Below are 72,089 nucleotides of genomic sequence, written 5' to 3' on the forward strand. Positions count from 1 at the left end.
AAGGAGAAAGAGTGAGTGGAGCGAGAGCAGAGAGAGAAGGCCTGTAACCACTAGGCTTCACTGCTACCCTGAGGTCTGGCTGGGTCTGGCTTGGTTCTACTGCTGCTGCTTTTCTTTGGCCACTGCCATTAAGGAGGGGAGGAAGGAGGCCCAGCAGTCCTTCTAGGCATGGCCCTCTCTCTCTGAAGGTGGGAGAGTGGGACTCCCCAAAGGCATTGCAATGCTTTTAATGGTGGCTCTCATGCTGTAGCAAAGAGGATGATCATGATGATGATGATGATCATGATGATGATATTATTAGGCCTGGGGGGGGGGGAGGATAGAGCTGCTGCCAGACCTTAATCATCATTAATGCCACCTTCCTGTGCCTTCTTGCTTTGCACCACTGTAATGGCCATGGCTCAGTGCTATGGAACTCTGGGAATGTTCTTTTGGTTTGGCATTTTAGGTGTTGTTAAGGTTTGGAAATCCTGTTTGAGGACCCTTCTGACTTTGGGGCCCTTTCATCCTCCATTTTTGGTTCCCTGAAGGCCTCAAACTGCCATCTGCCAAGTGCTGAGGGACAGGCAGCCATTTTGTCTTCTGGCGGCCATTTTGTGCTGCTTGTGACTGGGGACTAATGTTCCAGACCCTTCTCTGAGCCTCAGTTGAACAGAGGCTTCTCTTTCTCTCCTGAGGCTCCAGAGAGAGAAGGAGGCCAGGCTCCTTGGGCCAAAACGAAGGAAGTGTGTCTCTTTTCTGAGAGAGTTTTCTTATTACAAAGCTCTGCTCCTTCTGGGGAACATGGGTTTTAAAAGGAATCAGAAATGGGGAGGATAGCTTTAACACAAGCCTTATTCTTCTTCTTCACAAACATTGGGCTTTGGCTTCTAAGAGGAGGCTAGTCCCCAAAAAAGGCCAAAAGGATCTCCTTTAGGAAGTTTTAAAAGTCTCCCCAGTTTCCTTATTAAGAGATTTTAACTCATGAAGGAAGTTGACAAACCAGACCATCTGATATTACCAAGAATGAAACAAACTAATATAGAAACAAACAACAAAAATAAGGACTAGACAAAAAAAGTGCTTATTTTTTAAAAGTAAAACCATTATTAAGAGGGTAAAAACCAGACTTGGGTACTTCTACCCTTTTACAACCAGCTCAGGCTGTATCTGCACTGCAGAAATATTCAAGTTCGAAACTGTGTTAACTCTCCTGGCTCCATTCTGTGGAATCGTGGGATTTGTAGTTTGTTGCAGCACCAGAGATCCAGAGCCACCCCAAGGCAAAGCTCTCCAGGGCTCTCCTGGCCGTCCTTTGCTTGCGAATACTGACTATCTCAGGGAGTCTCTATATTAGAGCATCAGGAAAACCTTTAGGTATTGTAGTAATAATAATAATACTTTTATTTATATCCCGCTTTTCTGTTACAAGACAATCAAAGGAGCTCACAACATATTAAAATCCAAATTTACAAAATTATGTCCCAAATTCCCCCCTTAAAACAGGATTAAACATGTACAATTAAAATATCTATTAAAAACACAATAAAAATATAACAAGGAGAGAGCGGTGGGCTAATCCATGATGTGGGGGGCAGTCATTCTGTGGCCAGGCACTTTATTCAGGAAAGGCCTGCCGGAAGAGATCCGTCTTGACAGCTTTTTTAAAGCTGTCTAAGCTGGCAATTTGACGGATCTCATCTGGCAGACCATTCCATAGTTTGGGAGCAATTGCAGAGAAGGCCTCTGGGAGGTAGCAGTTAGTCTGGTTTTTAAAGGCTGCAATAGATTCCTCCCAGAGGACCTGAGGGTGCAGTGGGGCGCATTATATGGAAGCAGGCGATCCCTCAAATAGGTTGGACCCAAGCCATGTAGGGCTTTAAAGGTTATAACAACACCTTGTACTGTGCCCGGAAACTAATAGGCAGCCAGTGAAGAGATTTTAAGATGGGTGTTATTCGGACACTCCTAGTTTTTCCGGCGACCAGCCTGGCTGCCATATTTTGCACTAGTTGAAGTTTCCGGACTAGACGCAAGGGTAGCCCCATGTAGAGCGCATTACAGAAATCAAGTCATGAAGTTACCAGTGAATGTACAACAGTTTCCAGGTCCTTTACTTCCAGGAAATGGCACAGCTGGCGTGTCAGCCGAAGCTGATAACAGGCGCTCCTAATTGTCGCATTCACCTGATTTCTCATGTGAAGCGATGGGTCTAGGAGCACCCCCAGACTGCGAACACAGTCCTTTGTGGAGAGCATGACCCCATCTAGGACTGGAGGTTGCAACCCTGTACCTAGTTTGGGGGCCCCTACTGTAAGTACCTCCATTTTGTCTGGATTCAGCCTCAGTTTACTTTTCCTCATCCAGCCCATTACCGCTTCAAGACACTGATTGAGGGGAGAAATGCTATCTGTTGTCATAGCTGCTGATCGGGACATGGAGAAATATATTTGGGTGTCATCAGCGTACTGATAACACCCTGCCCCATGTCTGTGAATGATTTCCCCCAGGGGCTTCATATAAATGTTGAATAGCATCGGGGACAGTATGACGCCTTGAGGGACGCCATATTTAAGATCCATTTTCAAGGAGCGACTGTCCCCGAGCATCACCCTCTGGAATCTACCCGAGAGGAAGGACCAGAACCACTGGAGTGCAGTGCCACCGATTCCTAACTCTCCCAGGCGTTCCAAGAGGATGTCGTGATCAATTGTATCGAAGGCCGCTGAGAGGTCTAGAAGCACCAACAGGGTCACATTTCCTCTGTCAATGGCTAGACGAAGATTGTCAGCCAGAGCAACCATGGCAGTCTCCATCCCATATCCCGTCCTGAAGCCGGTTTGAAATGGGTCTAGATAATCGGTTTCATCAAAGATGACTTGGAGTTGAAAGGTGACAGCCCTCTCAATTACCTTGCTCAAAAATGGCAGATAGGATACAGGCCTGTAGTTCTTCATATCCAGGGGGTCCAGGGAAGGTTTTTTCAGGAGCGGTCTGACAACTGCCTCCTTTAAGCAAGTTGGAACACAACCTTCCCTAAGGGATGCATTGATGACATTTCTAAGAAATGCCATCAAGGCATCACCCCCCTGGATGGCCAGCCATGATGGGCAGGGATCAAGGGGACATGTCATCTTCTTCACATTTCCAAGGATCTTGTCCACATCATCGGTATTCACAAGCTCAAACTGATCCAGTTTAACCTCAACAATGGGTTCACTGGACACCTCATCAGTCGATTCTGCTGCAATCCCAGCATCCAGGTCAGCTCTTATCTGAGAGATTTTCTCTGCGAAGTAGTTGTTAAAAACATCACAGCAGGCTGTTGTTGGGTTAAGCAAAAGGTTCTGCACAGGTGGAACCTGTGTCAGTTCCCTTACCACCCTAAACAGCTCTGCTGGACGGGACTCCGCAGATGCAATACATGTAGAGGAGAAAGATCTCTGTGCTGCCTGTATTGCCTCTCGATAGGAATGAAGGAATTTCCTATGACGAGTTCTGTCAGATAGGAGTCGAGTGTCACGCCAGTCGCACTCTAGTCGTTGTCCAACCCGCTTCATTTTCCTCAGATCTTCAGTATACCATGATTTACGATTAGGAGTGGGTTGGAAAGGACGCTTGGGAGCAATTGTGTCGATGGCCCTGGCGATATCGGTGTTCCAGGTATTAACCAGAGCATCAACAGAATCACCGGCATTACCAACCAAGGAACCCTCTAAGGCTTTCTAGAATCCAATTGGTTCCATTAACCTTTGAGGGCAGACCATTCTAATGGGTCCTCCACCCCCACGGGGCAGACTGTGGCTCTTAGTTCAGCCTTGACCAGGAAATGATCCGTTCATGACAGTGCGGTGGTACTAGTTACCTCCGCCCATGGATATTCCTGCTCCGTACTGAAGACCGCATCAAGGGTATGACCTGCGCAGTGTGTTGGCCTGGAAACCAATTGGGATAGGCCCATGCCTGTCGTGGAATCCATGAACTCCTGAGCCACACCTGTTAAACTGGTCTCGAGTGGGATGTTGAAGTCGCCCAGAATTATAAGTCTGGGCGACTCCAACAACAACTCCGAGACCAGCTGTGTCAACTCGGATAGGGAGTCTGTTAGACAACGCGGTGGACGGTATACTAATAGAATCCCTATACTATCCTTGGTTTTCAGGCTGAGGTTGTTAAGGTTGGGAAATCCTGTTTGGGGTCAGTTCTGACTTTAGGGACCTTACATCCTCCATTATGGGTTTCCTGAAGGCCTCAAACTGCCAACTGTGACGCGCTAAGGTTGAGGTGGCCATTTTGTGTTCTGGCAGCCATTTTGTGGTCCAGCAGCCATTTTCAGACTGGCCCATTGTAACTTCAGTCTGATGCTCCTTACCTGAAGCATTGATAGTGTCCCATTGTGATCTCAGGCTGATGCTCCTTGCCTGAAGGGCTGAGACTGACCCATTGTGACCTCAGTCTGATGCTCCTTACCTGAAGCATTGATAGTGTCCCACTGTGATCTCAGGCTGATGCTCCTTGCCTGAAGGACTGAGACTGGCCCATTGTGACTTCAGGCTCATGCATCTTACCTGAATAACTGAGATTGGCCTATTGTGATCTCAGGCTTATCCTCCTTTCTTGAAGGATTTAGATGGGACTATTGTCACTTCAGACTGGTGCTCCATACCTGAAGGGATGAGACCGGCCCATTACCTCAGGCTGATGCTCATTGTGTGAGAGATTGAGATTGGCCCATGGTGACTTCATTCTGATGCTCCAAACCTGAAGGATTAAGATGGGACTATTGTGACCTCAGGCTGATGCTCCTTTCCTGAAGATTGAGACTGTCCCATTGTGATCTCATACTCAAGCTCCTTGCCTTAAAGATTTAGATAGGACTATTATGAGTTGAGGCTGGTGCTCTTTACCTGAAGGATTGAGACTGGCCCATTGTGACTTCAGCCTGAAGCACCTTCTCTGAAGGATTGAGAATGGCCCATTGTGACCTAAGGCTGATGCTCCTATCCTCATGCATTGAGTCTGCCCATTTTGATTTCAGGCTGATGCACCTTGCTTGAAGTATTCAGATGGTGCTATTTTTTACTTCAGGTTGCTGCTCCTTACCTTAAGCATTGAGACTCTCCCATTGTAATCTCAGACTCAGAGAATTAGAGACTCATAGAGTTGGAAGAGACCACTGGGGCCATCCAGTCCTCCCTGCCATGGAGGAACTCTCAATCAAAGCATAGTGAGAGATGGCCTTCCAGCCCCTATTTAAAAACCTCCAAGGAAGGAGACTCCAATACACTCTGAGGAAGGAGTGTGTTCCAATGTCCCTCCTAATGTTGAGCTGGAATCTCTTTTCCTGCATCCATTCCTCCGGTTCTTGTTCTCTGGAGCAGCAGAAAACAAGCTTGCTTCCTGCACAAAATGGCATCCCTTCAAATATTTAAACAGGGCTGTCATATCACCTCTTAACCTTCACTTCTCCAGGCTAAACATCCACAGTTCCCTAAGTCGTTCCTCATAGGATAAGGTTTCCGGACCCTTCACTATTTTAGTCGCCCTCCTTTGGACACACTCCAGTTTCTCAACATCCTTTTTTGAATTGTGGGGCCCAGAACTGGACACAATATTCCAGGTGGGGCCTGACCAGAGTAGAACAGAATGGGACTATTACTTCACTTCATCTAGACACTGTACTTCTATTGACTCAGGCTAAAATTGCATTTGCCTTGTTAGCTGCTGCATCACACTGTTGACTCATGTTCAACTTGTGGTCTGCTTAGACTCCTAGATCCCTTTCACACGTAGTTTCATTCAGCCAGCTTGTTTCATGTTTTTGTTTTATACGCTGTTTAATTTGGTTAACTGCTATTAAGAGACATAGCTATGAGATTCTATGATATGGGGTGCCCTATAAACCTTTTAATAAATGAACAGGTATTGCAATCCTATATATTCATATTATCAGACATAACTCCAGAGAATGTTAGCCTTCTGGATGCCACAAGGTTCCTCTCATTCTTCAGAGCAAGAAGCAACACTTCAGCTGCCTTCTAGAAGATAAAGCAGAAAGGCTTCCAAAAGAACTGAAGTCTTGGGCAAGTCACACTCTCTCAGCCTCAGAGGATGGCCATGGGAAACCCACTCTGAAGGAACCTGCCAAGAAAACCCCTTCAGAGACTCCCATAAGGTCACCATAAGACCTGGAAACAACTGAAAGACAGACCCCAAGAACAACATTGAGAAATAGGTACAAGCCTTGCCTTGGGAAAGTGCAATGACTGGGTTCCAGTCAATAGAGGTCTTCTTCAGGCAGTAAAGGGAGGTTTATGCAAATGCAGAATGACATCACTGCTACGGAAGGCTCTCTTGACCAATCAGAGAGCAAGATAAAGGTTCTTCTGGAAGCTTCCGTGAGAAGGAGATATAAGGCCTGAGAGACCAAGAGACAGTTGGGGGAATTGTGTCGGTTGGAGATCGAGAGAGAGAGTTAAAGAGCGGATCTTGGAAGTTAGTCTCAGAATTGGACGCTTGGGTTTATTTATGGTTTTAATAGCTTTTATGAATTGAATATTATATACTTACAAATATTGTACCTGCAAGATTCTTAATATCTTGTAGGACTTATATTTTAGTTATATTTTGTTATTTATAGTAAATATCTCCTTGGAGTATCTACTACTCAACGCTCCTTTTACACGTGTTTTGGCTCAGTTGATGCTTGGGAAGATCAGTAAAGAAGTAGAAATAAGGTTCCTTAACTGGTCCCAGTGTAGGTTAAGGGAAGTCCTTTTATAATTCACTGGATGATGGTAGCCTGATTTAAGGAAGTTAAGGGTCTGCTTGGCTAAGAGCCATAATGTCTAAATGTCTAATTAACAATTTGTAAGACAATCTGATAGCCTTTTGGCTGAAGAGAGGAGTATAAAACTATTATTATTATTATTATTATTATTATTATCACAGGGCCGCAGTTTGGCTGCTTGGACCACCGGAGATCATCACAGAGAGTCAGTTGGAAAAGCACATCTCACTCCAGAAAATAAAGGTACTTGAGGAGTTTGCACTCTACGTCTTTCTGTAATAATAGCTACAAAACTGATAATAGCATTTGGGACATTTAGTCTTTTAAAAGCAAATATGGCAGATTTAAATGCTGCTTTAAAACCTCTTTCCATCTGCCAGCTTTGTGCTGGTTTTGGGGGGAAATGAGAAAGTGTTGGGAGGGAGGGACTGCGAACAGAATTAGGAGATGCATTGCAGGCTATGGACAGTTTGCGGCCAAGTAAGGTCCAAAACACACGGCAGCAATAGTCCATATGAGAGCGCTTTAACTGCCCTGGCCCAGTGCTAGGGAATCCTGGGAATTGGAGTTTGTTGTGGCACCAGAGCTCTCTGACAGAGAAGGCTCAATGTCTGACAAAGCTACATTTCCCAGAATTCCCTAGCACTGAGCCAGGGCAGTTAAAGGGGTCTCAGATTGGATTATTGCTGCAGTGTGTTTTGGACTTAGGTGACCCATTGCAAATCACACTCTCTCAGCCCCAGAGGATGGCAATATGGCAACCCCTCTCTGAAGAAACCTGCCGGGGAAAAACCATGATAAAGATGTCTTGGGGTCGCCATAAATTGGAAATGACTTGAAGACACACATGAAGAACAGGAAAAATGTCTGCAGTTATTTCTCAGGTTGTACATGGGAATGGGAGGCAGTGTGGTGCAGTGGTTTAAGTGTTGTGTTACAACTGGAGGCCAGGGTCCAGTGCCCCACTCCTCCATGAAACGAGCTGGGTCCCTTGTGCAAGAAGCCACACTCTCTCAGCCTCAGGGAAGGCAATGGCAAACCTCCTCTGAACATCTCTTGCCAAGACAACCCCAGGAGAGGCTCCCAGAAGTCGGGAGCCCCTCCACAAAAAACGACAAAGCCTCAAGAAAGAGCCAGCTTGGTTTAGTGGTTGGAACATTAGCCCAGGGTTCGAATGCCCTCTTGGCCATGGAAACCCACTGAGTGACCTTAGGCAAGTCACACTCTCTCAGCTTCAGAGGCAGGAACTTGCAAAGCCATGTCTGGACAAATCTTGGCAAGAAAAGCCCGCAAAAGGCTTCCTTTACGATTGCCATAAGTCAGAAACAACTTGGAGGCACACAATGACAACAAGAGCATTAACACCACTAACAGGGCTTAATCACACCTCAAAACCCAGATATCGAGAAAGAAAGAAAGAAAGAAAGAAAGAAAGAACGGGGAAAAAAAGCTATTGACCATATGTCTGGTGAATAGGGTTTCCATAATTGTCCACTATTACCAGGGACAAAATGTGGAACAAATTTGAGACCAAACTGTAGGACAACTGCAGGACAAAACTCAGCCCAAAATGTAGTTCATTTAAGAAAAATGGAGGACCTTAAAGCACATCTGGGCTGAGTTTTGTCCTGCAGTTGGTCTCGAATTTGTCCTACATTTTGTCCCTGGAAATAGTGGACAGTTATGGCAACCCTACTGGTGAAGAAGACATGGGAGTTGGAGTCCTCAGTTCAGAGGGATTGGAGAGGCCTTACTGCAGGGCAAGACCCCTCCTCTTTCTGGCCATGTGGATGCTGGGAGATCCATTCCAGGAAATACACTTTAAGTCCCATTGGCAAGAGAAAGGGCTACTACTGCCTTTCAGATCCAGTTTGCTCCAAATCATTTATGAGGCCAGAAATGCCTTTGTTAGGAAGCAAACCCCGAATATCTCAGGAAGGCCCTATATCTCCCATGGCCTCCTCCCTCCAGGACATCCTTCCATTCTTCCCCTCCATCTCTCTCTCTCTCCCCTGAAGGCCTCAAATGTCAAATGCCAAGCGCTCAGGCAGAGGCAGCCATTTTGTGTTCTGGCAAACATTTTGTGTTCTGATGGCCATTTTGTTTTCAGCAGCCATTTTGTGTTCTGGCAGCAGTTTTGTGTTCTGGTGGCCATTTTGTGTTCTATTGGCCATTTTCTGCTGCTTGTGACTGTGGAGAATATTGTTCCAGAACATTCTCTGAGGCCTCAGTTAAACAGAGGTATGAGGCTCCAGAGAGAGAAGGAGGCCAGGCTCCTTGGGCCAAAAGGAAGGAAGTGTGTCCCTTTGTGCCACTGACCTTCCATTTTGGAGCGAAGGAAGGAAGGAAGGAAGGAAGGAAGGAAGGAAGGAAGGAAGGGGCCTGTGGGGTGTGAGGAAGGGAGGCAGGGTACCCAGGGCCAGTGGGGAAGCTGGGCTTTGGGGTTTGGGAGAGAGTATTGGGAAAGAGACCCTCCCTTTGGGCCCTAGCTGGGGAGGGTCCCACCGGTCCTTGCCTCCCCCTTTCGGAAAGGAGACCCCCTCAGCCCCCTGGACTCACTCCTGCCACTGTGACTCAGGAAACTCAGAGGAGTTTCCTAGGCACTGTCACCTTCTGCCCTCCATGGCCATTGGCACTGACCTTTTCCCCATTGCCTTCCCTCCCTCAGCCCTTGGACCTTCTTCTCCTTCGCACTCAAAGCAACCCTTCTCTACGGCTGAGGAGACGGCCTCTGACCCAGGGAAGCTCCGGCCATAAAGGACTGCAGGAGAGCCCTTTCTGGGGCTGCAGGAATCAGGGTCTTTGTACTGAAGGTAGGCCTTTATTTCTGGAGCTGAAAGAGGACCTTTGTTTAAATGTTTCATTCCAGGATTGTTTGGAAAGGTTGAAGCTGAGAGAGTGAGCCCATGTTTTGCAGGCATAACCCTAGAGAGTAGACCTGCTGAACCCATAAGTGACTGGTGAGTCAACATATAGATAAATCCAAATGATTCAGTGATTCTACTCTGATCAGGACTAGGCACAAGATAGAGGCTAGAATTTAGGTCTGTATGTGGCTGGAACAAGATATTCCCAAGACAAGATGGACAGGCAACAGTGTGGAAAATGGGCACTCTCCACATGGGCAGAGACACTCTCAGAATTGTGACCTCTCTGCATGCAGAAGGCTGCCATGGGAATTGGGTGCTCCCTTCCCATCAGTTCAATCTTCTGGTCCCACCTGATTCTGGGAGGAGGGCTGGATCCCATGGAATGGGAACAACCTGAGAAGAGAGAGCTCCTTTTCTGCCCTTCCTGACTGGTGTCCTCCCTGGTGAATGGCCAGATGTAGACCAATTCCACCCAGAGCAACATAGGAGCATGGAGAGTTCTGCTGTTTTGGCCACTGGGAGAATGAGGAACCACCAGGCCAGACAGCCTGACCCAGCACAACCCTCTATGCTCCATTGTTGCTCTGGCTGGAATCAGGCTACAACTGGCAATTCACTGATCCAGGTCCTACCATAGAGCTGTGGAAGCCATCCCACATGGCCATTCCATGCCTAGTGAGAGTGTTGGGTGTGAGATATTAGAGAAGCATCCAGCTGTGTTTCTGTAGTCAGAAACAAAATGAAGAAATCTTCTTCTGAGGGCCACTGGGGACCCCTGCAGGTTTCAACAGATAATGCACTCATTTCACATCTAGCTATGAGGACATAGTCAGGACCTTTTCCAATTCCTATCCCCTGATGTCCAGCTACTCTCACAAGGCATGGAGTAACTGTGTCTATGGTAGTTCCAGGGGGCTATGTTTCATGGAGAGGGAGGAAGGGGATGCCCACCTCTGTATTGGCCCAAAGGAGACATTCGTCACCTGCGTATGTCACCAGCAGGATGCTGATCTCAGTGACTTGGAGTGCTGCAGGGTTTCTAGCAAAAGCAAGCCTAACCCTGGTCTCTTTTCTCAGGAACTTCATCTTGGACCCCTTGTACACAGCTTTGGAGCATTCTCTTGCTGGAAGTGACCAAGTGCAGGGCCACCAGGATCCCCTGCCCACCTAATGGCCGACACGAAGGCCAAGCGGAGGGAGTTGGCCTCCAACAGAAAGAGGCTGCCGAAGTACAACAACTCTTTGGTAAGTTGTCATCCTGACTATTTGTTTCATCTTTGTCTGAGCCGGCTCCTGAAAGCAAGTGGAGAACATGCTGTCCCAGTTTGGCAGAGAGAGTCCTGGTTAATTTTCTGTCACCTCATTTTTTCAGGGGCTTTAAATGTCCTATTTCACTCTCTTCCTCACACTTTCCCCCTTCTCCTCAGGTCAGTTCAGTTGCTGAAAAATGTGTTCCAAGTTCAAAAGAGTGTACATCCCATCAATTCAAAAGAGGGGAGAGACGAGAGAAGGGGGCAGGGTCTTGCCCTTGCCAAGAGTCGGAGGCAAAAGCAAACTTCTGTACCCTTCCTCACTTGTGTGATAGTTATCATTAACAACTTTGGCCATCTTGACCCCCTTCTGGTCTTCCTTGTCCACGTGTGTATTCCTTTCCCAGTCTGTAAAATGCTAGGGGATATTGAAGAATATTTCTGGACTTAAATTGAGTGTGGGCCCAGTGGCCCTCAAGCCGAGAGTACTCCCCAGAATTGTTTTTTAAAAATGAAATTTGCCTCTGAAATTAGGTGAGATATGGCTAAATGCACTATAATTCATTGGTGACTAAATATACTATACAGTACATGTTGGGATAGTCAGTAAACTAATCAATCAATAATATTCCAGAAATGGCCTAAATTATATTGTTTATCATATTATATATTATATTGAAAGGATTCGAGACAAACTGGATCTCAAAGGCAGTAGCTTTTTGCTTGCTTCCAGAATTTAAAGTTTATTTCCTGGACTGAATTCTGAAGTGTTGAAATAATATTTGCAATGCACCATGTGCTTTCCTCCCCTTTTGTTTAGTCACTCTCTGGATGACGGCTATTTTCTGTTGCAGGTGACCTTTGCAGATGTGGCGGTATATTTCACCGAGGAGGAATGGAAACTGTTGACTAAAAAGCAGAAACTTATGTACAGTTCTATAATGATGGAGAATTATGACAATGTAGCCTCTGTGGGTAAGGAACCTGAATCCATTGCACTTCCTGTGAAGACTGAGGGCCCTTTCATAATTTACTGCCAGAGCGTTATGATTTCACTTTAAAATTATAGAATCAAAGAGTTGAAATAGACCACAAGGACCATCCAGTTCAATCTTCTGCCATGCAGGAATAGACATTCAAAGCACCTCCGAGAGATGGCCATCCAGCCTCTGTTTAAAGACCTCCTAAGAAAGAGACCCCACCAAACTCTGAGGGAGTATATTCCACTCTTGACGATTTCTTAGTGTCAGGAAGTTCCTCCTAAAGTTTTAGTGGAGCCTCTTGTCCCTGTGGCTTGCATCCATTGTTCCATGTCCTTTTCTCTGGAGTAGCAGAAAGCAAGCATGCTCCATCCTGAATATGCCTTCTCTTCAAATATTTGAACAGGGCTATCATATCCACTCTTTATCTTCTCTTCTCCAAGCTAAACATACCCAGCTCCCTAAGTCATTCCTTCAGAGAGCATGGTTACCAGACCATTCACCATTTTGGTTTTCCTCCTCTGGACATGCTCCAGCTACTCAACATCTGTTTGAATTGTGGTGCCCAGAACTGGACACAGGATCACTGCAAGTGAGCCCTGACCAAAACAGAATAGAGTGGCACTATTACTTCCCTTGATCTTGACACTATACTCCTATTGATACAGCCTAAGATCACATCGGCCTTTTTAGCTGCTGCATCACACTGTTGACACATGTTCAACTTGTACTCTACTACCATTTCTTGTTCCCTTTCACATGTAATTTAATTGTCGTAACAACTTCCTGTGGAATCTTGGAATTTCTAGTTTTAGTGAGGCACTATTGTTCTCCACTTTGTAAGGATTCTCAATATCCAATCCTAAACTGCCAATTCTGGAATTTTGTGGGAAGGAGCCATGGAGATTAATGCTTTTTGCCCCTAAATGGTCCTCAGCCCATTCCTGAGCAAGTTTCCTGGCTTTTGTGGCCCCTCTTCCAGCCTTTTGAGGCTCTAGAGAGGCTTTGTGGGAAAAAGGCCTCCCTTGGCCCTGCAATGGCTCAGAGAGGGCCCAACAGTGGCAAAATGACCTTCACTTTCTCAAAGGGATGCTGTGGGATATTGAGGCGCAAAACATTATGCCATATTTTTAGGTGACACAATGTAGGGTTGTCCCTGAGATCTCCTCAGGTCCAATGTGACCACACCACTTCCCAACAGTAGTCCATCTCTGTCTTAGAGATGCCTTAAGGTTGTTTTAAGGCTCATCCCTCGTACTTGACCTTCACTAATATCAGAAACCAGGTCCCAGACCCCTTGTTCTGCCTTTCCTAATGCATTAGTTGTATATTAATTGCCTTTCCATTCTGAAGAAATGAACCTCAAGATGTCCATATTATGCATCAAACTCTGTGGGTGTGTGTCTGTGATAGAGAGATGGATGCAATGTGAAAAACAGAAAGGCAGGGAAGAGATGTTGAAAGTGAAATGGTAAAGCAGTGCAGATGGGCAAGAGGGAAAGTTGGAGAGGGAGGAAGAAAGGGAAGGGGATCAGGCATCTGGGAGCCAGGAGGGGAAAGCAGGAGCAAAGCCAGGATCGCCTAGCTCTGGGCGGAGAGGAAGGGACCTCTGGGAAGGCCCAGGATATATATATACTGGCAATGCACTGACTACTTTTCACACTTAAAAATAAGACACAAACACAGTTGATTTCATCTAAATCATCGGAGGTTCTCTATATTGAGTTGCAAAATAATACAAATATTTGCAAACTCTCCTCTCAGACTTCCATCAGCTTCACCATCTCTTGTACACACAACTCCAATCCAATGCACACCAATCCGCATATGAGCTGTATACTGTATTGATTGTGAGTCATCTCCTGGTGCCAAACATCATGAAGGGACCTCTGCAGTTAGGTTGCATCATGCCTTGGGCTCTGACTCAGGACTCTATTGCAGTCTCACAGGATATGATGCCACTTGTCAATAGTATTTTTGCACATGTTTAATGGAATATTTTTTCAACAGTCCTTTGACTGTCTGCTTCCACTGATTCCCTCAAGGCAGTCCCCATCCAGCCTCTTATTTGCTAGCTCCTAGGAGTAAGGATACAGTCGTTCCATGGATTTAAGGGCATAAGCAGCAGGGTCATGCTTGGGTTACTCACAGAAACTTTATTAATTTAATCTCAAATTAGGAGGGTTTAATGAGGGCTAAAACATGGGGTAACACCCTCCTCTCTTAACTCTAATTTTCAGTCTTATCTGTCATTGTCCTTTACAGAAGCACATTTGATTCATGAGAGAGTCCACAGAGGAAGGAAGTCACATAAATGCCAGTATTGTAGGAAACGTTTTGTTTACAAGTCAATCCGTGTCAGGCACCAGAGAGTCCACACAGGAGAGAAGCCATACAAATGCCAGCATTGTGGAAAATGTTTTTGGTCAAACTCATACCTAGTGGAACATCAGAGAATCCACACAGGAGAGAAGCCATACAAATGTCAGCGTTGTGGGAAAGGTTTCTCTTGGAGGTCAGCCCTAGTGAGACATCAGAGAGTCCACACAGGAGAGAAGCCATACAAATGCCAGCATTGTGAGAAATGTTTTTCTTCAAAGGCACACCTAGTGAGACATCAGAGAGTCCACACAGGAGAGAAGCCATACAAATGTCAGCGTTGTGGGAAAGGTTTCTCTTGGAGGTCAGCCCTAGTGAGACATCAGAGAGTCCACACAGGAGAGAAGCCATACAAATGCCAGAATTGTGAGAAATGTTTTTCTTCTAAGTCAGACCTAGTGATACATCAGAGAGTCCACACAGGAGAGAAGCCATACAAATGCCAGAATTGTGAGAAATGTTTTTCTTCTAAGTCAGACCTAGTGTTACATCAGAGAGTCCACACAGGAGAGAAGCCATACAAATGCCAGCATTGTGAGAAATGTTTTTCTTCAAAGGCACACCTAGTGTTACATCAGAGAGTCCACACAGGAGAGAAGCCATACAAATGCCAGTATTGTGGGAAATGTTTTTCTCAGAAGTCTCACCTAGTGACACATCAAAGAGTCCACACAGGGGAGAAGCCATACAAATCTCAGGAATAAACTAACAATATTTTTGTCAATAAGGAATGTAAAATATTTTAATTCGGTGTTGCTAAGAAAAGCCCTTGTGATTTTGTTTGTAAGGCTTGTCTGTCCATATGTCTGTTTGTGTTTTAAAGTTATATTTTGTTAAGTTTAGATTTTAATTGCTAATAGTATAGATAGTTGCAATGGGTTGTAAATTTGGCTGGGGATTGTGGGTCATGGTTTGCTAGATGGGGGGCTGGGATTTGTTGCAGCTGTCTAGAATAGTTATGGGAATGATAGCTTTTGCAATGTTTGGGATGTTGTCTGAAGAAAGTTGGGGGCAGGTATTAACAGAAAGGGGTCTAGTTTCTGGGAATGGAAAAGGCGGCCTTGTTGCCTGTGGGGCAGAGACTGTGGGTATTGGAGGTGGGGGCTAGGATTAGAAGAGGGTGAAGTTTTAGGTTTTGGGTTTGAATGTATTGTTTGGCGTGGAATGCGCAGTTATGGCTTAAAGACTGAATTTCTGACTATGTGTTCTCAATAAAGTGCTTTCCTATTTCAACACACTGGACTCTTTGATGCACAAAACTGACCCTTTATTCTCTCCTCAGTCCTCAGCTCCATTCCCATCCATATGAACAGCATAGGCAAACATACAGGATACACAGAGAGAGCTTTATTTCCAAAGCATAGCCTTCCTTTCCTGCCTTTCCCTCCTGAGTCCAGCTCTGCACCTTGGGCTCCATTGCAATCTTCTCAAAGGAAGAAAAGAGGGAAGGAAGGGGAGGCCGCTGAATCTCCGGTGCATACCTTCCTTTCCCACAAAGGATGCCAGCAGAATAAGCAGCAGCAGCAGCTAGGCCCTGGCAATCCCTGCGCATGCTGAGGAGGGGCCTCGAGGGGGATGTTGCGGTCGGCCAGGACCAAAAGCCTAGGCGAATCCAGCAGCAGCTCTGAGACCAGTTGTGTCACCTTGCCTAGGGAGTCTGTTAAGGAACGGGATGAACCTTAAACCAACAGAATCCCTAGACTTTCCCTAGTCTTTAAGCTGAGGTAAATACATTTGATTTGACCACATTCGATGTGGTCGATCATATGGATAGGTATCCTGCTCAAGGCAAGATTGTCTTCATGGACCAAAGGCACTCCCCTTACCTGCTTACTGACGGAGATCCCGGCTGGTAAGGCCTGATCCCAGGTGGCAGAGCTATCATCACCCAGCCGGGTCTCTGTGAAACAAGACAGGTCAGCCTCTTGGTCCAGTAGGAGATCATGGACTATGTGTGTTTTATTTTTGACTGACCTGGCATTACACAAGAGCAGGGAAAGGTTCTGTGGTTGGTTTGGTATGCTCTCCAGCTCTTTTGGGATAGCAGGGAGAATGGAAGGGGAGAGAGATATCTGTCAGGGTCCTAATTGCAGCCCCTCTTGCAACACAAAAGGCAGTATTTGAAAAAGGAACAGCTTTTATTGAAGAAGAAGATACATGTAATAGAAGTGACATTTTTGTCAGGAATGAAAGAAAGTATAAACATATCCCTTTTATAACCATATGAATCCACCGCACTCCATTCACCAATAAAGCTAATTAATTGGATAGCCCTTTCCCACACAGCGTTCTCCCGCCCTTTTCTGCGCAGTGTCCTCCCATCTGGGATTCTGGCAGCCTTTCTAAAAGCAATTATGCTCTCATGTGCCTTTTCTCAACCACTGCACCTGTGGCCTTGGACCACAGAACTCAGCCACACAACAGTTTAATTAACATTATGGTTTAACAATATATAATAATAATAATAATAATAATAATAATAATAATATGCTTTATTTTTATACCGCTTTTCCGAGGTGATCAAAGCGGTTCACAGAATCATTTAAAACTTGCACATCATAAAAACAACCTCACAAAAACCAATAAAAAATGATCAACATGCAATAAAGACAAGCAAGATGGTGGTCGGGAGGAGGGCTTGTGTTCTTAGCAGGCAGAGGCCTGTTGTTGCTGGCCTGCTTCTCTCCCATAAATATCGCTATTTATAATATAAAACCCTATCAATCTTCACATAATATGATACCATATGAAAACAGAATAAACATAAACTCGTAGCAACATAATATAAAATATCCATAACTCTCCTTTTCCAGAAACCAGCCTTTTAAACTCATGCCTTTGTTGGAAGGGTGATTCCCACACATTCCAGTCCTAGCAAAGAAACACATTCTTTAGCCATGATCTCCCTACCTCTTTCTAGTATCTTCCGTTAAAGCACATATTAAAACATATTATTTTAACCCACCATAAATCCCATCTATCTTAATTCTACTCTAAACCTAAACCTATAACCCTTATGGCATGAATTCCTAAATGAGTAAATGCATGAATAAAAGGATTCATGACATATTGTGACCTCAGGCTGATGCTACTTGCCTGCAGCAATGAGATGGGACCATTGTGAATTTAGGCTAATGCTGCATACCTGAAGGTTTGAGACGTGACCATTGCAACCTGAGGCTGATGCTCCTTTCCTGAAGATTGAGACTGTTCCATTGTGATCTTTGGTTTCCAAATCCTTCACCATTTTAGTCGCCCTCCTTTGGACGTGCTCCAGTTTCTCAACTTCCTTTTTGAATTGTGGTACCCACAATATTCCAGGTGACAAAAGCAGAATAGAGTGGCACTATTACTTCCCTTGATCTAGACTCTATACTTCTATTGATATAGCCTAAAATCAAATTGGCCTTTTAACTGCCACATCACACTGTTGACTCATGTTCAACTTGTGGTTTACTTGGACTCCTAGATCCCTTTTACACGTAGTTTCATTCATCCAGGTGTACTCCATCCTATATCTGTGCATTTCATGTTTCCGCCCTTAATGCAGTACCTTACATTTCTCCATGTTGAATTTCATTTTGTTCGCTTTGGCCCAGCTTTCTAGTCTATTCAGGTCATTTTGAATTTTCATCCTGTCCTCTGGGGTATTAGCTGCTACTCCTAGTTTGGTCTCATCTGCACATTTGATAATTATGCCTCTAATTCTGTCATCCAAGTCATTGATAAGGATGTTGAACAGAACCCCACTGGACACCCCATTGGTCACTTCTCTCCAGGATGTTAAGGTGTCATTGTTGAGTACCCTTTCGGTTCGGCCAGTCAACCAATTACAAATCAATGGAATAGTTTCCTTGTCTAGCTTGTTTCATGTTTCTGGTTTATATACTGTTTAATTTGGTTAACTGCTATTAGTGAATTACCAAGAGTGGCCACCAGATGGTGGTCCAGGATAGACGTTGGAGAGAAGCCCAAAGAGGCTGCAGTGCCCTGAGTATCCATAAGAGGGCGCCGTTGTATTAGGAATGTTCTTTATTGATAAAACCAAAGTCTATGGGGATTTCCCCATTGGCTCCCCATTCCTGAGGGGGCGTGGCCTCCTTCCCTTTACCTGAACCTGCCTCCACTCCCATTGGCTGCCTATACACCCCCTCAGTTGCCCTGAAAGCGAAAGGACCACCGGAAGGAAATGGGGGAATTGCAGCGCTGCATCATGGGAAATTTGCAACCGGGGGGTTTGCGATGGTAAAACAGAGCAGAAGCAAAGCTGCATTCCACACCAGACCAATTCGGAGTGGAATCGGAGTGAGTTTGGAAGACATTTCTGTGCATTCGCTTGTTACCGATTTCCCCAAAATGAGGGGTCACTTTGGAATCACTGCAGAAGCCCCACGGAAGGAGCCCCCAATTAGACTATTTTGATCATACCAAGAAAGTAGGGAGATGGTTAGCCCTTAAATTAAAAGAGAAGAGAAATAGAAACCACAATTTAAAAATCAAGAAAGACGGGAAAATATTATCAAGACAAGAGGATATTAAACAGACCTTCTTTGAATACTTCAAAAATTTATATGGAAGTGAAAATCTCAAGGTGGAAAACTTACTCGATTGGTGTAACATAGAAGAAAGAGTGAAACTAGACGAAGGGCAAAGAAATTTCTTAGAGCCAGATATAACTATGGATGAAATTTTAGAAGCAATAGAGGAAGGGAAAGCCCATAAAACCTCAGATGGCTTTCCCTTATATTTGTATAAAGCATTTAAGGAAGAGTTATGCCACCCCTTAGACCAGGGGTAGGCAACCTTTTTCAGCCGGGGGCCGGGTTGGTGTCCCTCAGACAACTTGGGGGGGCGAAGCCGGGGGCGGAGCTTCCACCCCCAGGGGCAGAGCTTCCACCCCCAAGGGCCATGCCACCTCCACTTTGCCGGCCCCTGATGGGGCCCCAGGCCCTGTCAGAGGTCAGGAAAGAGCCAGCGGGGACCGCCAGCGCTGGAGGCCTCCCCGTCTTTGCTGGCCCCTGAAGCCAGGGCCCCGCTGCCGCTGTCGGAGCCCTCCTGGAGGGCTCCTGCGACAGCAACTGGCCTCCCAGTGGGCCCGTTGCCTTCGCTGGGGTCCTCCAGGAGGGCCAAAGGGACAGCAACTGGCCTCCCAGGGGCCTGCTGCTGCCGCTAGAACCCTCCTGGAGGGTCCAAGCGGTGGCAACTGGCCTCCCAAGGGCCCGCTGCCTTCACAGGAGCCCTCCTGGATGGTCCCAGCGGCGGCAACTGGCCTCCCAGGGGCCCACTGCTGTCACAGGAGCCCTCCTGGAGGGTCCCAGCGGCGGCAATGGGCCTCCCAGAGGTCCGTTGTGGCTCCAGGAGTCCCGTTTCGGGGCTCCGGAGGCCGCAGCGGGCCTCTTAATGGGTGCCGCCATTTTGCCCTTCAAAACGGCGGTGAAATCTCACGCGACCTTTTTGGACGCGCGAGACTTCGCCGCCATTTTGAAGGGCAAAATGGCGGCTGAAACCGCCGAAATCGGCAGCGATTTTGGCGGCGGGAGGGACCGGGGGCCGGCGGAAAGGTGCCCGCGGGCCGGATCCGGCCCGTGGGCCGGAGGTTGCCGACCCCTGCCTTAGACCAAGTTTCCAAAGAAGCTCTTACTGGTAAAATACCAGATACATGGAAAGAAGCGAATGTTACCTTAATTGTGAAAGAAAGCAGAGCAGTCAATGACCCCGCTAATTATAGGCCTCTCTCGTTATTAAACTCCGACTACAAAATATACACAGCAATTTTGGCTAAAAGATTTAAATAGATCTTAATTAAAATTATTGATGTGGATCAGAAAGGTTTTCTCCCTGGAAGACAACTAAAAGAGGACACATGGCATGTCTTGAATATTTTGGAGGACTGTCATAGACATAATGGCAAGCAGCCAGGTTTATTTCTTTTAAACCTACAAAAAGCATCCGATTCTGTAAATTGGAACACAATGTTTAAAATCTTAGAGGCGATGAATATAGGAGATAATTTTCGTAGACGGATAGAGAGATTGTATTCGGTTCAAAAGGTTAATATTTTAAGAAACGGAGAGAAAAACCCCTCCTTTCCTATTAAAAAGGGAACGCGTCAAGGATGCCCCTTATCTCCCCTTCTCTTCTTAGTTGTGATTGAGATCTTAATTAGGAAGGTAAAATTGGATATTGATTTGAAGGGAGTAACAATTAAAAAACATACATATAAAATAAAAGCCTATGCGGATGATTTGTTTATAGATCTAGAGGAGCCCTTAGATAATGCAGATAAGCTTAAGAAGGCTATAAAAACATTAGAGACTTTAGTGGTTTCAGAGTGTATTTACCAAAATCTGCGATTTTAATGAAAAATATGAATAAAGAACAAATGTCCAAAGTAACCGGATTCACTGGAATTGAAGTTAAAGGGGAAATTAGATATTTAGGATTAATCATTTCAAATAAAACAAATGAACTCTTCGGGAATAACTATGGCTCTCTGTGGAAAAACAATTAAAATGAAATTAATAATTGGAATAAACTGCACTTATCCTTCTTAGGTAAGAAAGCTGCCATTAAAATGAAGATATTACCTTAAATCCTCTTTTTATTTCAAACTCTCCCTATTATAATCCCAGAGAAAATGCTTAAGAATTGGCAAAAGGATTTAACAAACTTCATTTGGGAGGGAAAACCCTTGAGCAAAACTAAAGGTCTTACAAGACGCAAAGGAAAGAGGAGGGTTAATGGTTCCAAATATTAAATTATATGATGAGGCTAATTAAAAATTGGATTAATTTGCAGGATAAAGAATCATGAGAATTGGAAGGCAAAGGCCTTAAATTTGGAAGGCATACTTTTCTCTTATATGACAAAGAAAAAGCAGATCCCTCGATTAACAATCATTGTATTAGACATGCGTTGTTTAGGATTTGGAACAAGTATAAAGGTCGGATAGTTATGGGATTCCCAAAATGGGCCTCGCCTTAGAAGCCATTTGCAGAACGAAAATGGAGAGAGAAGGGAATTGGATTATTTATGACGATCTCTTAAAGTTTAAGAGTGAAGAAATAGAAATTAAAACACAAAAAGGTTTAAATTTACAAGGTTTTAATCTGAATTGGTTTGAATATCAACAAATTTACTCCAAAACGCAGCAAGACCTAAAATCACGGGAGAAAAAGAGGATAGTTCAGAGCTAGAAAAGCTTTTATTGATCAAAGGCTATCAAAAAGGTCTGATGGGTAAAATATAAAAGGTGTTGCTAAGCTGGGACTCAGAGCAAGAAATAATCAAGCAATCAAGGATAAAATTGGGCAAAGAAGGTTAGAGTATGTATGAACGAGGAGGAAGAGACACGGAAAGTGGGATTAATTGGATGAGTGAGATAAGAAAGATAAAAGGAGCGAGGAGCTGATCTGAAGAAGGTATGAGATGGGAGAAGCCAAAGAACTGACTGTTCAACCTCTGAGTATAAAAGGCTGCATACAAATATTGATATATCATATACCTTGTCAATGTAACTGTTGGTTCTTTTTAGAAAGATGTATGTATGTATGTTTTACTTTAAACTCAATAAACTTTATTTAAAAAGAAGAAGAAAGGAATCACGTGTGATAACACAAAACGTTGTCACCTGAATTCGCATCGTTGGACCCGCAGTGGCTTCGGATCTGAGGTGCAAAGAGCTGCAAAAACCTCAGTGTGAGAAACACAGTCTTTGAGATTTCACAAGGCTCTGTGGTTTTGGGAACAAGACACTAATTATCATAATTGTTGTTGATAATAATAATAATAATAATAATAATAATAATAATAATATGCCATTCTCCCTCATAAAGGGACACAACTGGAATTACAAGTTTAGGAAAATAAACTCTCTTTTCCTGGCGTTTGCACCCATTGCTCCGTCTCCCGGTCTCCTCCGCTGGGAGGAGGGAGAGTGTGGAATTCTGGGAAAGGCTGGTGGTTGGCTTGGAGCCTGAATAGGGTTCTAGAAGGCTGGTGGCTTTGACTGTTGGCTGCTTAGGAAGAAGAAGGGCTCCTTCTGGGTTTCCTTGGCAGGAAAGGGAAGGTGGGGGCCTCGAGAAGGCGATGGGGGACCCCCAAATTTGGTTCCTCTGTGAGAAGGATGGCTGAGAGGTAAGAGCCCCCATTTTGGAGCCAAGGATGGGGGTCTGGAGGGTCTTCTGTAGGGAGGCAGCTTTGGGGGCTGGAAGCAAGGAAGCCCCCCCTCCCCTCTTCTCCAGCTGCCAGGCCTCCTCTCCTCTTGGGAGTCTCTGTGGGGCCATGAGATTTTGGAGAGGGATCCAAGAGAATCAAAGGGAGGCTCTTAAATCCCTCCACTTGCAAGATACAAGGTTTTGGATGTAACCTTTAAAGCCCTACATGGCTTGGGTCCTGACTACTTGCAGGATTGCCTTCTTCCACACAATCCTCTCTGCACTGGAAAAAGTCTCCTAAAGCTTAAGAAAAGTAGATTGGCTACAGAAACCCAGATGACCTTTTATTCTGCCACTCCTAGGCTTTGGAATGACCTGCCAGAAGAGATCCATCACATCACCACCTTAGAAGCCTTTAAAAAGGCTGTTAAGGCGGATCTCTTTCAGCAGGCCTTTCCAGATTAGACTTTTCACTGTCACTGACACTGTTATTGATACCGATACCCCGGCTACCCTGCATAGATAGAAGTTCTCCCCTCAGCCTCTCCACCCTAGTTAGACCATTTTATCTTTCTCTTATCTGTATTGTAATTTATCTTACTTAGAGCCCATAGAGACAGGCCAAGACAGGCCAAAACAAAGCTCCTTTGGATCACTTTGGAGGTATGCTATTTAAATGATGCATGTGTCCTAAGAGGCCAGAAGCCATGACAAAGCAATGCTACAGTCCTAAGGACTGGGGTACAGCTTTGGTGCAGCTTCTGGCCTCTTAAGATGCATGTGTCTCTGAACAGCATTCCTCCAAAGTGACCCAAAGCAGCTTTATTTTGGCCTGTCTGTTCAGGCCCATAATTTACTTCTATAATTGGGACTGGGGTGCAGGAGGGAGGGTTAGGGTTTGGCTATTATTTTAAATGTATATTGTATTTTATTACTTTTTCTTGTAACCCACCTTCATTCCTTCGGGAAAAGGCGGGATCTAAATATATCATCATCATCATCATCATCATCATCATATTCACCCAGAGTTAGAGGGAATAGGAGTGGAGTGGAGTCATCACTGTTTTATATAATGATGCAGAAATGCATCAGTCAGCCTTCAAAGGAGATAAAAAGAGATGACATTGTAGATTCTTTTCTGTGTATTAAGTGAACTTTGGATAGAGTAGAAGAATGTAAATTGAGTAACAAGATAGAAGTGTAGTAGTAAAGTAAATATGAAATAGAGAAAGAAAGGAAAGTTATGATACATGGTAAAGTATAGAATAAATTAGAAGTGAGGAAGCTGAAATAAGATCTTTCCTATTCTAGAAGTGAGAAAGAAAGGGAGTAAGAAAATAGAGGTGGTAAAAAGAGAGGTATGTAGTTGAAAGTAGTTGTAAGTGTAGAAAGTAGAGGATACAGTTGGGTAGAGTGTAATGATGAGAAAGAGAGTGGTACAGTTATGAAGGAGAGAGAGAGAAAGGAGGAGAGAGATGGAAAGAATGAGAAAGAAGGTAGTAGGAAGGTAGGATGACATGCGGTTTAAAGAATGGAGGAGGTAGGAAGGAGAAAGATGTGGATGGAAGAAGTAGATGGTAATAATAAGAAAACAAGAACAAGTGTGATGTATGTTTGAATTGTAATTTTATTGATTGTATGGTTGTTTATTCTGAAAATAAAAAGAATTTGAACATTATTTACAGTTTGACCTCAGTATCTGCTGAGGTTTGGTTTCAGGACCCCACTTAGTAACCAAAATCCATGGATGTTCAAGTCCTATTACAAACAACGGGGTTGTAGTATGATGTGTCTTACATAAAATGGCAGAATCAAGGTTGGCTTTTGGGGGATAGATTGAGATGCAGAATCTGTGGATACTGAGAGCGGATTGTGAAATGTTAAAAAGCAGTTGAAATCATCCTATTAAGAGAAATGTAACCCATGTCATTGGACTCATGGAGAAGTGGTCAGATGGAACCAAGGAGAATGTGTTTCTTTGGTTGCTTTCCCTGGAAAGAACTGAGAATCTTGGCCAAGGAGGGAGTTGAGTCAGTTGAGGCTGAGAGAAGGAGGAGAGACCTCAGGACAAGAGCATTTCTCTGGGTTAGTTTGCCTGTTTCCTATTTTATGTCAGTGTTTTGAGTACTGTCTTTCTTACAGTGGAACCTACTCCTGCTTTGTGAAGGCATCACAAGTTGGACTGGTTGATCTCACCTGAAAGCATCCTCCTTATTCATTCATTCCTATTGTATGTTCTTTGAACTGTATGGTTGTGTTACTTATTACATTTCATCCCACCTTTCTCCCATGGGTGGGTCTCAAGGTGGCTTAGGATACAAAATAAAGAATGAACAAAAGCGTTGTTTAAAAAAGAACACATGTTAGTAAAATAAGGATGCTGCTGTTCCTTCGGTTGGAAGTTCGTTCTCCAAGATCTGCAAGGGATAATCTACAAATGTTAACTGGGAGGGAAAGAGGACATTGGAGGACAATGGCTTGGAGTAGTATCACATAGACAGTAGTGAATGGAGACTTCCATGTTAGTGGGTTGGTGAATCTGCTCTGTCTTTTAGTCTGAGCTCTCTCTGGGGCTGACTCTATTTTGGAAATGGGCTCCAGCCCCATGGATGAAAACCTGGAGGAAATTCAATGCCCCAATAATATGGAAGTCACAGTCTGACAAGGTTTACATGAACTGTGTGAAATGTGGTTTTTGTTTTGCTGTTGTCTGTCCTGAATTTCCCATCTCCACTAAATGACCCCAAGATCAAGCAAGAAGAGAGAAGGAGAAAACTGTGACTCCTTCCACTTTCTCAACCCCATTTAGAAATGTATGAACCTCTTCCATGGCCATGCTTAGACACAGATTTGCTCCTTAAAAAACACAAGGCTTGTAATCTTTCACAGAAGACATATTATTTGGGAGGCAGTTCAAGAAAAATCCTACCAGGAAGGTGCCCTCAATTTCTTTTCTAGGCATAGAGGCTGGTGGGCTTTTCATCCACAGTTTTATGGTGGAGGTGGCCTATGACAAACCTCCTTTGAACACAGACAAATGAAGAACTGCCTTCAACTTGACCACTATCGAACCTGTTAAAGGTTTACATGATGAAGAGAGTTCTTCCTGATATTTCCTATGATGCTTCTTCCGAGTTTCACTTAATTTGCTGAGGTAAAATTGTATTTATTTATTAGACTGTTATTATCTTTTTTTATAAAAATCTTCTCCAAAGGACTTGGAAAGAAGAAAGGTCCCTACACAAAATTGTCTGGCCTTAAGATGAATGACAAAGGCATCATGCGAAATGAAGAAGAGACGGCGATCGTGAACCAGACAATTCTTTCTGACCCAGAGGAAGGGAGCCAAGTGAGTCTGGGACACTTTTATGCAATAGGTTCTTGGCCTTAGGAGACAAGCCGCAATATGGAAAAGGGGCACCAGCTCATCTTTCTACTCTTTGTTCAAATGGACAGGTTTTCTCTGACCTACGGAGTCAAAGCAGTCCATTTGGATGTTGAATGCGGATTGGAGGATGACTCACATTTGCCGCTGGGATCTTACTGGCATGGCTACAGGAACATGGATCTCATAGAATCAGAGGACGACCTGGAACTAACTGAAAAGGTACAGAAGAAGCCTATGCACTTTCCATGGGGTTTTAGAGTTGGGCAGCGTGTTCACATCTGGCTGTCTTGGAAAGAGAGTTAGTTATTCTTCCCCACTGAGAATTTATCCTTAAAGGAATGGAGGTCAGGGCAGGGGAGCATTAAATCCACCCCAAACTTTTTACTGAACTCTCTTCCCCCCAATAAATTCATTGCTTCAGACAGTCACGATTAAAACCAACGTTATGTCATTTAGGTATATTTTCATGTTTAAAATATTTTGTATTAGTTTTCCGTTAGGGCTTGGGAAGCTGTGTATTTTATCCTCCTTTTCCAACTTAACTCCCATTCTTCCATCTCAATATTGTGTCCTAGATTTCTTGGCCATTGAATCATGTTTTCTTGAACCACTTCAGATTTCATATCATGTTTTAACAGGATTGTATACAATCTCCCCACAAGTGGACCTTTCCCGATAGAAAGCACATTTCCTAGTATTTCTGTACTAATTATTTCTATTCCATATGTTTTCATATCCAACAAAAACCTCTCCCTTATTTGCCGGAAAATAAGCCAATTACATTGTTTACCTTCTTCTCTTATTTCCTCTAATGTTTTAAATTTAATCATATTGCCTTATTTATTTATCAAATCATTGTATTATTGTTATTATTATTGTTGTTGTTGTTGTGCTTCTCCAAACAGATCAAAGCAGCTAACAGTAAACACATCAGTAAAATACTGTAGCAACTTACCATTGTTGCTTCCAAAACCCTCGCAATTCCTTCCATCCAGAATAAAATACAATTAAATCTTAAGCAATTATTAAAACAATTATTAAAAATAGAGCAGGCATTTAGAGCAGTTGTTGAACAATTTATTAAATTAGTAGGAGATTGCTGTAATGTTAATCTGGAAAGCTCTGCTGGAAGATATACATCTTGATCGCCTTTTAAAAACCTTCATGACTGGTGATATATCAGACCTCTTCCGGAGGCCATTCCATAAACTGGGAGCAACAGAAGAGAAAGTCCTCTGGGTAACTGCATGGAGCCTTGTTATTGCTGGCTGCAGTAAGCTTTTATAAGAGGACCTCAGTGTGTGGGGCAGATTATATGGGAGAAGGCAATCCTGTAAATAAGCTGGACACAAGCCATGAAGGTTATAACCAAGATCTTGTACTGTTCCCAGAAATTAATGGGCAGCCAGTGAAGAGATGTTAGAATAAGTGTGATGTGGTCACCTCTAGATTTTCCAGTGACCTCTCTGCTGCCATATTTTGGATTAGTTGAAGTTTCCGGACTTGATACAAGGGTAGCCCTATGTAGAGCACATTACAGAAGTCAAGACATGAGGTTACCGGCGCATGCACCATAGTTTGTAGGTCTTCGGGTTCCAGGAAGGGACGCAGTTGGCGTATCAACTGAAGCTGATAACAGGCACTCTTGGCCATCACATCTATCTGATCTGACAACTGGATAGATAGATCCAGGAGCACCCCCAAACTGCAAACACAGTCCTTTAGGGGAAGTGTGACTCCATCCAGGACCAGTTGACAGACCTCCATACCCAGATTAGGATCTCCAACAACACGCACCTCCGTCTTGTCTGGATTCAGTTTCAATCTCTTTTTCCTCATCCAGCCCATTGCTGCCTCAAGACATTCATTCAGAGGGGAGATGCCTTCTTTAGTTGACACTGAGATATCTCTGGATGTCATGAGCATACAGATAGCACCCACCCCATGCCTCCAGATGAACTCTCTTGGCGGTTTCATGTAGATGTTGAATAGCATTGGGGATAGGAAGGCACCCTGGGGAATGCTGGATTTAAGATCCCTTTTAGAGGAGCAACTGTCCCCAAACATCTCCATCTGGAATCTGCTTGAGAAATAGGACCGGAACCATTGCAATGCATTGCTCCAATCCCCAATTCCCTCAGACGTTCCAGAAGGATGCCATGGTCAATAGTATCAAAAGCCACTGAGAGGTCCAAAAGCATCAATAGGGTCACACTTCTCCTGTCGATACTCAAGCGGAGATCATCTAAAGTGAGCATAGCAATCTTGACTTCATATCCCATCCTGAAGCCAATTTGAAAAGGGTCTAGACAATCTAATTCTTTCAAGACCACTTGGACTTGAAGAGCAACTGCCCTCTCAATCACCTTGTTTAGAAATGGAAGATGGGGGACCAGTCTGTAATTGTTCATGTCCAAGGGATCTAGGGAGGGCTTTTTCAGAAGCGGCCGTACCACCGCTTCTTTTAAGCAAGATGGAAAATAGCCCTCACTAAGAGATGCATCTATGATATAGCTCAGGAGAGTCCTAAGTGCATCTCCTCCTTGGAGGACCAGCCATGAAGGGCAAGGGTCGAGGGGGCAAGTTGTCTTCTTCACACTTCCAAGGAGCTTGTCCCCATCTTCAGTGCTCACAGATTCAAATTGATCCAGTATGATCTTACTCACAAAGTCACTGGACACCTGACCTATAGCCTCTACAATTTGAATCAAATGTTTTTACTGTTTTCCTGTTTTTATACTATCATTGTTTAATCCAGTTTTTGTATTGGGATCAGGGCATAGGGATTGATTTCTCTTGGATTTTATTGTAACATCGATGTATTTTATTGTTGAAACCTGTCCTGTTTCTCCATGATCGGGCGGCCTAGAAATAAATCTATCATCATCATCATCATCATCATCATCATCATCATCATCATCATCATCATCATCATCTTATGCTGGTATCGTAGAAGTTGGTTCTTCTGTGAGAGATTTTATCTGCGAAATGATCATTCAAAGCATCACACTGAGCTGTGGTAGGCTCTAACAATGCGTTCTGGGAGGTGGGTTTCTGGATCAGGTCCCAGATGCTCCCCTCCCCACTTCAGCAGTCCCTTTATGCTTCTCTTCCCTTGGCACTTTCCCTCCTTCCCTCCTTCCTTCCTTCTCATCCTTTAACCTACATCCCTTCAAGGGGGTCCAAGGCCCTTGCAGCATTTTCCCAGAACCAGGAGGGGGGTAATCTTTCTGGGGCTCAGGGTCTTTCTGCTGGTCCTCCTTTGCAGGGTTGTTGTGAAGGAAAATCCAGATCCTGTGGGCCAATAAGCCTAGTTCTCAGGTTGCCAGGAGGGTGTCCCTCTCCCCAGAAGGGTCTTTGGGTTCCTCCGTCTGCCTTCTCTTGGCTGTGTCCTAAATTGGGGCTCTTCTCTCCCTCCCAGACAGAGCCCCCTCCCCGAGACCCCAGGGAAAACTCCTCCCACCCGAAAAATGTTGTTTCCAATGCTATCCTGTGTGATGCTCTTTATTTGGCACAAAATATTCTCCAAATGAGGCATCAGAATGGGGGGGGGGTGTTTCTTTCCTCTGCCCCACTTTCCAGGAGGGAGAAGGCTCCCCAAAGCCCTTTTTACATTTGGATCCTGATCCCCTCCATGGCCATGTCTTTCTCCAAGGGTCCCTCCTGACGTCTTTTCTCATAATAACCCCCCCAAGTACCTGGGCCCAAGGAATCCCCCGAGGAGGTGGCAGGAAAGGAAAGAGGGAGAGGAGGCCTGGCAGGCCCACTTCCTTTGAGGAAGAAGAGGGGCTTCCTTCCTTCTTATAACCCCCAGGGTCCCCAGAAGACCTTCCAGCCATTCCTCTAAACCAGTGATGGAGAACCTTTTACAGACCGAGTGCCCAAACTGCAACCCAGACCCCACTTATTTATTGCAAAGTGCCACGTCCCTCTGGCTTTCTAGTAAGAAACTCTGTCAAACTCTGTGCTAGGTCGATAGCATGTGTGCCCACAGAGAGGGCTCTGAGTGCCACCTCTGGCACACGTGCCATAGGTTCGCCATCACTGCTCTAAACGAACGAGGGTTGTCCCCCATTTCCATCCCTCAGAACAGACTGTGAGGGCAGCAATGCTTCAGGTAGGAGATTGCGCATGCGCACATACATCCAAAGGCCCCTTCTAATCATGCATACAGATCACCAGGGCTTTACTGCTGCTGTTGTTTATCCCACTGGCGGCCTTTGAGGGAAGGAAAGGAGTGCACCGGGATTTCAGCAGCCTCCCCTTCCTTCCTTCCTTCCTTCCTTCCTTCCTTCCTTCCTTCCTTCCTTCTTTTGAGGAGATTTTGAAGAGGCCACAATGGAGCCCAGGAAAGGCAGGAAAGGAAAGCTCTGCTTTGGAAATTGTCTCTCTGTGTATACTGTATATACACACATAGATAGATAGATAGATAGATAGATATAGATGTGTGTTTGCCTCTGCTGTTCTTATGGCTGGGAATGGAGCTGAGGACTGAGGAGCGAAGAAAGGGTCAGTTTTGTGCAAATTCACAACTTCTACGCATCAAAGAGTCCAGTGTGTTGAAATAGCAAAGAACTCTATTGAAAACACATAGTCAGAAAATCAGTATTTAAGCCAGAACTGCCCTCCCCAAGCCAAAGAATATATTGAAACCCCAAAACCTAAAACTCCACCTTCTACCAAACCTAGCCCCCACCTACAATTCCCACCATCTATCCCCACTATTACCCAGCCCCACTTTGCCATCCTTCTCACACGCACAATCTCTCCCTGCCAAAGACATTCCAAGAAGCTAGATCCCTTTCTGTTACTACCAGTCCCCAACTTTCTTCAGCCAACATCCCACAAATTCCGAATGCGATCATTGCTATTCTAGCTAGCTGCAACAAATCCTAGCCCCCCCATCTAAACTAACCTAAACCACAACCCATAATCCCCAGCCAAATTTATAACCCAAAGCAATTATCTATATTATAGAAATTAAAACCTAAACTTAAAACATAAATTTCAAACATAAAAAGACATATTGACAGAAAAACCTTACAAATAAAATCATAAGGGCCTTTTCTTAGCACCGCTGGATTGAAAAAAATATTTTTGTATTCCTTCTTTACAAAAAAAATGTTTGTTCACTGCTTAGATTTGTGTTGCTTCTCTCCTATGTTGCTTCTCTGGTGATTGAATAGGCCTGACCTCTGAGAAAAGCATTTTCCACACTATGGCATTTCTATGGCTTCTTTCCTGTGTGGACTCTCTGATGTCTCACTAGGTTTGACTTACAATAAAAACATTTCCCACAATGCTGGCATTTGTATGGCTTCTCTCCTGTGTGGACTCTCTGATGTCTCACTTGGACTGACTTAGAAGAAAAACCTTTCCCACAATGCTGGCATTTGTACAGCTTCTCTCCTGTGTGAACTCTCTGATGTGTCATTAGGACTGACTTCGGAGAAAAACATTTCCCACAATGCTGGCATTTGTATGGCTTCTCTCCTGTGTGGACTCTCTGATGTGTCACTAGGATTGACTTCCGAGAAAAACCTTTCCCACAATGCTGGCATTTGTACGGCTTCTCTCCTGTGTGGATCCTGTGATGTTCCAAAAGGTGTGACATCTGAGAAAAACCTTTCCCACAATGCTGGCATTTGTATGGCTTCTCTCCTGTGTGGACTCTCTGATGTCTCACTAAGAGTGACTTCGCAGAAAAACGTTTTCCACAATGCTGGCATTTATGTGACTTCTCTCCTCTTTGGACACTCTCTTGACTCAAAAGTTCTTCTGTAAAGAAGGACAATGACAGATAAGTGAAAATCAGAGTTAAGAGAGGAGGGTGTTACCCCCAGATTTAGCCCCCATTTACCCTTCCCTATTTGACAGTAAATTAATAAAGTTGGTGTGAGTGACCCGAGCATGATCCTGTTCCAGATACCCTAAATTGATGGAAGTCGGAGAGGAGAGCTTGCAAATATTTGTATTATTTTGCAACTCAAGACAAAGAACCTCCAAGGACTTGAATGAAATCTACTGTGTCTGTGACTTATTTTTATGTGTGGAAAGTGGTCTGTGTATTGCCAATACCTATATCTAGATATTTGCTTCCATACTCTGCCATGTTATTGTTGACCTGCATCTGGGAGAGTCACTCTCAGATTGTAGTGTACATTGGATTGTGAACGCGATCAAAATTCAGAGCCAACATGGACCTGAGAGGCATTGTGGTAATCCCTTTTGTCTGAGGTATTTGCATCAAACACCCACTGCATTCAATTCGTGTTCACGCCATTCTTTCCCCACCCAGGAAATATTCTAAAGAGATATAAACCTTCCTGAACCCTCAGTTTCTGCCCAAGCACCAATTTCAGTATAAATGTCAGGCCCAACTTGCTGTTCTTCAGTGTCAGTCCAGTTACAGACAGACACTCTGTTTGTTTTCTTGGCTAAGCACCTCAATGCACTCACCAATCCCAATTGTCGCAGGAACTACTGACCTCTCCCCATTCCAAATCCTCAACAATTGGAATAAAGCTCTAGATAGGTAATAGATTCCTTTAACATCTATTCACCACTCCCACCTTTGTTACCGAGATCTTGAACACTTATATATATAGTATGTGTGTCTGTGTATTTTCCTTTCCCCCTAAATGAAACACAAAAACCTATTTCAAATGCCTCTGACATACTGTTTGATTCAGGACCTGCTATAGCTGGGCTGGATCCAGAGGTCACTGTTGCCCCAGTAAAACTATCTCGTTCTATTGAGCTAAGTACCAAATTCCCCTAAAAGCATAGCACTTGCGGGTGTCCTCCCCAGTCTCCAGCATTTTGGGTAACAAAGGGCCTCTTGAATCAATCATGGAGCTAAGCAAGCTCAGGATGGAAAAGAAACATTAGACAAAAAGCAAGTTTTGTGTTCCCCCTTTCCTCCCTTCATAGATATTACTCATAACTGACCATAGAATCGTAGAGTTGGAAGAGACCACAAGGACCATTCAGTCCAACCCCTTGCCATGCAGGAACTCTCAATCAAAGCATCCCTGAAAGATGGCAATCCAGTCTCTGTTTAAAGACCTCCAAGGAGGGAGACTCCACTACACTCCGAGGAAGGATTGTGTTCCACTATCAAATAGTCCTTACTGTCAGAAAGTTGATTTGATTCTATAATTTTAAAGTGGAAACAAAGCACTCTGACAGTGAATTATGAAAGGGCCCTCAGTCTTCAAAGGAAGGTCAATGGATTCAGGTTCCTTACCCACAAAGGCCACATTATCATAATTCTCCATCATCACAGAACTGTACAGAAGTTTCTGCTTCTTTGTCAACAGTTTCCATTCGTCCACAGTGAAATATACCGCCACATCCGCAAAGGTCACCTGCAATAGAAAATAGCCCTCATCCAGAGAGTGACTAAGCAAAAGGAGAGGAAAGCACATGGTTCATCCCAAATATTATTTAATCACTTTAGAATTCAGTCCAGGAAATAAACTTTACATTCTGCAAGCAAGCAAAGAGCTACAGCCTTTGAGATCCAGTTTGTCTCTAATCTTTCAATATAATATACAATATGAAAAACAATATAATTTAGCCCATTTCTGGAATATTATTGATTGATTAGGATACTGACTATCCCAACATATATAGTACATTGAGGAAAGCAAGACATATGTGGACAAACCACACCAGAAGGGGAACAAGATGGCTAAAGTTGTTAACGATGAAGCTCACACAAACAAGGAAGGGTGCAACAATTTGCTTTTGCCTCCGACTCCTGGCAAGGGCAAGACCCTGCCCCCATCTCTCCTCCCCTCTCCCCGCTTTTGAATTGATGGGATGCACATGTCTTTTGAACTTGGAACACATTTTGCAGCAACTGAACTGACCTGAGGAGAAGGGGGAAAGTGGGAGGAGGAGAGAGAAATAGGACATTTTCAAAGCCCCTGGAAAAATGAGGTGACTGAGGATTAAGCAGGACTCTGTCTGACAAACTGGGACAGTATGTTCTCCGCTTGCTTTCATGAGCTGGCCCAGCAGTGACACAGATGAAACTAATAGTCAGGATGGCAGCTTACCAAAGAGTTGAACCTTGGCAGCCTCTTCCTCTTGGAGCCCAACTCCCTCCGCTTGGCCTCTGTGTCAGCCATCAGGTGGGCAGGGGGATCCTAGCACCTCTGCACTTGGGTCACTTCCAGCAAAAGATATCCCAAAGCAGTGTAGAAGGAAGCTGAGGTGAAGTTCCTGAGAAAAGAGACTAGGGTTAGGCTGAATTTGGGACTTTATTCCTGCAAAGTATGGCCTCACTCTCTCAGCTGCAACCCTTCCATGCAATCCTGGACTGAAACATTCAAACAAAGGTCCTCTTCCAGCTCAATAAAGGCCTGCCTTCAGTACAAAGGCCCTGATTCCTGCAGCCCCAGAAAGGCCTCTCCTTCAGTCCTTTATGGCCGGAGCTTCCCGGGTAAGAGGCCGTCTCCTCAGCTGTATAGAAGGGTTGCTCTGAGTGCAAAGGAGGACAAGGTCCACAGGGCTGAGGGAGGGAAGGCAATGGGGTAAGGTCAGTGCCAATGGCCATGGAGGGCATAAGGTGACAATGCCTAGGAAACTCATCTGAGTCCCAGCCCTAGCAATGAGAGGCAGGAGTGAGTCCAGGGGGCTGAGAGGGTCTCCTTTCCCAAAGGGGGACACAAGGACCGGTGGACCCTCCCCAGCTAGGGCCCAAAGGGAGGGTCTCTTTCCCCACCTCTCTCTCCCAGCCCCCAAAGCCCAGCCTCCCCACTGGTCCTGAATCCCCTGCCTCCCCTTCCTCAGACCCCCACAGGCAGGCCGGCCTGCCTGCCTGCCTGCCTGCCTGCCTGCCTGCCTGCCTGCCTGCCTGCCTGCCTGCCTGCCTGCCTGCCTTCCTTCCTTCCTTCCTTCCTTCCTTCCTTCCTTCCTTCCTTTTCTCCCGTCAAAATGGAGGGCCAGAGGCACAAAGGGACACACTGCCTTCCTTTTGGCCCAAGGAGCCTGGCTTCCTTCTCTCTCTGGAGCCTCAGGAGAGAAAGAGAAGCCTCTGTTCAACTGAGGCCTCAGAGAAGGTTCTGGAACATTATTCCCCACAGTCACAAGCAGCACAAAATGGCCGCCGGAACACAAGACAGTTACCAGAATACAAAATGGCTGCCTCTTCCTCAGCGCTTGGCTGTTGTCAGTTTCAGGCCTTCAGGGGAGAAAGAGACTGAGGGGAAGATGGAAGGAGGTCCTGGAGGGAGGGGGCCTTGGGAGATAGAGAGCCTTCCTGAGATATTCAGGGTTTTTTGGCCTCAGAAAGGATTTCAGGCAAAGAGAGGTTCTAAAGTAATCAAAAAACACCTGGGATAGGTATCAAGAAATCTAAGCTAGAAGACATGCTATGGTCAAAGAAAGGTGTCATAATATATGCACTTTATAAAAGTATATTAAAGTATTACACTGAAGTTGGAATTGTAAAGGTTAACATGGGCACAAGGTTTCGGTAGATCATGCGATTTAAAACAATGGGAAGATATGTGGTCCCAAAAAATAAATTATACCTTGTGTCAAGAAATAAAGGAAAAATACTATAAAATGTGTTACCGCTGGTATTTGACACTGGAAAAAAATTGTAAAATATATGGGAACACCAGTAATAAACACTGGAAGTGTCCCAGGAAGAAGGGAACCTTATACCATTTGTGGTGGAAGTGCAGGAAAGCAGCAAAATATTAGTCCAAAATCCATAGAATAATTAAGAAGACATTAGAGATTGAATTGGAAAATAAGCCTGAGATATTTTTGTTTAACATGATAGATGACGATTTGGAAAGAAAATATGGATGTGTGTTATTTTATATGATTTCAACAGCCAGAATTGCATATGTGAAGTCTTGGAACAATAAGAAAGTCCCGGACACTGAGGAGTGGTTGAGAAAGCTGTTTGAGGGACTGGAGCTACACAAATTAACAAGGAAGTTAGAGATGGAAAGTCGTACAGATTTTTGGAGGTATGGGAAAAGGTAATAGTTAATTGGAAAGGAAATGGGGTCAACTGACCACTGAATTGCTCATGGTTTGAAAGATATGTAGCTTATTATAACGAAAGAAAGGGGACCCAGAAAATAGAGTTAGTTTTTGCTTAGAAAATATATTGTGCTTTTATGAAGGAAAAAAAATTACAGTGTTGGTTTAAATAATAATAATACAGTTTATTATTTGGAATAGTTGGAATAGACCACATGGCAAATGGCCATGGAGGGCAGAAGGTGACAATGCCTAGGAAACTCCTCTGAGTCCCAGCCATAGTAACTCCTGGTAGTAAATAGTCCAGGGGCTGAGGGATTCTCCTTTCCCAAAGTGAGGTAGTAAGGACCATTTCCCATGGGACTGTGGGCCCCATGACCTCTTAGCAAATCTATGGGAGACGCTGCCTCAAAGTGCATTGGAGGAGTCTCTGTCTGGATGGCCATGTCTTTGGAGGACTTGGAGGGCAGAATGGGGCTGACTGTTTGGCCCTTGTGGCTCCCTTCCAGCCCTAGGAGCCTATGAAGCCTACCTTACAAGGCTGTTGTGGGAGTTAATCACAAGACAATTACTACACAAGAATGGCCACCTTTTAGCAGCTTACAATAAAAGAATATCCATACAATACAATAAAAACTTGTTTCATGATCTCCCAAACCCTGACGCTAACCCTCCCATCCAAAATAAAATACCATTAAATTATTGGACAGTTATTGAAAGTTTTTAAAAACAGGGATAGTAGTCATAGCCCAATGTTTGTGAATAATAATAAGAATAAGGCTTGTATTAAAACTATCCTCCCCATTTCTGATCCCTTTTAAAACTCATGTTCCCTAGAAGGAGCAGAGCTGTGATAGAAAACCCTGTCAGAAAAGAGACACAAAAGACACACAAAGAGACACACTTCCTTCCTTTTGGCCCAAGGAGCCTGGCCTCCTTCTCTCTCTGGAGCCTCAGGAGAGAAAGAGAAGCCTCTGTTCAACTGAGGCCTCAGAGAAGGTTCCGGAACATTATTCCCCACAGTCACAAGAACCACAAAATGGCCTCCGGAGCACTAAATGGCTGCCTCTGCCTCAGCGCTTGGCAGTTCTGGCCTTCTGGGAACCCAAAATGGAGGACGAAAGGGCCCCAAGGTCGGAAGGGACCCCAAACAGGATTTCCAAACCTTAACACCACCTAAAATGCCAAACCAAAAAACATTCCCAGAGTTCCATAGCACTGTGCCATGGCCATGACAGTGGGGCAGAACAAGAATGCCCAGCGATGGTGGCATTAATGATGATTAAGGTGGCAGCTCCATCCCTCCCCCAGACCTGATAATATCGTCATCATCATCATCATCATCATCATCATCATCATCATCATCATCATCATCATCATCATCATCTTTGCCACAGCATCAGGGCCACCATTAAAAGCATTGGAATCCCCTTTGGGGAGTCTCAGTCTCCCACCTTCAGAGAGAGTGGGCCATGCCTAGAAGGGATGCTGGGCCTTCTTCCTCCCCTCCTTAATGGCAGTGGCCAAAGGAAAGCACCAGCAGCAGTAGACTCAAGCCAGGCCCAGCCAGACCTCAGGGCAGCAGTGAAGCCTAGTAGTTCCGGGCCTTGTCTCTCTGCTGTTGCTTCACTCCTTCCCTCTCTCTCTCTCCTTCCTGTCTGTCTGTCTATCTCCTTCTCCCTCTAAAACTCTGCTGCTCTCTCTTCCGTGCGCAGAGCTAAATAGATAAGCAGAAGCCCCACCTCTTTTTGAGGCTGGCCAATGGGGGCAGAGCAGCTGGAAGACCCCGCTCCCTGCCACAGACTCATATTTTGTGTTCTGGCAGCCATTTTGTGTTCTGGCAGCCATTTTGTGCTGTTTGTGACTGTGGGAAATAATGTTCCAGAACCTTCTCTGAGGCCTGAGTTGAACAGAGGCTTCTCTTTCTCTCCTGAGGCTCCAGAGTCAGAAGGAGGCCAGGCTCCTTGGGCCAAAAGGAAGGAAGTGTGTCTCTTTGTGTGTCTTTTGTGTCTCTTTTCTTCTTCTTTTTTTAATATAAATTTTATTAAACATTCTAAAAGAAAAAAAGTACAATACAATCTTATTCACATTAATTAAAATACATTCCACTACATCCTATAAGATATTTTTCTTCAGTTCTTAATAAAGTTGTTTACTTCCTAGATTACTGACTTATCTCGTTCGTTCTTTATTATCTTAATTACTTCAACTGGACTCCACAAAAACCCTTTTCCCCTATTAAATCCTATATAAAAAAGAAATATCTTATTCAAACATCCTAATACATTAGCGTTTTCTACTTTCCCCTGTTATTATTAGCTTATCCATCCTTAAATATTTCCACTCTTACTTATGACTTGCACCCCTTTTTCTAAACAGTTTCTATACGTTCTACATTCTAAAAGTCAATAGTATTGGTTTTACATTTCCACTGCTATTAATTCTTTTTCTTATGTTTCTATTATAGTAGACATTTTATCCTCTTTCACACTAATCAGATATGACTTCCAAATATCCCATTCATCATTAAATTCTTCCATATTTTTGTCATTAACCAAATGTGTCAGTTTATCCATCTCTAACACGCCCCCTCTTGCCCTCCACGCCGGACCATCGCTGCCGCTGTCGCCGCCGGGACTGCTTTTCTGCTGGGCGGTTCCTCCCGGGGTGTCGGAGGTGCGCATCTGCGCACCGCCTCGGGAGGACCGCCCACGGACTGAGGAGCACCCCGAAGGGGCTCCTTTTGGACTCTGCAGCCGCTGGCTTTGGCGCTTGGCGGCCAGTTTTAGGCGCGGAGGGCCCTTTAAGGACCACCTGGGGGGAAGCCAGGGAGGAACTCCGCCAGGTGAGAGCGGCGGAGATAAAGCCGGGCGACCGGGCCCTTCCTGACACGCCCCCTCTTGCCCTCCACGCCGGACCATCGCTGCCGCTGTCGCCGCCGGGACTGCTTTTCTGCCGGGCGGTTCCTCCCGGGGTGTCGGAGGTGCGCATCTGCGCACCGCCTCGGGAGGACCGCCCACGGACTGAGGAGCACCCCGAAGGGGCTCCTTTTGGACTCTGCAGCCGCTGGCTTTGGCGCTTGGCGGCCAGTTTTAGGTGCGGAGGGCCCTTTAAGGACCACCTGGGGGGAAGCCAGGGAGGAACTCCGCCAGGTGAGAGCGGCGGAGATAAAGCCGGGCGACCGGGCCCTTCCTGACACGCCCCCTCTTGCCCTCCACGCCGGACCATCGCTGCCGCTGTCGCCGCCGGGACTGCTTTTCTGCCGGGCGGTTCCTCCCGGGGTGTCGGAGGTGCGCATCTGCGCACCGCCTCGGGAGGACCGCCCACGGACTGAGGAGCACCGCAACTGCGCATCTGCGCAGTTGCGCAGCACTACCGTGGGAGGTTGCATTGGCCCTGGGAGCAGAGGATGCCTGTAGTGGCTAACCTCTGCTCCTCTAGTAGCCATAGAGGGGTGGGGGGAGGATAGGGATGCGGGGGATGCCTGGGCCGGGGGTAACATCTTGGTGGGCGGAGCTCCAATTGAGGTTGTGTGGGGCAGAGGGAGGTATGGCGGTGGGAGAAGGGACTTGCGTTCCAGGGGAAGGCGTGATAGATGCATCATATCCATCTCGCCTTCCTGTCCCCCTCCCAACCTGAAGGACCTGAGGGTCTCTCCAACCGTGCCACAAACCCTGACGCTGCTCCTGTGCAATGCCAGGTCTCTTAACAACAAGTCCCACATCCTCCAGGACTTGTTGGAGGACTCTAAGTGTGACCTGGCTTGCATTACCGAGACCTGGCTGGGGCCTGAAGGAGACGCTGTGTGGGCTCAGGCCCTGCCTGCTGGGTACTCGGTGAAGGACCAGCGCAGGTTAGGTGGGCGGGGGGGGGAGTGGCCTTGGTACATAGGAACACCGTGCCCCTCTCCAGGAACCACATCCGACAGACTTCCTATATCGAGTGTATCTACCTGACCCTAAAGGCTAGGGACAGTCTAGGGATTCTGCTAGTGTATTGGCCACCCCGTGCATTAGCGGACTCCCTTAACGAGCTGACACAGCTGGTCGCTGAGCTGATGCTGGAGACGCCCAGGCTTCTTGTCCTGGGCGACTTCAACATCTCCCTCACAGCCAGCCATGTTCCATCCGGTTCGGCTCGGGAATTCATGGAGACCATGGCGGCCATGGGCCTGTCCCAGCTGATACAGGGTCCAACGCATTCTGCGGGTAATACTCTCGATTTGGTCTTCTGTTCGGAGGCGGAGAATCCGTGGGCGGAAATAGCTAATGTTTCCCCCTTGTCATGGACGGATCATTTCCTGGTAGAGGTGAAACTCAAGGCCTCTACCCAGATCCCCCCCGGGGGTGGTGGACCTCTTAGGATGGTCCACCCTCGAAGGCTGATGGAACCTGAGAGGTTCCAAGAAGCCTTAGAGGGGCTCACGGTTGGAAATGACGGCGACTCTGTTGATGCCCTCACCGGTATTTGGAATACCGGTCTTTCTAGGGCTATACACAGGATCGCTCCCAAGCGCCCTCTCAGACCCGCTTCCAAGCGTAAGCCCTGGTATACGGAAGATCTCCGGGCTAGGAAGCGAGTTCTGCGACGGCTAGAGTACCGTTGGCGCAAACACCTTCGCTTACACGACAAGACTCTCCTAGACCAACTATTAAAGGACTACGGAGAGGCAATACAAGCAACAAAGAATTCGTTCTATGGTGCTCGTATTGCGTCCGCTGAGTCGCGTCCGGCAGAGTTGTTCAGGGTGGTCAGGGAGCTAACTCAGCTCCCTCCCACCCTGAACCAGATCCTTGAACCTTCTAAGGCCTGCTGTGACTTGTTTAACGACTTTTTTGCGGATAAAACTTCTCGTATAAGCGAAAGTCTGAACGCCGACATTATTGCAGAACCTAGGGTAGAAGCGTCCAGAGCCTCCGTGGACTATGTTAAACTGGATCAGTTTGAGTTGGTGAGTACCGAGGATGTGGACAAGATCCTCGGAAGTGTTCGGAAGACAACCTGCTCTCTTGATCCCTGTCCCTCATGGTTAGCGGCCCAGGGGGGACCGGCGGTAACATCATTGTTGCGCCGGATAATTAATTCATCTTTGAGGGACGGGCAATTTCCATCGGATCTCAAATTGGCCATTGTAAAACCGATCCTAAAAAAGCCCTCCCTCGACCCCCTGGTACATAATAATTATCGGCCAGTTTCGCTGCTACCATTTTTGGGAAAGGTGATCGAGAGGGCGGTTGCTATCCAGCTTCAGGCGGTCTTGGATGAAACGGATTATCTGGACCCATTTCAAACTGGCTTCCGGGCGGGCTACGGGGTTGAGACGGCCATGGTCGCCTTGGTCGATGATCTCCGTCTGGGCATCGACAGGGGAAGCGTGTCCCTGTTGGTGCTCTTGGACATCTCAGCGGCTTTCGATACCATAGACCATGGTATCCTTCTGGGACGCCTGGTAGAGGTGGGAGTCGGGGGCACTGCGCTCCAGTGGTTCCGCTCCTACCTCACTGGGAGGTCCCAGATGGTGCAGCTGGGAGACGTATGCTCCGATGAGAGGCCCCTCAAAACCGGGGTCCCTCAAGGAGCCATTCTGTCTCCCATGCTATTTAACATTTACATGAAACCGCTGGGAGAGATCATCCGGAGACATGGGGCGCGGGGTTATCAGTGCGCTGATGACACCCAAATCATTTTCTCTATGTCTCCGACTGATGCAGTGACTGGGGATGGCGTCTCTCCTCTCGTGGCCTGTCTGGAGTCAGTAATGGGCTGGATGAGGGAAAACCGACTCAAGCTGAATCCAGAGAAAACGGAGGTACTAGTAATAGGTTCTCCTGGTCCAGGAATGACGGTGGTTCCACCTGTCCTGAACGGGGTCACGCTCCCTGTGAAGGACTCCGTGCGCAGTCTGGGGGTGTTTCTTGATTCGTCGCTTCACCTTACAGCTCAGGTGAATGCGACGGTCAAGAGCACCTGTTATCAGCTTCGGCTGATTCGCCAGCTGCGCCCATACCTGGCCCAGAGGGACCTAGAAACTGTTGTACATGCTCTGGTAACTTCGAGACTGGATTTCTGCAACGCACTCTACATGGGGCAACCCTTATACCAAACTCGGAAGCTTCAAATGGTGCAGAACATGGCGGCCCGGCTGGTCACTGGTGCTCCCAGGACCAGCCACATAACACCGGTTTTAAGAGGTCTCCATTGGCTGCCCATCTGTTTCCGAGCTCAATATAAGGCGTTGGTAATTACCTATAAAGCCCTAAATGGCTTGGGCCCAGGATACCTAAAGGACCGCCTCTCCCCGTACATTCCGCCTCGCACCCTCAGAACGTCTGGGCAGCAGCTACTGAAGGTGCCTGGGGCTAGGTTAGCCTCCACTTCGCGGAGGACGTTTTCCATAGCTGCCCCAGCCCTTTGGAATGCGCTGCCCATAGAGCTCCGCTCGTCTACCACCCTGGCCCAATTTAGGAAGGACCTGAAAACCTTCCTATTCCAACAGGCATTCCCCAAATAAATATCCTGCGGGCCTCCCTCCTCTTTCGTGGCCAAGAGGTTGGGCCATGGGGCTTTTTACTGTTGGGTTTGAGTTTCTGTAATTTTGGATTTTGTGTGTTTTTATTATATTTTTTATTGAATTGTGTCTTGAATTGTCTGTTTTTATGCTGTAAGCCGCCCTGATCGAAGGAAGGGCGGCATATAAATAAAATTTTTATTTATTATTATTATTATTTAACAAATCTAACATTTTCCATCTCCATTCTTCTACTCCAGGACTTTCCTCTTTCTTCCAATTCTTCGCATATATAGTTCTAGCCGCGGCCAAAGCGTACAATAATACTTTTTCATGTATTTCCTTACCGTATTCCTTGATGTCAAATATATTTAAGAGGTAAAATTTAACAGTCAGTCTTCCCTTTAATCCAAATTATTTTTCATTTCGATATGTATCTTTTTCCAAAATTGTTTCGCTGTCGGACAATTCCACCAAATATGTAAATAGCTACCTGTCTCTTTGTTACATTTCCAACACAAATTTTTATTTTTTAAAAACATTTTTGCCAATCTAAGTGGGGTAAGGTACCACCGATACATGGACTTAGATATGTTTTCTTTTATGTCAACACTTATCATTTGATTTTTCCCCTCCAAAGATTTTCCCGTTCATCCAATTGTATTGTTTCATTTATATCTTTGGCCCATTTAATCATGAATTCTTTTACTGTTTCAGATTCTAATTCATATTCCAATATTAATTTATATAAATTTGAAATTTGGTTTTTTTTGGGGGGGGTCTTTTATAATCTTTTCTAGATTTAGGTCACCCTCCCCAATTCCTTCCTCTTTTGTATCCACTAGAAAGCGTTCCCGGATTTGTCTGTAGGCAAACCAGTAACTAATAATATCCTCATCTTGTAATTCCTCCTGTGTTTTCATAATCCTATTTCCCTCAACCATTTTAGTAATATCATTGTAAGTCACTCAATCATCCTTTTTATATTGCTCCCTTCCAAACATAGCCTTCTTTGTTGATGCCCATAACGGGATTTAGGACACCACTTTCTCTTAAAGTTTTGCCAGATCCATAATAAAGATGTTTTGATAATACGATTATTAAAATTTTTATCTAATTTTATTATGTCATAGATTAAGTATCCATGTAAGCCAAATTTTAATTCAAATTTTTTCTAAATTTAAATTTCTTTTATTTTCTAACCTTACCCAATCCAGAATCCAATCTAAAGAGCATTCTTGGTAGTACCATTTTAAACTTGGAAGTGCCATTCCCCCCTATTCACCGAATCATACAATATTTTCATTTAATTCTGGGCTTTTCCCCATTCCAAATAAATTTAGATAGATCTCTCTCCCATTGTTTGAATGGGAGATCACTAATTATAATAGGGAGGCTTTGAAAGAGGAAAATCATTTTGGGGAGTATGTTCATCTTAAAGAAGATCCTAATGATCAGGGCTGTCATCTTACATGGTTCTTTTACAGACAATTAGATAGCTCTTCCTAATGGATAAAAAACAATACGGATTGGCAAATCAGACTCTAATCTGGAACAGGAAATAATGTTGAATAAAGATGCCTTATTAGCAAGATTTTATAATTGTATTGTTGAAATCTGTACACAAGAGAATGTTATTAAAGAAACTATGATCAGATGGTCTCAAAACTTTGGTTTTGCAAGTGAATTAGACCATTGGGAATACACTTGGAAAAAAAGACTGAACTATACTTTTTGGGGGGAGAAGCCTTTCTCAGGAGAGAAAGAGAAGCCTTTGTTCAACTGAGGCCTCAGAGAAGGTTCTGGAACATTATTCCCCACAGTCACAAGAACCACAAAATGGCCATAAGAACACAAAATGTGAGTCTGGGGCAGGGGGCGGGGTCTTCCAGCTGCTCTGCCCCCATTGGCCAGCATCAAGAAGAGGCGGAGCTTCTGCTTCTCTATTTAGCTCTGTGTGTGTAAGAGTGAGAAAGGAGCAGAGCTTTAGAGGGAGAAGGAAAGAGACAGACAGGAAGGAGAAAGAGTGAGTGGAGCGAGAGCAGAGAGAGAAGGCCTGGAACCACTAGGCTTCACTGCTGCACTGAGGTCTGGCTGGGCCTTTCTTGGTCTACTGCTGCTGCTGCTTTCCTTTGGCCACTGCCATTAAGGAGGGGAGGAAGGAGGCCCAGCAGTCCTTCTAGGCATGGCCCACTCTCTCTGAAGGTGGGAGAGTGGGACTCCCCAAAGTGGGCTTTCAATGCTATTAATTGTGCCTCTCATGCTGTAGCAAAGATGATGATCATGATGATGATGATGATCATGATGATGATATTATTAGGCCTGGGGGGGGGGGAGGATAGAGCTGCTGCCAGACCTTAATCATCATTAATGCCACCTTCCTGTGCCTTCTTGCTCTGCACCACTGTAATGGCCATGGCTCAGTGGTATGGAACTCTGGGAATGTTCTTTTGGTTTGGCATTTTAGGTGTTGTTAAGGTTTGGAAATCCTGTTTGAGGACCCTTCTGACTTTGGGGCCCTTTCACCCTCCATTTTGGGTTCCCAGAAGGCCTACAACTGCCATCTGCCAAGTGCTGAGGGACAGGCAGCCATTTTGTCTTCTGGCGGCCATTTTGTGCTGCTTGTGACTGGGGACTAATGTTCCAGACCCTTCTCTGAGCCTCAGTTGAACAGAGGCTCCTCTTTCTCTCCTGAGGCTCCAGAGAGAGAAGGAGGCCAGGCTCCTTGGGCCAAAAGGAAGGAAGTGTGTCTCTTTGTGTGTCTTTTGTGTCTCTTTTCTGAGAGGGTTTTCTTATTACACAGCTCTGCTCCTTCTGGGGAACATGGGTTTTAAAAGGGATCAGAAATGGGGAGGATAGTTTTAATACAAGCCTTATTCTTCTTCTTCACAAACATTGGGCTTTGGCTTCTAAGAGGAGGCTAGTCCCCAAAAAAGGCCAAAAGGATCTCCTTTAGGAAGTTTTAAAAGTCTCCCCAGTTTCCTTATTAAGATATTTTAACTCATGAAGGAAGTTGACAAACCAGACAATCTCATATTAACAAGAATGAAACAAACTAATATAGAAAGAAACAACAAAAATAAGGACTAGACAAAAAAAGTGCTTATTTTTTAAAAGTAAAACCATTATTAAGAGGGTAAAAACCAGACTTGGGTACTTCTACCCTTTTACAACCAGCTCAGGCTGTATCTGCACTGCAGAAATATTCAAGTTTGAAACTGTGTTAACTCTCCTGGCTCCATCCTCTGGAATCCTGGGATTTGTAGTTTGTTGCAGCACCAGAGATCCAGAGCCACCCCAAGGCAAAGCTCTCCAGGGCTCTCCTGGCCGTCCTTTGCTTGCGAATACTGTACTGACTATCTCAGGGAGTCTCTATATTAGAGCATCAGGAAAACCTTTAGGTATTGTAGTAATAATAATAATACTTTTATTTATATCCCGCTTTTCTGTTACAAGACAATCAAAGGAGCTCACAACATATTAAAATCCAAATTTACAAAATTATGTCCCAAATTCCCCCCTTAAAACAGGATTAAACATGTACAATTAAAATATCTATTAAAAACACAATAAAAATATAACAAGGAGAGAGCGATGGGCTAATCCATGATGTGGGGGGCAGTCATTCTGTGGCCAGGCACTTTATTCAGGAAAGGCCTGCCGGAAGAGATCTGTCTTGACAGCTTTTTTAAAGCTGTCTAAGCTGGCAATTTGACGGATCTCATCTGGCAGACCATTCCATAGTTTGGGAGCAATTGCAGAGAAGGCCCTCTGGGAGGTAGCAGTTAGTCTGGGTTTTAAAGGCTGCAATAGATTCCTCCCAGAGGACCTGAGGGTGCAGTGGGGCTGATTACATGGAAGCAGGCCATCCCTCAAAAGGTTGGGCCCATGCCATGTAGGGCTTTAAAGGTTATAACCAACACCTTGTACTGTGCCGGGAAACTAATAGGCAGCAAGTGAAGAGATTTTAAGATGGGTGTTATTCAGACACTCCTAGTTTTTCCGGCGACCAGCCTGGCTGCCACATTTTGCACTAGTTGAAGTTTCCGGACTAGACACAAGGGTAGCCCCATGTAGAGCGCATTGCAGAAATCAAGTCATGAAGTTACCAGTGAATGTACAACAGTTTCCAGGTCCTTTACTTCCAGGAAAGGGCGCAGCTGGCGTGTCAGCCGAAGCTGATAACAGGCGCTCCTGATTGTCGCATTCACCCGATTTCTCATGTGAAGCGATGGGTGTAGGAGCACCCCCAGACTGCGAACACAGTCCTTTGTGGAGAGCATGACCCCATCTAGGACTGGAGGTTGCAACCCTGTACCTAGTTTGGGGGCCCCTACTGTAAGTACCTCCATTTTGTCTGGATTCAGCCTCAGTTTGCTTTTCCTCATCCAGCCCATTACCGCTTCAAGACATTGATTGAGGGGAGAAATGCCATCTGTTGTCATAGCTGCTGATCGGGACATGGGGAAATATATTTGGTGTCATCAGCGTACTGATAACACCCTGCCCCATGTCTGCAAATGATTTCCCCCAGGGGCTTCATATAAATGTTGAATAGCATCGGGGACAGTATTGCGCCTTGAGGGATGCCATATTTAAGATCCGTTTTCAAGGAGCGACTGTCCCCGAGCATCATCCTCTGGAATCTACCCAAGTGGAAGGACCGGAACCACTGGAGTGCAGTGCCACCGATTCCTAACTCTTCCAGGTGTTCCAAGAGGATGTCGTGATCAATTGTATTGAAGGCCACTGAGAGGTCTAGAAGCACCAACAGGGTCACACTTCCTCTGTCAATGTCTAGACGAAGGCTGTCAGCCAGAGCAACCATGGCAGTCTCCACCCCATATCCCGTCCTGAAGCCGGTTTGAAATGGGTCTAGATAATCGGTTTCATCCAAGATGACTTGGAGTTGAAAGGCGACAGCCCTCTCGATCACCTTGCTCAAAAATGGCAGAGGGAATACAGGCCTGTAGTTCTTCATATCCAGGGAGTCCAGGGAAGGTTTTTTTCAGGAGCGGTCTGATAACTGCCTCCTTTAAGCAAGGTGGAACACAACCTTCCCTAAGGGATGCATTGATGACATTTCTAAGAAATGCCATCAAGGCATCACCCCCCTGGATGGCCAGCCATGACGGGCAGGGATCAAGGGAACATGTCATCTTCTTCACATTTCCAAGGATCTTGTCTACATCATCGGTATTCACAAGCTCAAACCGATCCAGTTTAACCTCAACAATGGGTTCACTGGACACCTCATCAGTCGATTCTGCTGCAATCCCAGCATCCAGGTCGGCTCTTATCTGAGAGATTTTATCTGTGAAGTAGTTGTTAAAAACATCACAGCAGGCCGTTGTCGGGTTAAGCAAAAGGTTCTGCACAGGTGGAACCTGTGTCAGTTCCCTTACCACCCTAAACAGCTCTGCTGGACGGGACTCCGCAGATGCAATACGTGTAGAGGAGAAAAATCTCTGTGCTGCCTGTATCACCTCTCTATAGGAATGAAGGAATTTCCTATGACGAGTTCTGTCAGATAGGAGTCGAGTGTCACGCCAGTCGCGCTCTAGTCGTTGTCCAACCCACTTCATTTCCCTCAGATCTTCAGTATACCATGATTTATGATTAGCAGCGGGTTGGAAAGGACGCTTGGGAGCAATTGTGTTGATGGCCCTGGTGATATCGGTGTTCCAGGGCATTGACAGAATCACTGGCATTACCAACCAAGGAACCCTCTAAGGCTTTCTGGAATCCAATTGGTTCCATTAACCTTCGAGGACAGACCATTCTAATGGGTTCTCCACCCCCGACAGGGCAGACTGTGGCTCATAGTTCAGCCTTGACCAGGAAATGGTCCGTCCATGACACTGTGGTGGTATAGTTACCTCCGCCCATGGATATTTCTGCTCCATACTGAAGACCGCATCAAGGGTATGACCTGCGCAATGTGTTGGCCTAGAAACCAATTGGGATAGGACCATGTCTGTCATGGAATCCATGAACTCCCGAGCCACACCTGTTAAACTGGTCTCGAGTGGGATGCTGAAGTCGCCCAGAATTATAAGGCGACTACAACAACAACTCCGAGACCAGCTGTGTCAACTCGGATAGGGAGTCTGTTAGACAACGGGGTGGACGGTATACTAACAGAATCCCTATACTAACCTTGGTTTTCAGGCTAAGGTTGTTAAGGTTGGGAAATCCTGTTTGGGGTCAGTTCTGACTTTAGGGACCTTACATCCTCCATTATGGGTTTCCTGAAGGCCTCAAACTGCCAACTGTGATGCGCTAAGGTTGAGGTGGCCATTTTGTGTTCTGGCAGCCATTTTGTGGTCCAGCGGCCATTTTGAGACTGGCCCATTGTGACCTCAGTCTGATGCTCCTTACCTGAAGCATTGATAGTGTCCCATTGTGATCTCAGGCTGATGCTCCTTGCCTGAAGGACTGAGACTGGCCTATTGTGACCTCAGTCTGATGCTCCTTACCTGAAGCATTGATAGTGTCCCACTGTGATCTCAGGCTGATGCTCCTTGCCTGAAGGACTGAGACTGGCCCATTGTGACTTCAGGCTCATGCATCTTACCTGAATAACAGAGACTGGCCTATTGTGATCTCAGGCTGATCCTCCTTTCCTGAAGGATTTAGATGGGACTATTGTCACTTCAGACTGGTGCTCCATACCTGAAGGAATGAGACCGGCCATTACATCAGACTGATGCTTGTTGCCTGAGAGATTGAGATTGGCTCATTGTGACCTCAGTCTGATGCTCCTTACCTGAAGCATTGATAATGTCCCATTGTGATCTCAGGCTTATCTCCTTTCCTGAAGGATTTAGATGGGACTATTGTCACTTCAGACTGGTGCTCCATACCTGAAGGAATGAGACCGGCCCATTACCTCAGGCTGATGCTCGTTGCCTGAGAGATTGAGATTGGCCCATTGTGATCTCATACTCAAGCTCCTTGCCTTAAAGATTTAGATAGGACTATTATGAGTTGAGGCTGGTGCTCTTTACCTGAAGGATTGAGACTGAAACATTGCAACCTCAGGCTGATGTTACTTACCTGAAGGATTGAGACTGGCCCATTGTGACTTCAGCCTGAAGCACCTTCTCTGAAGGAATGAGAATGGCCCATTGTGACCTAAGGCTGATGCTCCTACCCTCATGCACTGAGTCTGCCCATTTTGATTTCAGGCTGATGCACCTTGCCTGAAGTATTCAGATGGCGCTATTGTGACTTCAGGTTGCTGCTCCTTACCTTAAGCATTGAGACTGTCCCATTGTAATCTCAGAATCAGAGAATTAGAGAATCATAGAGTTGGAAGAGACCACTGGGGCCATCCAGTCCCCCCTGCCATGGAGGAACTCTCAATCAAAGCATAGTGAGAGATGGCCATCCAGCCCCTATTTAAAAACCTCCAAGGAAGGAGACTCCAATACACTCTGAGGAAGGAGTGTGTTCCAATGTCCCTCCTAATGTTGAGCTCGAATCTCTTTTCCTGGAGCTTGCATCCATTCCTCCGGTTCTTGTTCTCTGGAGCAGCAGAAAACAAGCTTGCTCCCTGCACAATATGGCATCCCTTCAAATATTTAAACAGGGCTGTCATATCACCTCTTAACCTTCACTTCTCCAGGCTAAACATCCACAGTTCCCTAAGTCGTTCCTCATAGGATATGGTTTCCAGACCCTTCACTATTTTAGTCGCCCTCCTTTTGACACACTCCAGTTTCTCAACATCCTTTTTTGAATTGTGGGGCCCAGAACTGGACACAATATTCCAGGTGGGGCCTGACCAGAGTAGAATAGAGTGGGACTATTACTTCCCTTCATCTAGACACTATACTTCTATTGATGGAGGCTAAAATTGCATTTGCCTTGTTAGCTGCTGCATCACACTGTTGACTCATGTTCAACTTGTGGTCTACTTAGACTCCTAGATCCATTTCAGACATAGTTTCATTCAGCCAGGTGTCCCCCATCCTATATCTGTTCATTTCATTTTTCCACCCTTAATGTAGTACGTTACATTTCTCCATGTCGAATTTCATTTTGTTTGCTTTGGCCCGGCTTTCGAGTCTATTCAGGTCATTTCGAATTTTGATCCTGTTCTCTGGGGTATTAGCTACTCCTCCTAATTTGGTTTCATCTGCAAATTTGATAAGTATGCCCCCAATTCTGTCATCCAAGTCATTGATAAAGATGTCGAATAGCACTGGGCCCAGGACAGAGCCCCGCTGGACACCCCACTGGTCACTTCTATCCAGGATGAAAAGGAGCCACTGTTGAATATCCTTTCGGTTCGGCCAGTCAACCAATGACAAATCCATGTAACAGTTGCCTTGTCCAGCTTGTTTCATGTTTTTGTTTTGTATACTCTTTAATTTGGTTAACTATTGAGGGACATATCTATGAGATTCTATGATATGGGGTGCACTATAAACATTTTAATAAATGAACAGGTGTTGCAATCCTATCTATACATATTATCAGACATAACTCCAGAGAATGTTAGCCTTTTGGATGCCATAATGTTCCTCTCCTTCTTCAGAGCAAGAAGCAACACTTCAGCTGCCTTCTAGAAGATAAAGAAAAAAGGCTTCCAAAAGAACTGAAGCCTTGGGCAAGTCACACTCTCTCAGCCTCAGAGGATGGCCATGGGAAACCCACTCTGAAGGAACCTGCCAAGAAAACCCCTTCAGAGACTCCCATAAGGTCACCATAAGACCTGGAAACAACTGGAAGGCAGACACCAAGAACAACATTGGGAAATAGGTGCAAGCCTTGCCTTGGGAAAGTGTAATGACTGGGCTCCAGTCAATGGAGGTCTTCTTCAGGCAGTAAAGGGAGGTTTATGCAAATGCAGAGTGACATCACTGCTACGGAAGGCTCTCTTGACCAATCAGAGAGCAAGATGAAGGTTCTTCTGGAAGCTTCCGTGAGAAGGAGATATAAGGCCTGAGAGACCAAGAGACAGTTGGGGGAATTGTGTCGGTTGGAGATCGAGAGAGAGAGTTAAAGAGCGGATCTTGGAAGTTAGTCTCAGAATTGGACACTTGAGTTTATTTATTTATTTAATACTTTGTATGAATTGAACATTATATATTTACAAATATTGTACCTGCAAGATTCTTAATACAGTGGTACCCCGGGATACGAATTGATCGCGTTACGAAATTTCCGGGATACGAAAAAGTTAGATTGGAAAAAAGTGTTCCAGGTTACGAACTATTTTTCGGGTTACGAAATTCATTTCGGCGCGAAATTCAAATGCGAAGCGCGGCTAGCGGCTTTCCAGCGCTAACGGAAAGCCTTTTCGGGTTGCGAAATGTATCGGGTTACGAACGGCGCCGCGGAACGAATTAATTTCGTAACCCGAGGTAGCACTGTATCTTGTATAACTTATATTTAAGTTATATTTCGTTATTTATAATACATACCTCCTTGGAGTATCTATTACTTGACGCTCCTTTTACACGTGTCTTGGCTCAGTTGATGCTTGGGAAGATCAGTAAAGAAGGAGAAATAAGGTTCCTTAACTGGTCCCAGTGTAGGTTAAGGGAAACCCTTTTATAATTCACTGGATGGAGGCAGAAAGAGTTAAGGAAGTTTAAGGGTCTGCTGGGCTAAGAGCCATAATGTCTAAATGTCTAATTAACAATTTGTAAGACACTCTGATAGCCTTTTGGCTGAAGAGAGGAGTATAAAACTATTATTATTATTATTATTATTATTATTATTATTATTATTACAGGGCCGCAGTTTGGCTGCTTGGACCACCGGAGATCATCAAAGTGAGTCAGTTGGAAAAGCCCATCTCACTCCTGAAAATAAAGGTACTTGAGGAGTTTGCACTCTACGTCTTTCTGTAATAATAGCTACAAAACAGATAATAGCATTTGGGAAATTTAGTCTTTTAAAAACAAATAATACATATTTAAATGCTGCTTTAAAACCTCTTTCCATCTGCCAACTTTGCTCTGGTTTTGGGGGGGGAATGAGAAAGTGTTGGGAGGGAGGGACTGCCAACAGAATTAGGAGATGCATTGCAGGCTATGGACAGTTTGCAGCCAAGTAAGGTCCAAAACACACGGCAGCAATAGTCCATATTGAGAGCGCTTTAACTGCCCTGGCCCAGTGCTAGGGAATCCTGGGAAATGGATTTTATTATGGCACGAGAGGTCTCTGAAAGAGAAGGCTCAATGTCTCACAAAACTACATTTCCCAGAATTCCCTAGCACTGAGCCAGAGCAGTTAAAGCAGTCTCAGATTGGATTATTGCTGCAATATTTTTGACTTAGATGACCCTTGGCAAGTCACACTCTCTCCGCCTCAGAGGATGGCAATGGCAACCCCTCACTGAAGAAACCTGCCAAGAAAACCCCATGGTAAGGTTGCCTTAGGGTTGCCATAAGTTGGAATAGAATTGAAGACACACATGAAAAACAGATAAAAGTCTGCAATTATTTCCCAGGTTGTACATGGGAATGGGAGGCAGTGTGGTGAGTGTTGGGTTACAACTCTGGAGGCCAGAGTCCAGTGCTCCACTCCTCCATGAAACCAGTTGAGTCCCTTGGACAAGAAGCCACATTCTCTCAGCCTCAGGGAAGGCAATGGCAAACCTCCTCTGAACAACTCTTGCCAAGGAAACCCCAGGAGAGGGTCCCCAGAAGTCAACAATGACTTGGAGCCACTCCACAAGAAACGACAAAGACTCAAGAAAGAGACAGCGTGGTTTAGTGGATGTAGAACTGGACTATGACCCTGGAGCCCAGGGTTCGAATGCCCTCTTGGCCATGGAAACGCACTGAGTGACCTTAGGGAAGTCACACTCTCTCAGCCTCAGAGGGAGGCACTTGCAAAACTACTTCTGGACAAATCTTGCCAAGAAAAGCCTGCAAAGGGCTTTCCTTACGGTTGCCATAAGTCAGAAACAATTTGAAAGCACACAATGACAAACGAGAAGTAACACCACTAACACAAGGCAGCTAGGGAGAAAGAAAGGAAGGAAGGAAGGAAGAAGGCGTGGGAGTTGAAGTCTTTGTTTCAGAGGGACTGCAGGGGCCTTACTGCAGGGCAGGACCCCTCCTCTCTCTGGCCATGTGGATGAGATCAAGTCCAGGAAATACACTGTAAATCCCTTTGGCAAGAGAAAACGCTACTACTGCCTTTCAGATCCAGTTTGCCCCAAAACCTTTATGAGGCCAGAAACCCCTTTGTTAGGAAGCGAACCCCGAATATCTCAAGAAGGCTCTCTATCTCCCAAGACCCCCTCCCTCCAGGGCCACCTTCCACTCTTCCCTCAGTCTCTCTCTCTCTCTCTCCCCTGAAGGCCTCAAACTGCCAACTGCCAAGCGTTGAGGCAGAGGCAGCCATTTTGTGTTCTGGAGGCCATTTTGTGTTCCAGCGACCATTTTGTGTTCTGGCAGTGCTTTTGTGTTCCAGCAACCATTTTGTGTTCTGGCAGTGCTTTTGTGTTCCGGTGGCCGTTTTGTGCTGCTTGTGACTGTGGGGAATAATGTTCTGGAACCTTCTCTGAGGCCTCAGTTGAACAGAGGCTTTTCTTTCTCTCCTGAGGCTCCAGAGTCAGAAGGAGGCCAGGCTCCTTGGGCCAAAAGGAAGGAAGTGTGTCTCTTTGTGTGTCTTTTGTGTCTCTTTTCTGAGAGGGTTTTCTTATTACACAGCTCTGCTCCTTCTGGGGAACAAGGGTTTTAAAAGGGATCAGAAATGGGGGGATAGTTTTAATACATGCCTTATTCTTCTTCTTCACAAACATCGATCTTTGGCTCCTAAGAGGAGGCTTGTCCCCAAAAAAGGCCAAAAGTGGCTCCTTTGGGAGGTTTTAAAAGTCTCCCCAGTTTTCTTACTGAGAGATTTTCAGGGAAGAAGGAAGGAGGCAGACCAGAATAACTCATACTACCAAGAATGATACAAGCGAACATACAAACAAACAAACAACAAGAAGAATAAGGATTAGACAGAAAAACAAACTGGTTAATTTTAAAAAGCAAAACCATTTTTACAGGATAAAAATTCATCTTGGGTGCTTCTACTCTTTTAAAACTGACTAATTCTGTATCTGCCATTGGAATGTTGATGCAACTGTCAACTGTCATTCTCAACTGTCACTGAGGAAGAGTCAGACAGTGTGTGCCTCAGAGTGGGTTGTTACTGGTGTGGATGGTGGAGGGTGTCGATGTATATAGTGTTGTACACAGTGGAAACTCTTATAGGAATAAAAGCCTCATCTGAGAGAAGATTACAGTGTCTCTTTGCTTACTGAGAAAGCGACAGGTGTTTCTTCAGCTCACAAGCTACTGACTACAGTCAAGGTGGAGAATCTGGCGCCATATGTTACCATGTTGCCTCATGTTCTGTGCAACATAGCAACGTCAAAAGCGTTTTAACATGGAGTATCTGTTGTGTAGGGGAGCTGCAGTGAATCTATGCTAGGTCCATGGGGCTTTGTTTGGTGAAGAGGGAGGAAGGGGATGCCCACCTCTGCATTGGCTCAAAGGAGGCATATGTCACCTGCGTATCTCACCAGCAGCACACTGTTCTCTGTGTCTTTGAGTGATACAGTGTTTCTTGACAAATCAAGCCTAACCCTAATCTCTTTTCTCAGGAACTTCATCTCGGCTTCCTTGTATACAGCTTTGGGACATATTTTACTGGAAGAGACCCAACTGCAGGCTACCAGGACCCCCACCTCCCCGCCCACCTAATGGCCAACACAGAGGCCAAGCGGAGGGTGTTGTGCTCCAAGAGAAAGAGGCTGTCAAAGAACAACAACTCTTTGGTGAGTCAACATCCTATTAGTTTCATTTGTGTCACTGCTGAGCCAGCTCATGAAAGCAAGTGGAGAACATATTGTCCCAGTTTGGCAGAGAAAGTCCTGGTTAATCCTCTGTCACCCCACTTTTTCAGGGGCTTTCAAAAATGTCCCAGTTTCTCTCTCCTCCACCGACTTTCCCCCTTCTCCTCGGCTCTCTTGGGTTGCTGCAAAATGACTTCCAAGGAGTTTGCACCTCATCAACTCAAAAGGGAGGAGAGGAGAGAATCTGCCAGGGTCTTCCCTTGCCAGGAGGCTGAGTCAAAAGCAAACTGCTGTGCCCTTCCTAGCTTGTGTGATCTTGCTCATAAACAACCTTGGCCATCCTCACCACCTTCTAGTGTTGCTTGTCCACATGTGCCTTGCTTTTCTGGTCTGTAAAATGTTGGGGATAGGGGAGACCATCTCTGGATGTAAATTGGGGGTGGGCCCAGTGGCCCTCATGTACACAGTGCTCCCCAGAACTGTTTTTTACGAATGACATTTCCTCTGAAATTTGGCAAGAAATGGCTAAATGCACCATAATTGTTTTGTGGCTGAATGTACTATATATTTTGGGAAAGTCAGTATCCCAATTCATCCTCAATATCCCACCCATGTCCTAAATTATATTCTTTATTATATTGAAAGGATTTGAGAGAAAGTGGATCTCACAGGCAGTAGCTTTTTTCTTGCTGACAGAATTTAAAGTTTATTTCGTGGACTGAATTCTGAAGGGATGAAATAATATTTCGGATGCACCATGTCCTTTCCTCCCCTTTTGCTTAGTCACTCTCTGGATGAGGGCTATTTTCTATTTCAGGTCACCTTTGCAGATGTGGCAGTATATTACAATGAAGATGAATGGAATCTGTTGACGACGAAACAGAAACTTTTGTACAATTATGTAATGATGGACAATTATGAGAATGTGGCTTCTGTAGGTAAGGAACCTGAATCCATTACTCTTTATATAAAGAGTAAGGCCCCTTTCATACTATATTATCATGTTGCTATGGTTCCACTAGAATTATAGAATCATAGAGTTGGAATAGACCACAAGGGCCATCCAGTTCAACCCCTTTCTGCCATGCAGGAATACACATTCAAATCACCCCCAAGAGATGGCCATCCAGCCTCTCTTTGAAGGCCTCTAAAGAAGAGGACTCCACCAAACTCTAAGGGAGTATATTCCACTGTCAAAGAGCTCTTACTGTCACAAAGGTCCTCCTAATGTTTAGGTGGAAACTCTTTCCCTGTGGCTTGCATCCATTGTGGTGTCTCCTTTTCTCTGTAGCAGCAGAAAGCAAGCTTGCTCCATCCTTAATATGACCCTTTCCTATATTTAGATATCACATCCACGCTTAACTTTCTTTTCTCCAGGGTAAACATACCCAGCTCTCTAATCCGCTGCTCATAGGGCTTGATGGTTTCTAGATCCGTCACAACTTTGGTTGCCCTCTTCTGGGCATGTTCCAACTTCACAACATCTTTTTTGAATTGTGGGGCTCAGAACTGGACACAGGAATATTCCAAGGGAGGCCTGACCAAAGCAGAATAGAGTGGCACTATTACTTCCCTTGATCTAGAAACTATACTCATATTGACGCAGCCCAGAATGACATTGGCCTTTTTAGCTTCCGCATCACACTGCTGGCCCATGTTCAACTTCTTGTTTACTAGGACTCCTAGATCCCTTTCAAGTGTAGTTTAATTAATTGAATCTGTAGTTCAGTGAGGCACTATTTTTCTCCAGTATCTAAGGATTCTAAATACTCCATCCTAAACTGCCTATTCTAGGATTTTGTGGAAAGAAGCCATAGAGATTAATGATTTTCACACCCTAATGGTACTCAGCACATCCCTGGGCAGGTTTCCTACCTTTTTTGGCCCCTCTTCCATCCTTTTAAGGCTCTGGAGAGTCTTCTTGGGGGAAAGACCTCCCTTGGGCCTGCAATGGCTCAAAGAGGGCCCAACAGTGGCAAAATGGACTCCACTTCCCAAAAGGGATGCTGTGGGATGCAAAATATTATTTCATTCCGACCCCCCTCCCCCCAGCAATACAATGTAGGGTTGCCCCTGAGATATCCCCCAAACCCCATCAGTAGTCCATGCCTGTCTGATACATGTTTTAAGGCTGTTTTAAGGCTGCTCCTTGGCGCTTGACCCTCACCAAAATTGGAGTCCAGGTCCCAGCTCCTTTGCTCTGCCTTTGCCAATGAATTATTTGTATATTGATTATCCTGCCTTTCCCAACAAATGGGTCTCAAAGTGTCCCTTTTATGCATCACACTCTGTGGGTATGTGTCTGTGATAAAGAGACGGACGGAAAGTGAAAAAGTGAAAGGCAGGGAAGAGACGCTGAAAATGAGATGCTGATGGGCAAGAAAGAAGGTTAGAGAGCAGAGGGAGAAAGTGAAGTGGATCAAGCCTCTGGGAGCCAGGAGGGGAAGGCAGGAGCCAAGCCAGGATCGCCTAGCTCTGTGAGGAGAGGAAGGGACCCCTGGGAAGGGCCAGGAGAGGGGCCTTGGGGATTTGGAGGCAGTTCTGACAGACTTTCAGAACTGGTTTCAGTGAACTAATGAGAACCGGCTCAGGTCCTTGTTTTCAGTCATATAAAGTGGTTTTATTTAGCAATTATGAGTAATATTTAGGAAGGAAGGAAAGGAGGACACAATTAGAGAAAAGGCACTTTTATTTTCCAACCTGAGCTTGCTTAGCTGCCTTTTTGGTTCCAGAGGCCCTTTGTTACCCAAAATGCTGGAGTCTGGGGAGGACACTCGCAAGTGCTATGCTTTGGGGGGGGGGGGGGGGAGGAATTTGGTACTTAGCCCAAAGAAGAGACATAATTTTGTTCAGGCAACAGTGACCTCGGAGGTCAGCCCAACTATACCAGGCACGAAATCTCACATAACTCCAGAGGCATTTCAAATGGGGTTTTATGTTTTATTTAGGGAAAAAGCAAAAATGCATGCACGCACGCACGCACACACAAGCATTCGTACATACACACAAGAGGTAAGTAAAAAAGGTGGCATTGGTGAATAATGTAAAGCTATACTAATGGTAATACATTTCCTAGAATGTCCTTGATTCCAATTGCTGAGAGTCCTGCAAGGGAACGGAAAGTGGTTTTGTTGAGTATATTGAGGCGCTTAGCCATGTAAACCAACAGAGTTTCTCTCTGCAACGGGACTGACACCAAAGAACAGTAAATATCGGGGCAGACATTTATACTGAAATTGTTGCTTTCGGACAGAGACTGAGGGTTCAAAATGGTTTAAATCGCTTTAGTATGTTTCCTGGGTGGGGAAAAAATTGTCTGAATCCAAATTGAATGCAACGGATGCTTGATGCAAATACCTCAGACAAAAGGGATTAGCACACCGGCTCTCAGGTCTTTCTTGGCTCTGAATTCCAGTCCTGTTCATAAGCCAATGTACAGCGTGATCTGAAAGAAACACTTCCTGATTCAGCTCAACAATAACATAGCAGAGTATGGAAACAAATATCCAGATATAGGTTTTGGCAATGCACTGACTACTGTCCACACTTAAAAGTAACTCACAGACACAGTTGATTTCACCCAAGTCCTTGGAGGTTCTCTATCCTGAGTTGCAAAATAATACAAATACTTGGAAGCTCTCTGACTTCCATCAACTTCACCATCTCTTGTACACACAACTCCAATCCAATCCACACCAATCCGCATGTGAGCTGTATACTGTATTGGTTGTGAGTCATCTCCTGGTGCCAGACAGCATGAAGTGACCTCTGCAGTTATCATCCCTTGGGCTCTGACTCAGTACTCTATGGCAGTCTCACAGGACATGATGCCACTTGTCAATCAAAATATTTTTAATCATGTTTAATAGAATATTTTTTTCAACAGTCCTTTGACTATCTGCTTTGACTGATTCCCTTAAGGCAGTTCCACTACAATCTCTTCTTTCCTCCTGTCAGTAGGGATACGATTGTTCCATGGATTTGGGGACATCTGCAATAATGTCATGCTTGGGTCACTCTCAGCAACTTTATTAATTTAATATCAAATAGGGAGGGTTCAACAAGGGCTAAATCTTGGGGTAACACCCTCCTCTCTTAATTCTGATATTCATTCTTGACTGTGATTGTCCTTCTTTACAGAAGAACTTGTGAGTCATGAGAGAGTCCACACAAGAAAGAAGTCACATAAATGCCAGCATTGTGGAAAAAATGTTGCTTGCAAGTCAGTCTTGGTCATACATCGGAGAGTCCACACAGGAGAGAAGCCATACAAATGCCAGCATTGTGGGAATTGGTTCTCTCAGAAGTCAAGCCTAGTGACACATCAGAGAGTCCACACAGGAGAGAAGCCATACAAATGCCAGTATTGTAAGAAAGGTTTTTCTTTGAAGTCAGACCTAGTGAGACATCAGAGAGTCCACACAGGAGAGAAGCCATACAAATGCCAGCATTGTGGGAAATGTTTTTGTCGGCAGTCAAGCCTAGTGATACATCAGAGAGTCCACACAGGAGAGAAGCCTCACAAATGCCAGCATTGTGGGAAATGTTTTTCTGACAAGTCAGCCCACCTGAGACATCAGAGAGTCCACACTGGAGAGAAGCCTCACAAATGCCAGCATTGTGGGAAATGTTTTTCTGACAAGTCAGCCCACCTGAGACATCAGAGAGTCCACACTGGAGAGAAGCCTTACAAATGCCAGCATTGTGGGAAATGTTTTTCTCAGAAGTCAAACCTACTGACACACCAGAGAATCCACAAGGGAGAGAAGCCATACACATGCCAGCATTGTGGAAAATGATTTTCTCGGAAGTCAAGCCTAGTGAAACATCAGAGAGTCCACACTGGAGAGAAGCCATACAAATGCCAGCATTGTGGGAAATGTTTTTCTTCAAAGTCACACCTAGTGAGACATCAGGGAGTCCACACAGGAGAGAGGCCTCACAAATGCCAGCATTGTGGGAAATGTTTTTCTGACAAGTCAGCCCACCTGAGACACCAGAGAGGCAACACAGGAGAGAAGCCACACAAATCCATGAAGTGAATGAACATTATTTTTGTAAAGATTGAATACAAAGATATTTTTTCAATCCAGCGGTGTTTAAAAGCCCTTATGAATTTATTTGTAGAGTTTTTCTGTCCATATGTCTGTTTATGTTTTAAAGTTATGTTTTGTTAAGTTTAGGTTTTAATTGCTACTAGTATAGATAATTGTTTTGAGTTACAAATTTGGCTGGGGATTATGGGTCATGGTTTAGATTAGTTAGATGGGGGGCTGGGATTTGTTGCAGCTAATTAGAAAAGCAATGATAGCATTCGGAATTTGTGGGATGTTGGCTGAAGAAAGTTGGGGACCGGTAGTAACAGAAAGGGAGCTAGTTTCTTCAAATGTCTGGGGCAGGGAGAGATTGTGCGTGTGAGAAGGATGGCAAAGTGGGGCTGGTTAATAGTGGGGGATAGATGGTGAGAATTGTGGGTGGGGTTTGGAAGAGGGTGGAATTTAAGGTTTGGGGTTTTAATATATTCTGGTAGTTCTGGCTTAAACACTGAATTTTTGATATGTGTTTTCAATAAAGTTCTTTGCTGTTTCAACACACTGGTCTCTTTGATGCACATAAGTTGTGAATTTGCACAAAACTTTGCCTTCTACAGCTCACTATGATGCTTTAAATTACTATTTCACAGATAATATCTCTCAGATAAGAGCCAAATTGGATGTCAGCATTATTGCAGTGGTTGTAAGTAAGGTGTCCATAAGTAAGATCATACTGGATCAATTTGAATCTGAGTACTGAGGATGTGGACAAGCCCCTTGGAAGTGAGAAGAGGAGAACTTGCTCTCTCGACCGTTGCCCATCATATATCACCTGAGATATATCATAGATGCATCTCTTAGTTAGGGCTATTTTCCATCTTGATTAAAAGAAGCTGTGGTACGGCCGTTTATGGAGAAGCCTTCCCTAGATCCCTTGGACATGAACAATTACAGACCAGTCTCCCATCTCCCATTTCTAAACAATATGATTGAGAGGGCAGTTGATCTTCATCTACAAGAGGTCTTGGATGAAGCAGATTATCTGGACCCATTTCAAACAGGCTTCAGGATGGGATACGGAGTCAAAACTGTTATGGTTGCCTTAGTAAAAGATATTTTCTTCAACAAGCTTTATTATGCAGCTTTTCTCAAACGGTTAGAAGAATGGTTCAAATTAGAAACCAAGAATTTATTGAATATAGAAAAAGCTAACCTGAATCTTGGTATACATGCATATATGTGGTATACAAAACCAGAAGATAATAATACTTTTAACCATCATGTTATAAGAAGAGCATTGCTGAAAGTAAGGTATAAAATGAGACATCACTTTTGGGTGTAATTGCAAGAGGCCTATTACAATAGAACAAAGGACAAAGATACTCCATGGCTAAGATATGGAGATTTAATAAACCAAACACCAGAAGGAAAATACAATATGAAATCTATGGAAGAACTTAATAAAAAGGAAACATGAAGGATTGGTTTTTATAGAACCAATTAAACAATCGTTTTAAGGCAGACAATAAAGCTCCTGGGTTGACGATGGATAACAACAAAATAGATAAAATTATTATGGACAAAAAAGGTAAACACATATCCAAATATTATAAACTATTAAAAGAAAGAGATCTAGAAGATGAAATTACTAAACACAGCATGGTAAGATGGGCAGGTGATATAAATAAAACTATACCTATAGAGCAGGGGTCGGCAACCTCCAGCCCGCGGGCCGGATGCGGCCTGCGGAGGCCTGCCGCCTGGCCCCTGGCTGCTGTTGCTGCCGCCCCAGAGGCTGCTATGGGCGCGGCCATTTTTTTGCCCAAAATGGTGGCAAAATCTCGCGCGACCTCAGGGGAGGTCGCGTGAGACTTCGCCGCCATTTTGCCGCCCAAAATGGCGGCGCCCAAAGCGGCGAAAAGCCGCGATGGGCAGCGGCGGCGGCAGCGGCGGCAGGCCTTTAGGAGGCCCTCTGCCGTCCCTGGGGCCCTCCAGCAGTGCTCCGAGGGCAGCAGGGGGCCTCTAGGAGGCCCGCTGCCGTCCCTGGGGCCCTCTAGGAGGGCTCCGAGGGCGGCAGGGGGCCTCTGGGGGGCCCGCTGCCGTCCCTGGGGCCCTCCAGGAGGGCTCCGAGAGTGGCAGGGGGCCTCTGGGGGGGGCCGCTGCCGTCCCTGGGGCCCTCCAGGAGGGCTCCGAGGGCGGCAGGGGGCCTCTGGGGGGCCCGCTGCCGTCCCTGGGGCCCTCCAGGAGGGCTCCGAGGGCGGCAGGGGGCCTCTGGGGGACCTTTTGCAGTCCCTGGGGCCCTCCAGGAGGGCTCCGAGGGTGGCAGGGGGCCTCTGGGGGGCCCGCTGCCGTCCCTGGGGCTCTCCAGGAGGGCTCCGAGGGTGGCAGGGGGCCTCTGGGGGGCCCGCTGCCGTCCCTGGGGCCCTCCAGCAGGGCTCCGAGGGCGGCAGGGGGCCTATGGGGGGCCCGCTGCCGTCTCTGGGGCCCTCTAGCAGGGCTCCGAGGGCAGCAGGGGGCCTCTGGGGGCCCGCTGCCGTCCCTGGGGCCCTCGAGGAGGGCTCTGAGGGCGGCAGGGGGCCTCTGGGGGACCCTTTGCCATCCCTGGGGCCCTCCAGGAGGGCTCCGAGGGTGGCAGGGGGCCTCTGGGGGCCCGCTGCCGCCCCTGGGGCCCTCCAGGAGCGCTCTGAGGGCGGCAGGGGGCCTCCTGGGGGCCCTTTGCCGTCCCTGGGGCCCTCCAGGAGGGCTCCGAGGGCGGCAGGGGGCCTCTGGGGGGCCTGCTGCAGTCCCTGGGGCCCTCCAGGAGGGCTCCGAGGGCGGCAGGGGGCCTCTGGGGGTCCTGCTGCAGTCCCTGGGGCCCTCCAGGAGGGCTCCGAGGGCGGCAGGGGGCCTCTGGGGGGCCTGCTGCAGTCCCTGGGGCCCTCCAGGAGGGCTCCGAGAGCGGCAGGGGGCCTCTGGGGGCCCCGCTGCCGCCCCTGGGGCCCTCCAGGAGCGCTCCGAAGGCGGCAGTGGGCCTCCTGGGGGCCCTTTGCCACCACTGGGGCCCTCCAGGAGGGCTCCGAGGGCAGCAGGGGGCCTCTGGGGGCCTGCTGCAGTCCCTGGGGCCCTCCAGGAGGGCTCCGAGGGCGGCAGGGGGCTTCTGAGGGCCTGCTGCCATCCCTGGGGCCCTCCAGTAGGGCTCCGAGGGTGGCAGGGGGCCTCTGGGGGGCCCTTTGCCATCCCTGGGGCCCTCCAGGAGGGCTCCGACGGCGGCAGGGGGCCTCTCGGAGGCCCGGTGCCGTCGCTGGGGCCCTCCAGGGAGCCCTCCAGCGCTGGCGGTCCCCACCAGCTTTTTTGCCGATCTCTGACGGGGCCTGGGGCCCCGTCAGGGGCCAGCAAAGATGGGGAGGCCTGGCCCCCGGAGGGTGGAAGCTCCGCCCCCGGCATGCGGCCCCGCCCCGGAGGGTGGAAGCTCCACCCCCCGCATGTGGCCCCGCCCCGGAGGGTTGAAGCTCCACCCCCGGCTTTGGCCCCCCAGTCGCCTGAGGGACACCAACCCGGCCCCCGGCTCAAAAAGGTTGCCTACCCCTGCTATAGAGGAATGGGGAAAATCATGGAAAGGAACAAATGAATTCACTCAGTGCCAAAACTATAAAGAAAATTACATCAAAATGTTATTCAAGTGGTAACCCAAAAACCCACCAGATATACAAAGCTGGCAATACTAAGTGCTGGAAATGCGGGGAACCCAAGGAAAGCTTCTTTCATATGAAGTGGACATGCATTAAAGCTAAAGGATTCTGGCAAAGGATTCATGGAACCATCCAAAACATTCTTGATATAGATACAGTGCATCCTCCCCATACGCGGCTTTCTCATATGCGGACTTGAGCGTACGCGCTCAAGCCGTGGGGCGTGCGTGGGGCGGAAGGGGCGGCGCGTCCCATTCAATTGAATGGGCGCGCGTGCCCGTTGCGCCCCTCACTCCACCGCGCTGCCGTGCATGAGCCCCATTGTTTCCAATGGGGCTTGAGCATAGGCAGAATTCGCCTTACGCAGAGGGATCCAGAACGGATCCCCCGCGTAAGGCGAGGTTCCACTGTGTTCCCTTTGAACCAAATTTATTTTTACTAAACATGACACACAACATAAAGTCAATGAAATACAACAGAATTGTTTTATATATGGTCTCATGTGCAAGGATCTTATTTGCTGAAGTTTGGAAATCTACAGTTAATCCTTCTGTCAAACATTGGTTGATTAAGATACATGAAGCTAGAAATGTGGATATAGTATCTGCCTTACTAAGAGGGAAATCAAAAGGATACTTAGAAATGGAATGGAGTTGTCTTAAACATTTGGAGAAAAGGATGATAACATTCCATTAAATTAATAGTTAATATTTGGTCGATATTTGGTCATTTAAATACTATCATGGGAATATCTCAGTGTAATAAACATTTTTGAAAATAAAAAAGACACACATCATTGTTGTGGGGAGCGCCACACACCGAGTTGTGTAGCCACATTCTGTGCTCTCCTGGCCTTGCTGCTGGTGAGCCATTGACAGTTCAAGGGTGGCGGCACGCTCTAATGCTGCAATGGTCAAAGGAAGTGTTTAGACTTTGCTTGTTGTTTCTTGCTCCCTTCACCCTTAAATGTAGGGGCCATTCAGACTACATTTTACCCCGGTTCCCAAACCGATTTAAAAGTTGGAAGTTCACACTCACACCAATGTTAACACAACTCGATCAGGGGCTTGCACAAGAGATCCAGGGCAATTCCCTCTTAGCGCGGTTTTTCTGAAAATGGACTATTGACCCTTTCTTTTTGGAAACAACCGGCTCTTCCCTGCTGCCGATTGAGGCAAGGGGTAGTAGGAACTTGTTTCTGGGGAGATTCGATATGGGGCACCTGGATCTGCCCAGTTCTGTCCAGGGCAAATGAGGGAGTGGGAATGGGCCTTTGTGAAGGTGGGGGGACTGACCTTCCTGGTGCTGGCCCTCCAGGTGAGCGATGCATTGGGCAAGGAGACCCTCTCCTCATCGCCTGCAGCCTTTGGTTCTGCTGGAGGGTCTCTTCTCCAGCATCACCTGGAACAACGGACCAGAACAATGGACAACAACAGATGGATGTGTGTTTGTGTATATACATATATGTATATATGTGGAGGCATCTCTACATACCCATAGATATCTGTCTGAACGTCTGCATGTGTACACAAGTGTGTGTGTGTGTGTGTGTGTGTGTGTATACACATTTATATATACTCTTTTACTTGCATACAATTTAAACATAAGCAAATGCATGGAGAAATATGTGTGTAGATATGCATGCACATGGATGCACCTGCGCATGTATACACCCCCCACATTCTGGTCAACATCAGCATGTATATATAATGATAAATGTATATATGTTTAGTTCCGGTCATAACAGCATAACTGTCCTGCGATGACTGTAACTGGAATTTTTATACTTTGTGATGTTTTTATGATATGTATTTTACACATGATTTCCTCCTGAGGACACTCTGAGGGCTGCCATTGGCTGGAACCCCCCTCCCTCCACCATCCCTGGCCCTGATTGGCTGGAGTCTCAGTCCCTCCCACCATCCCTGGCCCTGATTGGCTGGAGTCTCAGTCCCTCCCACCATCCCTGGCCCTGATTGGCTGGAGTCCCAGTCCCTCCCACCATCCCTGGCCCTGATTGGCTGGTGTCCCAGTCCCTCCCACCATCCCTTGCCCTGATTGGTTGGAGTCCCAGTCCCTCCCACCATCCCTTGCCCTGATTGGCTGGAAAACCTATCCCTCCCACCATCCCTCGACTATTTTGTGTCCCAGCAGCCATTTTGTGCTGCTTGTGACTGTGGGGAATAATGTTCCAGAACCTTCAGTATCTCTTTCTTCTCCTGAGGCTCCAGAGTCAAAAAAGGAGGTCTGGACACTAACTGTCCGGAGGTCTTCTTTCCTCCAGTTTCTTCCACAAAGGAGGAATTGAGGGTTGTTTCTCTTCTCTCCCTTCCTTTGGAAGCATCTTGGTTCTTTCCACACCTGCAGAAAATACAAAGTGTTTTTATGTGCACACATTTATGCACATTTCACAGACCACAGAAAGTACAATTCAACAGCTCTAAGGGCAAATCAAACCTGAATCTTCCCTAAATTCAAAATAAACCCTTTGGAAAGCAGGATATAAATTATTGATGATATTATTATTATTATTATTATTATTATTATTACTATTATTAGTCTCACCTCCAAACCCTCAGAGAGAGAATCTTGTCAATGCTGGAAGACTAAGACAGTTCACTGGGCCTTTCGAGGCGTAGAGACCAGCATCCTTAGCCGGCATGAGGGCGAAGATGGCGTCTGCACAGTGCACTCCCTGACTCTTCCCACATGCCAGTGTGACCCTGCACACTTCACCACATCGAAGGTGATGGCACGGCTTTCCTCTAGCACTACATCCAGATGACGCAGTGCCAAAGGAGTGGGGAAAAGCCACACCATTGGCAGATATGGCACTTTTTCCCCGGTGCAGAAAGGAGCTCCTTTTTGCACCACGGAAAGGCCAGATCAGGGCCACAGCGTAGCCTTATCATAGTGCAAAAAGGAGCTGCAAAAAGCAGCATGTTTGCCATGGTCCTGATCTGGTGCTAAAAGGGGCGGCCTGTACATCCCTTTAATTTCCAGAAAATGGGGCTAGGATTGGAGTCCTAGGGTTGGCCCCAGCCTTCCTCACTCCCAAAGAGGTCAATAGGAGGAGGGCTGGGTGGGACTCATGTGTCTGACTGATATTAATGGGTCTATTTTTTACTTCCGATAATCTACATAAAATCATAATGTATAGATGGACAGCAATAACAACAACAACCCAATAACAACAACCATAGCAATTGCAATAATTAAATGTCTATATTTAATGTTACCCATTGCCTTCCCCTAAGGCTGAGACAGTGTGAGCTGGGATTCAAACCCTGATCTCCAGAGTCGTAGTTCCACTATGCTCAAACCACTAGGCCACACTGGCTCCTACAACATGGACATCGTTTCACTGGGCCATTGTATGCCATGGACTTGGCCCAGCTTCCTCATCCATGGAGGTCATTTTAGAAGCCCCCTTCTCCTCCTCCATTTCCAGGCCCAACTCCTTCTGCATACCCTCCAACTCTCCCAGTTTGTCAGGGACCCTCCCCGGTTCATCCTCTGCCCTCCCACCTTCTCAGCTGCTCTTCAGAGGCCACAGTTTCCTCCTCCTCCTGCCATTTCTCCCCTTCTCTTCAGCTCACTGCTATTGCTGCAAACTGAGTCCAAAGGGCAAAAGGAGTCTGCCCTCCATGAAGACAGCCAAGGAGAAAGGAGAAGAGGGGCCCTTCCCAGAGGCTCAGGCAAAGGCAAACAGCTGCAGCCTCTCTTAGTTTGCTTCTCCTTCCTCAGAAAGAACCTTGCAGTCTTAATCATATTCTGAGGTTCCTTGGTCCCTTTGATTCTCTTGGATCCCTCTCCAAAATCTCATGGCCCCACAGAGACTCCCAAGAGAGGAGAGGAGGCCTGGCAGCCGGAGAAGAGGGGAGGAGGAGGGGGGCTTCCTTCCTTCCAGCCCCCAAAGGCTGCCTCCCTACAGAAGACCCTCCAGACCCCCATCCTTGGCTCCAAAATGGGGGCTTTCCCCCTCAGCCATCCTTCTCACAGAGGAACCAAATTTGGGGACCCCCCATTGCCATCTTGAGGCCCCCACCTTCCCCTTCCTGCCAAGGAAACCCAGAAGGAGCCCTTCTTCTTCCTAAGCAGCCAACGGTCAAAGCCACCAGCCTTCTAGAACCCTATTCAGGCTCCAAGCCAACCGCCAGCCTTTCCCAGAATTCCACGGTCTCCCTCCTCCCAGCGGAGGAGACTGGGAGACGGAGCAATGGGTGCAAACTCCAGGGAAAGAGAGTTTATTGTCTTAAACTTGTAATTCCAGTTGTGTCCCTTTATGAGGGAGAATGGGATATTATTATTATTATTATTATTATTATTATTATCATCAACAATTATGGTAATTAGCTTCTTGTTCCCAAAACCACAGAGCCTTGTGAAATCTCAAAGACTGTGTTTATCACATGGAGGGTTTTGCAGCTCTTTGCAGCTCAGATCCGAAGCCACTGCGGGTCCAACGATGCGAATTCAGGCAGCAACGTTTTGTGTTATCAAACGCAATTGCTTTCTATTGGGGCTCCTTCCATGGGGCTTCCGCAGTGATTCCAAAGTGACCCCTCATTTTGGTGAAATCCGTAACAAGCGAATGCACAGAAACCGCTTCCAAGCTCACCCCGGTTCCACTCCGAATTGGTCTGGTGTGGAATGCAGCTTTGCTTCTGCTCTGTTGCAACACCGCAAAGCCCTCAGTTGCAAATTTCCCATGATGCAGGGCTGCAATTCCCCCCCATTTCCTTCCAGTGGTCTTTTCACTTTCAGGGTAACCGAGGGGGGGGGGAATAGGCAGCCAATGGGAGCGGAGCAAGTTCTAGGGAAAGGGAAGGAGGCCACGGCCCCTCAGGAATGGGGAGCCAATGGGAAAATCACATTAGTCCCTATACACTTCGGTTTTATCAATAAAGAACATTCCTAATACAATGCCGCCCTCTTGTGGATACTCAGGGCACTGCAGCCTCCTTGGGCTTCTCACCAACTTCTATCCTGGAGCGCCATCTGGTGGCCACTCTTGGCAATTCACTAATAGCAGTTAACCAAATTAAACATTATATAAAACAGAAACATGAAACAAGCTAGACAAGGAAGCTGTTACATGGATCTGTAATTGGTTGACTGGCCAAACCGAAAGGGTGCTCAACAATTACTCCTTTTCATCCTGGAGAGAAGTGACCAAATGGGGTGTTCAACGGGGTTTTCTCCAGGGCCCAGTGTTATTCAACATCTTTATCAATGACTTGGACGACAGAATTGGTAGCATACTTATCAAATTTGCAGATGACACCAAATTATTAGGAGTAGCTAATACCCCAGAGGACAGGATCAAAATTCAAAATGACCTGAATAGACTAGAAAGCTGGGTCAAAGCTAACAAAATGAAATTCAACATGGAGAAATGTAAGATACTGCATTTAGGGTGGAAACATGAAATGCACAGATATAGGATGGGGGTCACCTGGATGAATGAAAGTACGTGTGAAAGGAATCTAGGAGTCCAAGTAGACCACAAGTGGAACATGAGTCCACAGTGCAATGCAGCAGCTAAAAAGGCAAATTCGATTGTAGGCTACATCAACAGAAGTATAGTGTCTAGATCAAGGGAAGTAATAGTGCCACTCTATTCTGCTCTGGTCAGGCCTCACCTGGAATATTGTGTCCAGTTTGGGTGTCCCAATTCAAAAAGGATGTTGAGAAACTGGAGCACCTCCAAAGGAGGGCAACTAAAATGGTGAAGGATTTGGAAACCGCAATGGGACAGTCTCAAAACTTCAGGCAAAGAGCATCAGACTGAAGTCACAATGGGAAAGTCTCAATGCTTCAGGCAAGGAGCATCAGACTGAAGTCATAATGGCACAGTCTCAATGCTTCATGCAAGGAGCATCAGACTGAAGTCACAATGGGACAGTCTCAATGCTTCAGGCAAGGAGCATCAGACTGAAGTCATAATGGCACAGTCTCAATGCTGCAGGCAAGGAGCATCAGACTGAAGTCACAATGGAACAGTCTCAATGCTTCAGGCAAAGAACATCAGACTGAAGTCATAATGGCACAGTCTCAATGCTTCAGGCAAGGAACATCAGACTGAAGTCAAAATGGGACAGTCTCAATGCTTCAGGCAAAGAACATCAGACTGAAGTCATAATGGGACAGTCTCAATGCTTCAGGCAAAGCGCATCAGACTGAAGTCACAATGGGACAGTCTCAATGCTTCAGGCAAGGAGCATCAGACTGAAGTCACAATGGGACAGTCTCAATGCTTCAGGTAAGGAGCATCAGACTGAAGTCACAATGGGACAGTCTCAATGCTTCAGGCAAAGCGCATCAGACTGAAGTCACAATGGGACAGTCTCAATGCTTCAGGCAAGGAGCATCAGACTGAAGTCACAATGGGACAGTCTCAATGCTTCATTCAAGGAGCATCAGCTGCCCTCAGTTTGCCTCTGACATCTTCCTCCTCCACATCTTTGTTATGCCCAAGTTTGTAAGGGAAACCTGTTTAACCTGAGAGCGTGTAATGAAAATGTCTCTTTCTGTGGACTTATTCAGAGCAGGACTAACACAGATAGTGAGACACCAAATTTGGGTTTAAACACTATACATGTAACATTTATTAAATCACAAACATAATACAAGCATTGATTATCAAGAGCTCTTTCATTCACTCACACATCCATACAATACTCACACACACTTTCCTTCCACCGGACATAGATCATTTGTCCTCAAAGGCTGGGGATGACATCGTTGCTGCGCGGTTGGTGCCAACAAAATTAGGGTGAAAGCCAAGGATCCTTATACTTTTCTTCTCTCTGGCTTTTGGCTGCTGAAGTCTTACAATATTGCAGCCCATTACTCAACTTCTTCTTTTCGGGAGGAGACAGCTGTTCAAAGGTAGGTCGTTCTGTTCAAATTAGTCCATTGTCCTGTCAGTTCCTCTTTATTGTGACTCAGGATAAAAAGCACCTTCCAGGTCATAGTTCGACACACCTGAACAGCACCCAGCTTCAGCTTCCAAATTCCTCAGCCTTTCCTCGTCTCAGTTGCCAAATCCCTCCTTCACATCAATGCTCTGCGCAGAACCATCTTGTTTAGTTCTTTAGCTTGTTTTAAAACACCATTCCTTGGTTCTTTGGTTCTTCAGCTCTGGGTTTAAGTCAGAACTCACACATTTGTCTTACATCTTTAACTTGGACACCATCCACTTCATACGGTCCTTTATTTCCTTTCTGTCTTCCTCCATTCAATAAACTTCTACCTGGGGTTCGTCTTTGCTGGGGTGGCTATCAAGCGACTCCCCCACTGCCAGGTCCCAGGCTGTCACTCTGCCCCCCCACAGCCTTCCTTTCCCCAGTCTGGGGCCAGAAACCCAAATCCTCCAGTAGTGGCCTGGATGGTGTGAGCTTCAGGAGGTTTCCCAGTCTTGGGCTTGGCCCTAGTTCCTCTGAAGAAGGCACCTGCTCCTCCACCACCGGGATCTCCAGAACCACCGGGTTCTCCAAGAACTCTTCTTGTTCCTGGGTCTCCATTGGAGTTAAAACTGTGAGACTTTGCAAACTGTGATATCTGGAGTCAGTCCTGTGCTCAAAAAATAAAACTCATTTGAAAAGAAGCTTTATTGATGAATCCAGGCAGAAACATCCATTAACACCTTTTTGCAAAGTCTGAAGTCCAAAGAACTTGCTCCCTTCTTAACCTACTTAACCCCTCCCTAAGCCAGCCCCCAATTCCCAAGTTAAGCAAACCAAGCAGAGGTTGTATAGATACCAAGGTTGTCTATACTTCCCTTCCCTTCTCTCAGACAGCCTCACCTTGAAGAGCGGTGTTCCCAAGCCAGCTTCACTCCTCCTTGAGAACCAGTCTTCAGCTGCAACCCCATCCCTCTCTCCAAATGCCCTCCTTCATCTAAAAGCCACTCTATCATTTTCCATGACGTGCTTTCTATAACCCATCACTCTACACTACCTACTATGAACTACAACTTTAACTCCTACTTTAATAACCAAACCCTAATATTTTTACTCTTTATGACAGAACCCTTATATACTGTTTCTGACACGCAATGGGCCAGTCCCTATACTTCAGGTACATAGCACTAGTCTGAAGTGACAATTCTCTCGTCTCAATCTTTCAGGCAAGGAGCATCAGCCTGAGTTGCAATGGGCCAGTCTCAATCCTTGAAGTAAAGAGCACCACCCTGAAGTCACAATAGTACTGTCTCAGTCCTTCATCCAAGGAGCACCAACCTGAGGTTGCAATGGGCCAG

At 46.0% G+C, this 72,089-nt stretch overlaps 1 protein-coding gene across 1 annotated transcript; it reads left to right on the forward strand.

Moving 5' to 3' along the window:
- Positions 1-9,511: 9,511 nt before the first annotated feature.
- LOC149290514 (uncharacterized) lies at positions 9,512-20,402 on the forward strand. Its single transcript, XM_089489356.1, has 5 exons — positions 9,512-9,582; positions 10,717-10,884; positions 11,744-11,864; positions 14,135-14,552; positions 20,393-20,402. Exons 2-5 carry the CDS (start codon positions 10,810-10,812, stop codon positions 20,400-20,402), a joined length of 624 nt encoding a protein of 207 aa, XP_089345482.1. The 5' UTR covers positions 9,512-9,582; positions 10,717-10,809.
- Positions 20,403-72,089: the final 51,687 nt, after the last annotated feature.

This window comes from Sceloporus occidentalis, unplaced genomic scaffold, assembly GCF_023333645.1.
Source record: "Sceloporus occidentalis isolate IW3139 unplaced genomic scaffold, rSceOcc1.0.p SCAF_39, whole genome shotgun sequence".
NCBI lineage: Eukaryota > Metazoa > Chordata > Lepidosauria > Squamata > Phrynosomatidae > Sceloporus > Sceloporus occidentalis.

What these genes read in the sequence shown, in the direction of transcription:
- LOC149290514 (XM_089489356.1), top strand. Translation starts at nt 10,810, where the DNA reads ATGGCCGACACGAAGGCCAAGCGGAGGGAGTTGGCCTCCAACAGAAAG. An exon ending in CGAAGTACAACAACTCTTTG is followed by an intron (nt 10,885 to 11,743) that starts GTAAGTTGTCAT and finishes TTTCTGTTGCAG; the next exon opens with GTGACCTTTGCAGATGTGGC. An exon ending in TGACAATGTAGCCTCTGTGG is followed by an intron (nt 11,865 to 14,134) that starts GTAAGGAACCTG and finishes TGTCCTTTACAG; the next exon opens with AAGCACATTTGATTCATGAG.